The sequence below is a fragment of the Vespa crabro genome, chromosome 1, assembly GCF_910589235.1.
Source record: "Vespa crabro chromosome 1, iyVesCrab1.2, whole genome shotgun sequence".
Lineage (NCBI taxonomy): Eukaryota > Metazoa > Arthropoda > Insecta > Hymenoptera > Vespidae > Vespa > Vespa crabro.
Genome location: NC_060955.1, coordinates 19,062,577 through 19,134,665, shown reverse-complemented (window position 1 = coordinate 19,134,665; position 72,089 = coordinate 19,062,577). Strand labels below are relative to the sequence as shown.

Below are 72,089 nucleotides of genomic sequence, written 5' to 3'. Positions count from 1 at the left end.
AATTCAGCGCGTTGCATCTCGACGGCATCGGAGGAAGGAACGTTCCTTCGTACGTACCGTACGTACGGCTGGTGCATTCTAGATGAATCTCTCTTGACGATCCATTCGACCGATGCGTCTTCATTAGGTTTTGTTCTTACCAACGTAATGCGATGATCATTGCCGGAACGAAATTATGTTGCCATGTGAACATTGAAAAAGTGGACGTTCGATCGTTCATTCTATTCATGTTCTAAGGTCAAAGGGTCCACGTTTCTTATCTTTTCACGAAGGAATTAACTTCGTCCATCCTATATCTATTCTCGAATTAAAATTCACTGTTTTCTATTACTTCCAGGTAGGTGAAACATTCTTCAGGGATAGATCTTCAGAGATGAATTTTCAGAGACATTTTTCAGAGATTAATTACTTTTTAAGACAATAATTTCGAATTCTTCGTTTGGACTTGAAATCTGTTTCTCTCTCTCTCTCTCTCTCTCTCTCTCTCTCTCTCTCTCTTTTTCATTTCTCTATATTTTCCAACGGAGTTTTCTAAGGTGTGCGGTCGTTCAATCGAATGACTTGAACAACTCGACGGTTATCCGACACCCTGGTGTTGCCCTTCCATATCCAAAAACGGGAGCTGTCCATCGTCGGTACGATTAATCTTTCATGCTCGTAAGGCACGACCGTTATCGAGGATCCATGAGGCTACGACTCGGTAGCCGGGAGGTGTTTCGTGCCGATCCGCTGGCGAGATACGTCCGACTTACCTAGACACGGCTGGATATCTGGTAGGCGTGATAGACCGGCTGTTATGGCTGGTAGACGTTACGAACGCCAGAACTGGCAGGCTACTGGCTCATATAAGTGTCCCTAAAGACATGAACCACCTTCTTTCAAAGACACAACGAGCACTTTCTTAGAAATGAATTCTTTAAATGTAAAACGTTATTTTATAGAAAGTTCTCACGGATATCTGACAATCGTCATTATTCTTGTTCCTTTAAGATTTTTATACCCTTATTCATGAACTAATGTTCAAAGATAACGAAAATACTTTTCAAAAATGAAAATAAAGAAAAAAGAAAAAGACAACAAAAGGAACATTCATCCTCCTCCACGATCGAATTGATCTTCTTCTTCAACAAATTCTTTATAATCTTTCATCTTTTAATATATACCACATAAGGTGTCATTATATGCAATTTCGCAACGGCAGTCAGACCCGTTAACATTAATCCGTACAGGATCGTGGAACGATTATCTAATGATCAGAATGAAACATTGTCCGTTTAGAAATCCGCATCTGTTACCGGTGAGAAGCGGAAAATGATTGATAAGCCTTAGGAGAAGAAATTAAACGAGATGAAATGAGAACGGAAGAAGAAGAAAAAGAAGAAAAAGAAGAAGAAGAAGAGGAAGAGGAAAGAAGTAAGTTCGCTGACGAAGCAAAGCTCGTTTGCCACAGCGAGAAGATTTTCCATCTCTTTCCTTCATGTAACAAGGAAGAAAGGAAGAAAGGAAGGAAGGAAGGAAGTAAGGAAGAAAGAAGAAGTAGAAGAAGAAGAAGAAAAAGAAGAAGAAAAAGAAGGAAAAGAAAGGGAGCCTTATGGGAACAGGTAGCGGCAGCTCGCTGGCTATGCGTATCGGGCCCCTTTGTCATTGTCAATATTCCAAGGGGGCACAGATTATCTGGTGACTGATGGTCCATTCGCGGACCCATCGGATCTACGATGCATCCATGCGCACGGATGCGAAGCGACGTCAGGGCGATCGGTGCGGGCTCAACTCTTTCTCTCCATTCCTCTCCTCTTCTTCTTATTTCTTCAAGCGTTCTTTCTCTGACGTTTCTCTTTCTCTCTCTCTCTCTCTCTCTCTCTCTCTCTCTCTCTCTCTCTTTCTCTTTCTTTCTTGCACGCTGTTACTCCGTTGCCTTCCACCCGCTGTCGTACAGCAACGTATTGTTTCGAGATTAGAGATAACAAGATGCCTTTTAAACGGAGCAAAGAGTTATGGTGATTGTTCGATGTAGTCCGAGTAGAAAGACTTCTTTTATTTTCTCTATATATAGTTTCTACGAGGAAGTACGGAATATGCGTCAACTAGATAACCTCGGATTTTCATAGACTTATAGTCTCGTGTCATTCCATTTGCCAAACAATTAGTTATTTCATACGATAAGGATTTTTATATTTATCTATTATTACTGAGAAATTCATTTCGTGACTCGCTTTGAGAATACTCTCAATAGATAGATAGATAAAGTAGAGGTACATAGAAAAGTCATGGAATCAATTTGGAGTCCAATGAAATTGTTATTTAATATTGTCATGTAAAAATCTCGTCTAGCCATTGCGAAAGATCGGTAATCAATCGTATGATTCTACGAGAAAATCTATCGCTTGGATACTCGCAACGATTTACCACATTTGCCTATAATAGATTTGATTAGAAAACCTTGTCATTTTATTGCCTAAGTAATGTAATTTTATAAACTATCATGGAAATTTATCAATCGATTCTTTAGAATAACGAAATCATTGAAATTGATTCTTTACTAGTACCGTTATATAACATAAGTAAAACAGAGTTGATATACGTAAACACATATACACAAATATATATATATAATATATTTCATTGCGATTAACTTGAGGAAGAAGCGACTACTTTTGGTGACGATAGGACCTTATACCATGATCGAACGACCGTCTGGCCGGTAGGTCCCACCGTCGAAATCGTCACGTCACTAACAGTTACCAGTGTTACTGGTTACCGATACGTATCTTTCCTTCTCTCTCTCTCTCTCTCTCTCTTTCTTTTTTTCTTTCTTTCTTTCTTTCTTTCTCTATCTCTCTTTCTCTTTCACGCATATACGCATACAGAGGCAGTTCGTATCTCTTCCTCTCCAGTCGCATTCAGATCTCTCCGGTGCTCTCCGGCAGATCTGTGAGCCAGATGTCATCTTGTACCGCATAATGGGCTACGTTAGGAGAATAAATTATACGATAGCCAGTTCAGAGAAGAGAAGAGCGCCACGCTCGGTATCCCCACGAGCTCGTGGCTCCTTGTTTACAAATATATTTGTCCACCGTGACTGATGCTCGTCAATTAAAGGAGAACGCCGCACCGGAGTTCGTCTTTGTTCGATATCGCCTGAAAGGAGGACTCTCGTTCGATACTCCGTAAGTATCATTTGCGTAGTATTCGGTTTTCTCTTCGTAAGATCGAACGGACGACTACCTAACTAATTTGACGTATCGTTAAAAATACAATTCTATAGATCGTACCACGCATTGGATGATGATCAATCAATTGATTCGGCCTACTCGAACGTTCGCTATCAACGAGATGTCAGTTACGAAAGTTTCAATGAAGTTTTCCATCAATGACAGTCTCAGGAAATGTATTAACGACTCCTTTATCTCGATTTGTGATATTCATTAGCAATCGAAACAGGTTTCCCCGTGCGAGATACTCTCTCGATTAAGATCTAATAACAGTAGATTCATCGAGTCTGTTACTGAACGCCTACCATCGCACGGTGAACATCAAAGTAAGATTTAGATGCACGAATAGTCGAGAAACGATCGTCGTATTAATCACCGTTCTCTCCTACTATAAGATCTTAAAGTTTCACCAAGCACAAAGAACTTCTACTTAGTACGTACTTACATATGTATGTAAGTACGTACGAACGTAGAGGACGACTTTCTCGAAAGACGGGTCTACTCGTTGGCAACTCGTACGTCAACTTCGACACGAGAAGAAACTAATTAGCCTCGATAGATCCTTGTGTAAACGTTTGTTCGACCGAGAACACGGCGCACGTACCTAACGTAGACATTTCATTAAACATTTACATTCTCGACTAAACGTCAGTCGTTATAACCCGTGTAATAATTTCATCTTGTAGAAAATTGATTTATTTTTCATTTGATTGATGTCCTTTTTTTTTTTTTTTTTTTTTTTTTCTTTTAAATCAGACTTTTCAGTGAAATCGTATGGATCAACGTGATTTCTTTTCGCTCGACCTTTCGAGCACGTAAATCATTGTATTCCCTGAAGCGAATGAACTTCGTAAACGCCTTGAGAAAGAGAGAGAAAGAGAGAAAGAAAGAGAGAGAGAGAGAGAGAGAGAGAGAAAGAACGGGAAAAAAGGAAAAAAGTAAAGTTTTGCAAAGTGAGACGAAAGTCTCGATTCCATAAACTTTGACCCATGAGGAGACGCGAAGCGCGACAGTGATGCATCGCATCCTGTCGTTGGCCCGTATTCCTCGCTCTCGAAGATTTTTTCTCTCTTTTCTCTCTCTCTCTCTCTCTCTCTCTCTCTCTCTTTCTTTCTTTCCTTCCTCTCTCCTTCCCGCATCTCCTCGCATCACATCCTAACTTCTCTCTAATTTTTCTTTCCATGCGTCTCTCGTCGAGGAACTTGAATCGTACGCGAGTGCACTGACTCATTGTCGGGATGTGCGAGAACGAAAGAAAGACATAAAGAAAGAGAAAAGAGAGAGAGAGAGAGAGAGAGAAAGAGAGAAAGAGATCTTAGTCAGTAGCCGTTGGTATGCGTTCACAAAGACGTTGAAGAAAGTATCACAATAAGGGGGAGTCTCTTTTCTCTCTTAGCAGAGACCGCGTAGGTGCTACTCTTAAGCTCTTTGATTTTCCCGCCAAGAACGTTCCTGCATTTCGTTCGTTACTTTCTTTCTACCTTTCTTTTTTTGCTTTCTTTCTTCCCTTTTTTCTTTTTTTTTTTTTTTTTTTTATTCATTTTTCTTATCTCCGAATTTTGCACTCCACCACCACCATCGCCACCTCCTCCTCCGATTCTCTTTCTCTTAGCGGCGCGGGCGAAAATAACGGGCGAGGATGCCGAGGAAGAAAAGGAGGACGCCATTCCGTTCGCGCGCACCGTTTACCGGCACGGATCGAAAGATCAACTAAATATAAACAAGCCTCGCCCCATGCCATACTGGAAATCACGCGGGACGTTCCTGCTTGTAGTATCCTCGCTCGAGACTTTCCGACGTTGACCTATGCATGTATAGATACACACGATTTCCATCGAGTTCACCGCTCGATTCCGTACGCGGAATCTCCCGTTTGTTTTGTTCTTCCTTTCCTTCTTCTTCTTCTTCTTCTTCATATTCTTATTTTTATTCTTATTCTTATTCCTATTCCTATTCCTATTCCTATTCCTATTCCTATTCTTATTCCTATTCTTATTCTTATTCTTATTCTTATTCTTATTCGTCTACTTCTCTTCGTTTCTGCAATATTACTTCATACTTTGCAATTCAGAATCGTCCGGTTCGCTCTGGTGGCAGGAGAATCGATCTTCGTCTTTCAATACTATGAGAACGATATCCTTCTCCCTTTATCTCTCCCTCCCTCTCTCTCTCTCTCTCTCTCTCTCTCTCTCTGTTTCTACAATTCGATGATGAATTTAAGTCGCTTCGAATTAATTTCTACGTACATACATACAAATCGTTGCTTACGTTGTTCATCGTTGTATGTAAACTCGAGGCAAGACGCACGACCCAATACGGCTCGATTTAAGTCGATGAAAGAAAGAATAAGGATCACTGAAGTATTACCTACGCGAACCTATTGTTCTTACATTCATTGGCATTCATGGAGTACGTGGCCCCAAGTCCTATCAATAGCATTATATACTCGATGCTATTATGAGTTATCGCGCCATTGTCCGCCCAGAAACGTATCTCCGCAATTTAAAAGTTCGCCGATACGTTTTCCGGCAGTACCCAGACGATCGAATTAATCTACTAACGACAATTTTAACTTCAAAATTTTTAACTTCAAAAAGTAAAAAAAAGTAATCATAAAAATCAAGAAAGAATAATTGAATCAATGGAATAGATTAAGTTATTTATTTAAGTAATTAGAAATTTTTTATGTTCTATCAAAATAGAATTCGCAAAATGAATTTTATTTTTAATCGTCTCGTTACGTTAATAGAAACGAACAAATCCAAATGGTCATTTAGCATACATAAAGATTATATTCGTCATTATTCGCGAGAAATAGAAGGAAATATAGTATAGAGTGCGTTCAAAGAAAAAGATACGAGGTTGAAGGGGTCGAGAGAGAAAAAGGGGAGGACTCATAAATCGCTATAAGAACTTGCGGCTGAGAATCATGTAGAGAAGGGAGAAGAGTGAAGGGAGAAGGGAGAAGAGAGAACAGGAGAAGGAGAAGAGAAAAAAATAGAGACTCATAACTGATACATGCACACGAGCATGGCACACGCAACACGCAGGAAGGGTCTTCTTATGCGAGCGGTTACAGTTATGTCTTATGAGTTTAGTGCATCTCTTTCTCTACTTGTCTATCTCTATCTATCTCTATCTATTTCTCCCTCTCTCTCTCTCTCTCTCTCTCTCTCTCTTACAAATACATAAGTATACATAGGTGCATACCCTCCGTCTCCTCCCTCTCTTCGAGCTGGAGACAATTGCATTTGCGGCAGGGGAAAAGGCATATCTGCATACGGCATAATACAATTTGCGATGCACCGTCCTCGCGGTGAAGGTGCACGATGGAGGTGAACTGAAGAGAAGGAGAAGAAAAAGGATGAAGAAGAAGAAGGAGAATGAGAAGAAGAAGAAGAAGAAGAAGAAGAAGAAGATAGAAAACTAGTCGCGTTCACGCGTTCGCCAACGCATGTTGGTTAGCTACCATGCGAGCTGCGGTTCGCCACTGCTTGATGGAAAACGAACTTTTCGCTTTCTTTTTTTCTTTTTTTTTTTTCTTTTTTCTTTTCTAGTCAACTTGGTAGACCAAGAGGAAAAGAAAAGTAAGAGGTAGAAGTTGAACAATGGATGGAAGGTATCTTAAGAAACTCGCTAAGAGTTTGTTCGTGATACGATTGGATGATTTAGATTTTCGATTAGAAATTCATTTCTGTTCGGGTTAGCATATAGAATTTTATTTTTCAAGAAAGAAGAATAACAGCGCGATGCATTAAACGATATTTTTCTTTTCATTTTGTTTATCCTTTGAATCGATCGTCATCGACATAAAGAACGAAGTTCATTGGACAAACCACCGAGGAGTTTCGATGGCATGCACGCGTCATTCGTGGACTTTGAAATTCCGATTGGTTGTATAATGTCAGTCCATTAGATAGACCTCGGCGACTTTCTTCTTCGTAGGAGAATGATATTACTGATCGTGCGTAAGCCAGTCTGTCGAATGATTCGAATTACGGAAGGCTGCTGTTTTCCTAAGAGCCAGTCGTTAAATCGCGCGCGTGTGTAGAGAAAGAGAAAGAGATAAAGAAAGATGGCTCGTTCAAGGTCCCGCCTTACCTTCGGGGAAAGGGCGAACGAATAGAGATAGAGAGATCGATGGTCCGATAACGTGATTTATAGATAAGTAAATTGATGCGCGAGCAAGTGGATAAAGAAACAGACTGGTAATAAAGTATAGTTATTTGACTAGCCCATCCACGTCAGTAATGATGTAAATCGAATTGACCGTAAGAACGTAAAACAAGGCCAGAGGCTGTGTTCTGCTACGATAGATCATAAAAAGAACTGATATCACTCAAGTTCGTCGTATTTTCAATGTATATTTTATTTCGGAACAGACACTTTTAATTTCAAATGTTTGAGATCGTTCAAATTTTGGTCGAATTCAAATAATCTCTCTCTCCCTCTCTCTCTCTCTCTCTCTCTCTCTCTCTTTCTTTTCGTTTTTTTTTACGATTTTACAAGTCGCTTAAAGGAAAATAAATTTTTGCAAGATCTCAAAGCAGGAACCATTGAAATTATTTTAGCGTGTAAGGAGTTTAAAAGTTTACGAAGCGTGAAAGCGAATGGTTTCATGTGACTTCACGGTGAGCATTAACGAGACAATCGACGGCGTTCGTAATGTACGAAGAGTTAACGATGTCTCTTAAGAAAGAGAGAGGGAATTTACCTCCTACGCGATACATGGAAGCATGTCTCGCCGTGGCGACGTCGGCGTCGTTGGACATGTGGACCGTAGCGTGTCGCGAGCAGGCGTGTATGCAATTTGTCTCGTCCTCGGATAATTACACCATTATGCCTACCTTCTTACCTACTCCTCGTCTTGTATCACGAGTATCCTGCTTATAAGGTAGCCCTTCCATCGTACTCTAAGGGTCCACCTCCGTCTTATTATCCCTCTATATTCTTTATTTCTTTTTTCTTTCTTTTTCGCTTCTTCTCTACCCTTTTCCTGTTCATTCTTTCATCTTTCTCTTATCCTACGCTCTTTGTCGCGTTCGTTGGTAAGAATTAAGAAACTTTCGCACGACTTCCATACCTGACTATCTTAATTAATATGAAGGACGCTTTTAACGTGTCTCATGTATTTTATGCTAACTGGAAATGAAAAAAAGAGCTAGAACATTTTAGCCAATTCATATTGTTTGCTTTAAAACGAAAGATAAGAAAAAAAATTGAGATGAAAGAAGAGGACGTGTCAAATAATTTAAATGATTTTCTTTCGTGAGAAGACGATGAAGATATATTGCTGAGCTACTATACACTCTCGTATTTTCATCAGAGTGGTAGGATCCTCAAAAGGAAGGTACGAGCGAAGGCGTCGCGAATTTCGAACGGAGTACGGATGTCAAGGATCAAAGGGACCGTTCGAATACAATGGACGTCTCGTAAATCGCGATATCCCGGCACCATTAGCGACGATCGCTCATAATTTTACGAGGTGTTAAAACCGGGTGCAATCGTATGAACTGAGTCACGACGGTCGAACGAAAGAAAGCGAATGAACGAGCAACGGAGAAAGAAAGAAAGAAAGAAAAAGAAAGGGGGAGAGAGAGAGAAGAAAGGAGAGGGAGACAGACAGATGGAGCAGTTGGACGTTGCAACGATAATATGTAAACGTCGTCGTAAAATCCGCTGCCACGTAGAGGATAGAGTCGTATAAAACGGTGTAGGGACATCTTTATTAGAGACTCTATGGGCCAGTTTAAAGATATCCATGATCCCCATGTAAAAAAACAAAAAAGAAAAAAGAAAATTCACCGTACGTAAAATTCGAGAAGCGCCAATGATCCTTCCTCGTGACGTGCACGATGTTTTGCATAATCATAACAGGAAAGTTAAGGCGCCTAGATTGCAATAACATTCGACGAATCATTTCTTCAATAATGATTCCTTCGATAATGAGACCGTATTTTGTAATAATCGTTTTGTAAAACTGAGAAGTCATCGTAAAATTTATAAAATACGCGATCTATTATAAGTATACAAATATATAAATTGTATGGGAGTGTTTTACGTATACGTATATTTATATGTTTACAACGTAAATTCAAATGTTTTGTAATAATAACCCTTTATTTTAAAGTCAATCTAGGCACGTGAAGAAAAAACATCATCGATATTACGTAGTAAATAATATCAACGTATATTATTTCTGACTTATTAACCTATTCAAACCTCGTCGGTCGATCGATCTATCATATAAAAAAATTCGTCCTCGTCCTAAAAATAAGAATATTCATTGGATCGGATAAAGGAATAGGAAGAAGAGAGTGTACTGTAATTAGGTATAACCGCGCTTGAAAGCGACCTGTGTGGCGAATCATCGTGAACACACATTCACGGTTGCTCGCACTTATACACGTACATACATAGGTCGGGCCCATATCTCGCTTACGTTGCCAGCGGTAAGGATTTATGGTTCTCTCCTCTACGAGAACGGCATTGCACCTGAAGAGGAACATGATTCTCGCGCGCGAATGAGAAGACACCTTTCTCTCTTTTTTTTCAGTCTTTCTCTTTCTCTCTCTCTCTCTCTTTCTCCGTTTCTCATTCCTTACACGAAATCTCACAAGTGGCCGCGTTGCATTCTCGCGACCGAGACGCGGCATTCTTCTACGACGATATTACACATGTAACATGGCCCACAATACACCAAGGTTATCCGTGAGCCCGGCAAATGTGGGAAATTTTGAAGAGATGCGGATCTCGCTTTAGCCACAAACCTCTTTCGCTTCTTCTTTAACCATTCTTTCTCTCTTTCTCTCTTTCTTTTTTTCAAGTGTATCATAAATTTCCAAAGAGGACCCGACACGATGTCGTAACGTCTATGACAAATGAATACCTTCTTTACGACCTAACGAAAATGAATTTATTACGCGAAATAGGATAAAAGAGAAAAAAGAAAAGGAGAATAAGAGAGAGAGAGAGAGAGAGAGAGAGAGAGAGAGAGAGAGAGAGAATTAAAATTCCCTTATGACTCCTACCTACCTATGTAGGTTTCATTGATAGTCGGCATTTCAATCGCATCTTATACATACGAGCATTAAAATTGGATTGATACTTCCTGTATGGATTTAATCCTCCGAACGTTTTTCATTCCCACGTTCCCAGTTGTCCAGTTCGTCGTCATTTCGTTCGTGAAATCGCCGGAAATGGCTATACTATAGATATGAGCATGCTTTTATGCATATAAGAATCATCTATAGGATAACACGAGGTTAACGGGATTCAAACGAAAGTCGCCATCTTGATAGTCATCGACGATCCCACGCAAGAAATTAATTAATGAAATTAACACTTCCTTCGGTATTTAATTACATCAGACATTTTTCCATTATGAATTATTTAATAAAATTATTCGGTATTCCGTTATAAATTGACGTACCTGAACTTTCAGATATATCTAAATTAAATAAATAATCTTTCCTTTCATTCGTTAAAAGAGAACACTAGTTACTTCATTAAATTTTTTTATATATTAACATTAAAAATTTATCTACCGAAATATACACATTCATAAACTATCGTTACAAATAATCGGCTTAACTTCGTTAGAATATCGATTAAGATAAATAAGAAGTTCTCGGCGATCGTGTTTATAAAAAATATATTCATAAGCTTATATAAAGATATCTACCATTTTACTATATCAAAAAGGCTAACCATTATGGGAATTAACTCGAATCCAAATCTAGAATTACTATCCGATATTTTTTCTTAGAGTTTCTCAATAGGACACCTGTCGTAGCTTCACCTGTTTCGCTTTTTTCTCAAGTTAAAGCTATATATCTATCTATCTATCTACATATATATATATATATATAGAGAGAGAGAGAGAGGAGGAGGAGAGAGAGAGAGAGATAGAGAAGTTTCGAATCGAACTTTCAGTTTTGACTATCTCCGCGTTATTCGGGACGCGTGGGCGAGGTTCCCTGCGGTTCGGCAGGCACGTCGACCTCAGAGTTCCGAGAAGTCGAAACGTCCGCTCATATCTCACGGTCCTCGGGAGGGACGAGGCGGAGAGAATTTTGTGCTCTTCGGAGCTCTCTACGAATAATGTACATCGTCGTTGCTCATCGCCCATCCCTTCGACCCCTGGGGATAGAGGCGATACCACGATTAGTAATCGCGTGTTACCGTTCTTCTTATGGCTCTCACGGTTTTTTTTTTTTTCCTTACCTTTTCTCCTACCCTATCTTTCTCACTCTTTCGTCTTTTTCTTTTTGTTTTTTTTTTGTTTTGTTTTTTTCTTTTTTCTTATTTTTTTTCTTTTTTTTTTTTTAATACCCTTAAAATCTTTCCCGATTTTTTTTTTCTTTTCTTCTTTTTTTCCTTCTTTTCTTTTTTCTCTTTTTTTTTTCTTTTTTTTTTTTTTTTGTATAATACCACAGCCATGTTGTGACAAATAAAATCAAAATACCAATATTTTAAAGTGAAATGGATGATCTACCATGTTAAAATTAAGTTAAATGAGTCTACATGTTATAACTATTATTATCATTTTCGATATTGCTTTTATCATCGGAGATTATCTTTCATCTGTCTGAACATTTTCCATTGATCATTGTTCTCGCGTAATCATTGAACAACCACGGCGACGAAGACGACCTTATCTATTCACAATAGAGCCAATCAATGGAGGTTAATTAACAGCATCTTAACATCTAAGCCGCTTGGCTCATTCGACATCCTTCATTTTAGTTAGATAGATAATCGAAAGGTTCGCGATTTTCGAAAAGGGCTATGTCGTTCTTAGGTCAACATAATTTTACTGTTAAGGAAGAAAAGAAATATTGAAAGAACTTGGCCATTTCGAAGGCTCGTAGGTAGACGCGTTTACTTCGATGGAACTCGTTATTTGCCAAAGCCTTTTATTAAAGGCTTTAAAGATCGGCGAGTGCTCGATGATGGTAGTCGTAAGTTCGTCCAAAAGAAAGAAAGAGAAAGAGAGAGAGAGAGAGACCGAGAGAGAAAAAGAGAAAGAGAAAGAGAGAGAGAGAGAGGAAGAGAGAAGAGTTACACGAGATTCCATGGTGCATCGAAATCCAATACGTCGGCGAAACGCTCGTAAATCGACGATCGATTCTCTTCTCCCAACGCCAAAGTACACCGAGAGCGATTATATTAATTGCATATCCGTGGCGTACCTCGATGGAATTAATAGAAACTACGACGTCGACGTGTTTCTGCCTCGTTAAATCAACTTACGAAACCTCGGCTATAATTCAACGCACTTCCTTCGATCTTTTCTAAAGGATCGCCTTCGTGCGTAAAGGTCTCTATGTTTAAAAAAGAAAAAAAGAAAAGAAAAAAAGAAAAAAAGTAAAAAAGAAATACTTTTATCTATATCAATTTCAATAATTTAACATTTTATCTCTGAAACTTTTTAATTGACTTTGTTAATATAGTAGTACGTACATAAATTACATGTTTCGTTACTATTTGCTGTTTCTATCTATTATAACCGAAGTACACGTCCAATCTAGACATTATGCTATCTGACGAAGATCGAGATATAGAGAAAAAAAATTGTGAGAGAGAGAGAGAGAGAGAGAGAGAGATCAATACGATCGATTCAAGTGTGACTTATTCGCTGATTTAAATAAGCAAACGTGTCTTGCTCACGCAGAAGGAAGAATATAAACACGAGAGAAGGCTTCTACGTCGTCGACGTTTCGAGCGGTAAGCTCTTTCAATGGACGCCGGTGGTCGAGCTCGAAGGCACATTATTATTTCAAAGCGAAGCATGGGACATGCACCTCGCGGCAGCTTCGATCCTGTACGTGTGCCTGGACAGGAGCCTCCCGGTGGAGCCTCACCGATACTGGAACCTTGTCGCCGGCTGACTTCTTCCTTCGAGAGACTCTCTTCGCACTCGAGAAGTCGCGCCCATTCAATGCTGATTCCGGCTAATTCAGCGAGTATTGCCGCTAAGGAGTCTCCTCTTTCTCTTTCTCTTTTGCCCTTGAATTCTTTACCGAAGCTCGTTTCTCACGTTTCGCCGATCGGACTCACCGTACCTCGATCTAACGTCTACCCGATTGCTAAGTTATCCTTCCTTCGAAACTTCAAACATATAGGTATAGTTCCATTTAAAGGAAAGACGATTCGTCGTTTATGTACACGATATCTTGACAATAACTTTCAAAGTATAAAATAGAAAAGAAACGAGTAAAAAGAAAATATATATATACATATATCAATAGATCGATAGATTTAATCGAAGAAATAATGTTAATGTATAATATCAACGTATCTTATATTCGCAATGGAATTATTAACATATATTAAGCAATATGGATAACAAAAATTATAATGTATTAATAAGATACAAGAGAAAGAAAGAGAGAAAGAGAGAGAGAGAGAGAGAGAGAGAGAGAGAGAGAGTTGACAAAAAAAAGATAAAGAAAATACAAGAAGGAGTATCTCCAAAGATCCCGTAACAGAATGATCGGCTCGATCAACGAAAAGGTGGTCCACCGACGTCATTGGACCAAACACACCCGGAAGAGATGTTTCGTCTGGGTTAATATGGATGAGCCGCGTATTCGGTCGCAGCTCAAGCATGCTATACCTGATACGCTGAGGAACCCATTGAAATTAAAATCAACGCACCAAGACATACTCGTAACTTCCCGCGTACCACGCTTCGGTGAACGCCAAATTGGAACACACACGCGGATATTGTCCCACTTTGTGAACTCCTACGATATAAATAATTGTAGATATATAACCAAAAGTGTTTTTAAAAGATTATAAAACAAAAAAAGAAAGAAGGACAAACAAGTCATTTTTTACTGATTATTTTTGATAATTAATGTGACAGTATTATTAAGGAAATTCTTGATTCGTCTCTTACAATTGCGTTTGTTTTATTTGGTACAACATTCGTTTTCGGTGAATCGAATAAGACAACCTTATTAGGGTGTAAGGCGAGGGTGAGGCTCCTGATAGGTGGAGTATCTTTGGAATCTAGGCAGGTAGGCGCCAACAATGCCGAGAAACTGTCAGGAGGAGAAAAGCGTCGACACCGCGTTAACGACTCGTTGCCATGTAGGGCCACGTCGCCATTTCTCTCGCGCGAAGCCAGAGGATTCTCGAGGAGTCGCGAGAGAAAGGAAGAAGAAGAAGAAGAAGAAGAAGAAGAAGAATAACAAGAGAAAGGATGAAAGAAAAAGAAAGAGAGAGAGAGAGAGAGAGAAAGAGAGAAATGGGCCCTATGGGCCCATCCCAGCATCCACCGCGTCGTAATGCAAAACGGGCGTTGCCGGCTTGGCAAACGACAGAACAGTAGGCCCGCACGAGACATTCGCCGAACCTCGCAAACAGAAAGAACTTGAAATTCCTTTCTTAACAATAAGATTCTTCGATTCCTCTCTTTTCACTCATGTCTCTTCCATTCGTTTCCTGACAATTCTCCTAACGTCGTATTAAGCTTGTCTAAAATCAAGCTGGATCGTCAATGATAGGATTAAAGAGACGTTAAAATGCAATTATTTAATGTAACGAAGAATAAATTCTCTTAAACGATATGTCGACTAAATTCTACGATGGTTATGTATAGTTGGAAGTGCAAGTACACCGGAGTTATGTTACTCGGAAGTACAAGTGTATCCCTATGTAAGTTCTCGTAGTCGGAACTCGGAACTGATCGGTTCTCTTCTCTTTCGTCGCTTAATGGAGAATCTAACTTACGGGATCTCATAAGTTTCTAAGGTACATGAGCGAGCGAGTATGCGTCCAGTGGTAAGTAATAACCATCAGCTTGAGGCTAGCCGAGTTTCCGGAGGAACGGTGATACAAAAAAGCACCTGAGATCGCTATCTTCTCGCTCGGTTGAGATCGATCGGCAGTACCGTACGTTAAAGGAGCACGCAAAGGGTACCACCACCCAGTGTACCGGTATCCAATAAATATCGGCGAAGTATATAGGTACTTACATATACGCGTGCTAGCTGCCTTACATACTGTAGCTTCGTTCCATAGTGCAAAAGCGCGGTAACATGTATCTATAGTAGAAAAGAAGGGAAAGGGAGAGCATGTAATCGCGGCACTTGTATAACGCAAAGATAGTACGACGACGACGACGACGACGATGACGACGACGACGACGACGACGACGACGACGACGACGACGACGACGACGACGACGAGCTTGCGAGACCTCGAAGGCCGGTTAGGTGCTATTCCTCATGCGTATTATCCACAAGTTATAACTCGTTTGGTAGTGTGCACCGAGGTGCATCACAGTGGCGCAACTAGAAGGAATACGTTCATGGGCGTAGAACATTGCCTTCGGAATAAATAAAAGACGATATATTTGATACCGATCTTTCGAATATTTCCTTCTTTCTTGTTTTTCTTTCCTTTTCTTCTTTTTTTTTCTTTTTCTTTTTTTTTCTTTTTTTTTTCTTTGCTCTTGTTATACTCGACAGGCAATTAAAAATATCGCAGTTAATTAATAAGAATATTAGAACGTATAAAATATCGCTCTAACGATAGAGAAACTTACATTTTAATGGATCGTTCGTGTATAGAATCACATGAATACAGGTGAATCGTAATTTTATCGTGACAAAGGTAAATGATACCGTACCAAGGTGATACGGTAGGCGCGAGTAATAAGACGCACCTACTGCTATCGCTTTCGATTTAATTAACGGCCGTCGTACGTCGTAACTCGCTAATTGCGAGGGCACGCTGGAACCAAACTGGCCTGAGTCTCATCATGGAGGGACACGGAGGGCGGATCGTCGAAAGGATCGTCGATCGATCTTCCCAACGCTCGTGACTCCTTTTTTCGATGGCAAGGCTCCTCCTTGTCGCTTCCTTTACCATCTCATTCTCTTCGATAAACTTCTTCTCGGACTTATTCATACGTATGATTTCATAAAGGAGAACTCGTTAGCAACGATTGAAAAATTTCCTCAAACACATTTTAGATTGTTCTTGAATCGCAAATGTGCGTTCGTCTATTTCATTTCCACGTATTTCCTTTCTTTTTTTTTCTTTTTTTTTTCAATTACATTAGATAATAATTTACGACAACGTTAATAAGATATTTAACGATGAAAGAAAAAAAAAAAAAAAGAAAAACTCAATTCGCGTATATTCTCTTAATCCCATTTAAATAATTATTAAATAGTCTATCCCATTTCTGGTAAAATGAAAAATCCAGACTGAACCGTAACGAATCGTACATATTTACAATACAATTACGCGCGGGAATGTGTAGAGTTCACTCGCGTATAAGGAGTAAGAGGGAGACATGATGGAGTTTTAACAGCGATTGCGGATAGTAAACGCGTTTGCTTCGGTTCGTAAGAAAGAGAGAAACTTACTTGTAAAATACGGTCGATTCGCTCTGAAACGCGTAATACCAAGTCTAAAGTAGAAGCGTAAGTAACGAGAGTGGGAGGGGTCGTGCACCGATAGTAATGAGCGGAGTAATGAATATCGCTAAACGCCACTCGCCTACGTGGAAACCTCGTAAAGCTGAGACTTATGCGTACGATGCCGTTTCCTGCCAAGACTGCTTGTTCGACGATCTTCTCTCTCTCTCTCTCTCTCTCTCTCTCTCTCTCTCTCTTTCTCTCTTCATCCTTTTCCTCTCACTCTTTCCGTCCCTTCGTTTCTCTCATTTCGCATCTCTTCTCTCCATACTAACCCTTGTCGGCTACTCTCGTACTTTGACTACCACCTGCATACTACCTAGTAGTTGAAATAAACGCACGCAAGGAATTGAAATGCTTCTCCATGAATAAACGTACCTCTTGAGTTAGCCAAGGAAACGTTCAGATTGGAATAGACATACAGGGATTAATCTATCGGCTTGAAAAATATCACTTGGATCGATATTGCAAAAGATATAATTTATAAGTCATCATTCGCTTTATTGACAATTAAAAAACGATCGACCAGGAGAAGGCATCGTGATACAATTGATAAGATATCAACAATAGCGATGAAAGTCGATTCTAATTCTGATAGATCGATTTCTAATCGATAGTACGACTGTTTCTATAAATACTCCCCCGAACGTACGTGACCCGAGTTCTTCTCAGGATTCACCTTGGATGCGCTCCAAGTAGCATCCGCCGATTCATTCTTCGACAGACCGATCCCGTTCGATTAATTAGTATGAATCACTTCGGAACGTAACTTCGATGGTGTTATTATACTTGTAGATTGATTCGGTCTCATCGATCCCTCAACGAATGAAATTCTATGATCGAAATGTTCTCTCTCTCTCTCTCTCTCACTCTCTTTCTCTCTCTCTCTCTACTTTTTTCTCATATCCCCTTAACTCGATTTTTCCGTACATTCCTAAAAGACATCCTTAAATAAGAAAAAGAAAAAGGAAGCTTGTGTAAGTGATTTCTTTAATTTGCCTCGCGTTATACAACATTATAAAATCTAAGCGAGAACGGGCCTCGTTCTCGTTTTCAGAGAAGCTTAGGGACAGCAGATCGAACGTAGAAGTCAAGCAGACTGGCTGACTTACTAGCTAGCTTGCTTGCTTGCTTGCTTGCTTGCTTGCTTGCATGCTTGCTTGCATGCTTGCATGCTTGCTTGCTTGTTTGTTTGCTCGCTCTCTCACTCACTCGCTCGCTCGCTTGCTTACTAGCACTTGCGAGAGCGAGCAAAAACTGGACGGAACGAACGGAAGGTTGGGCTCGTTCGCGCACGAAACGCGTATTCGATTCGTAAAAACTTCTAATCGTATACGCGAAGAATGCGAAAACGAAATACGTCAGAGTCCAGAGCGAGAGTTACGTACGCCTGTGCATTGGGGATAGGTATAAATTTATGAAATTTACTCCCGCGAGGAGCGAGAATAGGAGCGCTTCGGTTAAACGCACGGCCGCCATTAACGCACCGCACACCGGCATTGAATTACATCGGAGACAACAGTCCGAGAAACACAATCGTTATACTCCGCTATGCGGTCAGCCGTCACATAATCTATGAACCTGCTGCTAACATAAAATCGCAAGCACGATCGTGCCATGGCTGTACTGCTATGTATTAGATCAATATCGTTATTTTCACCGACGATGAATATTTTATCTCGTTTCTCTCTTATCTTGCCTTTTTCTTTTTCTTTTCCATTCCAATTTTTTTGCTTTTCTTTCCTTTTTTTTTCTTCTTCTTGTTTTGTTTTTTACGAACACTTAAATTCTCCGAATTTTCTTTCTCTTCGTACCGTTCCTCGGTATATTAATTAATTTATATACAATAATTTATCGTGCGAATGCACGCGCACGTCCAATTTATATTTTATTCAAAACTTTGTTATTCGTATAATAATTAGATAAAGAGAAATTGTACTTTTAGATATAAATAAAATTATTATATCTTTAAAAATATAAGTATTATTAAATAAAAGTATTATTTAAATATTAACACTTTAATACGGCTTATTAATAAGTTCATTAACTTTTCAAGATTTCGACATGATTTCGAGCTGATCATTAAACGTATAAAATTTTGATTATCATTTTATTCACGATGCCCACGTAAGATTTCAAGCGTGACGAATAAATACAAACGATGAGAACGAGCCGTCGTAATTCGTCGCTAATCACCGTGCATAGGAAAATATGTGGGAGTGAGATATCCGAAGAGAATGTCAGTGAAAGTCTATCGTCGACGATCGCTCCTACGACGATCGTCGACCCACGTATTTTCGGTTCGTGCCATGCGACAATCGCTTCCTGATAAAGCGAACAGTCGTTTTGACGTTGTTAAATCAAATAACCAAGGAGATTTAAAAAAGCTTAACGAAGATTCCGGAAGTATTTTCTTCGACTTTTCTTCTTTTCGTATCAACGGAGTTTTATATATAATATATATATATATATATATATATATATATATATATATATATATATATATACATATATACATATATATATATAAATTAATTGTATAGTTTTTCTTTTCTTTTCTTCTTTTTTCTTTTTTTGAATTTGTATTACTAAATTATTTATCGATTTTAGACTTAACACGCTTCTTATTTTTTAACGTTTCTTAAACATTATAAACAAATAAAAAATTATATTCGTTTGCATCGAAGAGAAGTTGATTAGAGAGCGTCGACAAAGCTTACCGTGGACAACTATAAATAGACAGGCCGTGGTAGGTGCAACAAAGGGATGCCAGTGTGACGAGGAAAGAGAAAGCTGTGTGTGTAGGAGCGAGAGAGATAGCAAGACCCAATGCAGACGCGTGCTCACGCCCGCGATTATCTTGTGCACAAGCGCGGTTCACGCTTCCAGGCACCGGGCACCGCCCGGCGTACGTTGTTGTGGGTAGTAGTAGTCAAGCAGTCAGCAGTCAACAGCAACAACAGCAGCAACGGCAACAGTCAAGGTGGGCAGGGTCAGGAATTCCTAGGCGTGCGAGAGTGTCTGGCACACATCGCCACGTCGTATACTCCGGAAATAAGGGAGAGGTCTCTCGAGGCCGTTCGCCAAGACCCGCAAGGACGTTCTAGCTAACACAAGGAGGACTTGACCAATCCTTTCGATACATTCATGAATCAAAAATGAATCCATCCAAAAATTCTTATTCCTGAGATTTGAATCCATTTTACTTGAAACTGTACATACTAAAGAAATAACGCGTAGATTATGTCAATCGTATTCTATACGATAATGAAATTTTTGTTAAAGATTTTCGAACGATCCTAATAAAAAATATGATACTTTTTCTCTTTTTTGTTCAAAAGGATAACTGACGTAGAAAGAAGTTACTACGAGATTTTCAGTTCGCAAGAAGACGCGACGTTTCTCCTCTGTGCTGCTGCGTACATACGCGTTGGAAATAAATACTTGGAGGCAACATAATTCTTATGGGCGACACCATGCATCATGCTAGATTGGTATCGGAGAGGCGTTATCGCTCGACGCCTTTACGGTATAATCTTATACCTTCACGAGCGTTAGAGAAAAAGAGGTGTCTCACCACCCCCCTCCTCGTTGTCCCTTCGTTGTACCTTAAAAAAAAAAAAAGAAAAAAAAGAAATACACATATGTATATACGTATAGATACACGAACACGTAGCATATCCGGAATTTATTTTATCCGACGAAAGACACGAGTCTAGAAACTAGAAGGAGAAGATTCATGAGCTCTTGAATGAGACATGGAAAACGGATAAATATCGTGGAAACGAAGAAAGTTATACGCGTGGGAGAAAACGAAGGAAAGTTTTACGATAAGAAGTTTAATATTTTAAGATTTGCGAGAGGACCTGGAAAAAAGAGATTTCGAAAGTATCAAGAGAGGAAGAAAAAGAGAGAGAGAAAGAGTGAGAGAGAGAGAGAGAGAGAGAGTGAGAGAGAAAGAGAAAGAAGAGATTCCAGTGGAATTTCAGGGAAACGTCGTGTAGTCGGTCAAATTGGCGGAATAGCAAAGGAACCCGAAGGGCGTTCTTTGCAAGGAGTTTCGCAAAAGAAGAGGCCGCCGTTCTCCGACAGCAGCACGTTTTTCCAAAGAGCACTGCCGCGTTTACAAAAGCCGATGTCAGCTTTGCCGATAGAGAGATTCCATTGGTTCCCTTTTCTTCTTCTTCTTCTTCTTCTTTTTCTTCTTTTTCTTCTTCTTCTTCTTCTTCTTCTTCTTCTTCTTCTTCTTACTCTCCATGGCTTACCTACCATTGCTGTTGCTACTTCTTCTTCTTCTTCCTCTTCTTCCTCTTCTGTTTGTTGGCATCGAAGAAAGAGCAATAGTATCGACGAGCGACGATCTACCCAATTAGTAACCATCGCGAATTCCCATTAGCCCATACGAACTATCGGCCGATCTGTTGGTGAGCTCGTTCCTTCGTTGTACGTTCGTCACCCAAAGTGTATAAGCTAAGCGATCTACGACGTACTCAAGAGAAAAAGAACTCCCCACTCATTGATAACTCTTTTCCTTCTCATCTATCTCCTTACTACTCTTAGATAAATCTCGTCTCCCAAGTTGCATCAAGTAGATTTGCAACGAAGAAAAAATTTCATCCCGAATAAACTCCATAATGTCCAATAGAATTTAATCAAATCTAATAACAGAATCGAGTATCTTATACATCTATCGGTATATACTTAGATATATAGAATAATAATATAGCATTCTCGTATTTTAGAAAAACGAAAATAAAAATATTAAAAGACAATCGAATCGCAGAATTAAGATAACTGAGAAAGCTTTTGTGAACAAAGCTTAAATCTTTCTCGTCGGCAAAGTATAGGGACTTTCCAACGGAGGTTTCATTCGTTTATACAAGTACTGGCCTCTTGCCTCGGTAGATTGTTGACCGTGATTGCAATTAGTAACTCGGCGGGGGCCCTGTGTGCCTTGGAAAGGTACATCCCATTCTCTCTCTTTGTCGCTCTCTTTCTCTCTCTCTCTCTTTCTCTCTCTCTCTTTCTTTACTCGAGTCCATAACCCTCTGCCCCTCGATCCTCTTTCTTTTCCTTCCTGTCGTGGACGCCCCCGAGCACGTCACCAGTACGCAAGAAGCAATCGACGAGAACGACGAGAACGACGACGACGACGACGAGCGTAATGGACATTTGTTAGGAAAGAGAAACGAACGAACGAGGACGATCAAGCTTGTTCGGAGCAAAGACATCGAGAGATACCGAATCTATTTCGCGTAATTACCTGAGGAGGAACCTCTCAGAAGCGCAACGTCGCTCGCGCGATCAACCTCGACTAGTATCTCTCTCTTTCTCTCTCTCTCTCTCTCTCTCTCTCTCTCTCTCTCTCTCTCTCTCTTGTTCTCTAACTTTTTCTCGTATTAGATCGATAATAGCAATGACGAGTCGTTTTATGTCACACGAAAGGAACGTTTCGCTAAACCATCCTTATCTTTTCTATACCCACCACCTATGCAAATAATCCATAGATTCCGACCGAAAATATTATCGGCGATCTAGAATTTATAACTAATCTACATAACATACCCGTATACGTGGAGTAAGGCAAAACTTTCTAAGATCTCCTCCGTAAGCCGGAAAACATAAGAGTAGTCTCGTAATCGAAGTTCACCATCTTACCAAGAGGCTACCGATCAGCCTATTTATTATTAAGCCTTGGCTAGGTAAGAGAGGGAAGATAACGAACGATCGGAATGCAACGAGTCAAAATTACGGAAGAAGATAGAAGAGAGAAAAAGAGAGAGAAAGAGAGAAGAAGAAGAAGAAAGAGAGAGAGAGAGAGAGAAACTCGTGGAACCGAAGGATGCGCTCTCGAGCGGAGAAATCGATTGGTTCTCTTCGAGCTGCGCTCGCGAATGTTTCTCTGCCGCATACCGCTCGATGAAATATTGGAACGGGCCCTTTATATGCATCGCCAACGTTCGTACTTGCTTCGCGAAGTCGAAAGAGAAAAAGAGAGAGAGAGAGAGAGAAAGAGACAGACAGAGAGAGAAAGAGAGAGAGAGAGAGAGAGAGAGAGAGAGAAGAGAGAGAATTGCAGGTGCCGCAAAGCTGCGTAGGCAGCGAGCTGCTAACGAACAATCAGCGCCGCCCGTTATAACCATGATTTTATGTTCCAATTTGCAAAGACGACGTTAAAAGCCAACCCTGCCGACATCCGCAGCAGCTACGATTCGTCCTTTATCTTTGATCCCTTTATCCTCGAAATCCCTGAAGTATTATGGATCAAATTTTTCGATAGATCCTTATCTTTCACTGTTCGTAACTCAAATTCTTCGTCGTTTTTAAGATCATCTATTCGAGTTTATTGAGCGGTAAACGAATGAATCAAGTAGTTTATATCAGCTTTGTTGGTTATTCTTTGATCGATGTAGTTACGTGTCTCTTCATTCTGATCACAACGTAGAATATTTAAAAAATGAATAAAAGAAAGAGAGAGAGAGAGAGAGAGAGAGAGAGAGAGAAAAGGGAGAAAGGGAAAGAAAAAAAGAAAGAAAGAAAGAGTGAGAGAGAAAAGTATGGTGCATTGTTAGGCAACCCATTACAGAATATAATTTACATAAACCATAAACATCAGGATCGAACAATAAACGTAAATAATTACCTATATTCTTAAACTGTCGTAATAAATTCCGCGCATCCATCGCAGCGTGCAACTCTCGGCTCCATTCCTTATCTTCCTCTCTTTCTACGTTGCACCCATCGAACTCCATAAAAGCTTTCGCCTGTCCCTTTTTTTCTTTTTTTTCATCTTCTTCTTCGCGCATCTCCACCCTCTCCTTTCTTCATTCTTTTTATTCTCTCATTCTCCCTCTCTCTCTCTCTCTCTCTCTCTCTCTCTCTCTCTCTCTCTCTCTTTCTCGCTTCGGTAAATTATATTTTTACGAGGTCCGATCGAGCGCTGATTACGAGTCGAGTTATCGCCGAAGTCTAATACAACGAGCTGTCAAGAACGACCGTAGCTCGAATTCCTTAGCCAGTCTGGGATGATCCAAATTGGGCGGAGCATTGGGCCCAACCAGGGCTCTTTTAATGAAAGCTGAGCTACCGAAATTGCTCATACAAAAGAAAGAATATAGTTGCCGTATCATACAAGTTTAATTTCTTTTTACTTTTGTTAGATTCGAAATATACGTAATCTTCGTTGGATAGTTTTCTTTTTTGATTTTTCTTTTATTTTCTTTCTTTCTTTTTCTTTTTTTTTCTTTTTTTTTCTTTTTCTTTTTCTTTTTCCTTTGTACATATAAAATTGTTACTATTTACATTTTCCGGAAGAAAACTTCATTCTCGTATACACCGGTAAGAACATCAAGAGCACGATCTGGAATGCAAGAGCGAGGAGTCTAGGAATTCGAGAAACTGGAAAAGTTAGTCGACGCGAGAGATATCTCGTACGTAGGTTCATCTAGATCAAAGGTACCGTTGACCTCCCGACTGACGAAACGCGGGATTTATTGCGACAAGCCACGGTGACCTCCCAAAAAACAACCGAGACGCGTACATACGTCGAGCGGCGACTAACGAAAATACATTTTACTTGCGAGTGCGGACAGTTTCCTGCGAGACCAATTCCAAGAACGAAATTGTAAGAAGGATTTCCGGTCGGACGTGATTTAATAATCCACCGAAATAACGCTTCCGTGACATTAATTTATCTACTTGTAAACTTCTTAAGATAATGACACTTTCAATCGATTATTATTATTATTATTATTATTATCATTATTATTATTATTATTATTATTATTATTATTATTATTATTATAATTTTCTTTTTTTTTCTTTTCCTTTCCTGTAGGCAGGATCAATTCGACTTTCGTGATTTACAATAAATCGAACAGGTCGTTCAAATTTGTCCGGCGATCTAATTTCTACACGATCAACATGACAAAGATCGTTACCAGTCGTTGTATCCAAAATTTCTCTCGGAATGAGATTAGTTCGTACGTTCGTTATGTATATATATATATATATATATATATATATATATATATATATATATATACAATACGTATCTCCTATCGGACCTCAAACTCGTTACTTCTGCGAACAACTTTCCGTTCCCAGTTGGGAATTACGTTGGCTATTACGTTGTGCACGAACCAGAACCAGCCAACGACGAGCAACTGATTTTTTCTCGTTTGTAAAAGTTACGAGGTGTTGAACTTTAGATTGCGATGTAACCTCCAGATATACGTCAGATACATTAGACTGAAAAAGGAGGGGAACATGGAGAGAGAGAGGAAAAAAATAGGATGAATATTTCCGAGTATTTTTAAAAAGAGTTCCTAGTTTCAATTCATCGAGTCACTCGATAATATCAACTTCGAATCATTCGCAACTCTAGTCCGGAATATAAAATTACACTAGAGAATTAGTTGTTCCTATCCCACAGAGAAATGTAACGAACCCATCGTCGCTTTCGTACTGCGGTGTAAACTAGTATGTAACTATTTAACTAGTAACATTGTCTGTGGACAGGGGAAGGTTCCCTGTAATCAAACTTTCGAATCGACTCATTCAAATGTGGAAAATTCGTCCGGTTTGCGTGTATTGGACGGCACTCGAAGTAGACCGTAATCTAATTCAAAATATAAGAGATAACAATGAAATAATTGCAATCTAATTTGAATGATATCGTTAGAATTGACAATTTATATTATGATTAAAATTAACTTCAAGAATAATTTTATAGTAACAATAATAAACATTGTCTACAATAACAAGAGTTCAATTTTATCTGCCATTTTCCATATATGTTAATTACAAAAAAGAAAAAAAAAGGAAAGAAATGAAAAAGAAAAAAAACAATGAATAAGAGGAGAATAAATCGGAGGATATTGGCGTATATTAAACGTGAAACGTGAAGGGCATGACTATTAAAAATTTACTTGGTCATTGCGTTCGTGTTCTTGTCTTGTCGTGACTTTTAAGAAGAGAGTGAGAAGAAGAGAGGAAGAAAGAAAGAGAGAGAGAGAGAGAGAGAGAGAAAGAGAGAGAGAGAGAGAGAGAGAGAGAGAGAGAGAAAGAAAAATCCAAGTACCAAGACGATTTATCTGCTAGTAGAGCATATATACGTACACCGAAGAGCGATCGTGCCTGGCCATTAATCGATTAATCAATTAAGCGACCGATTAATTATCGAGGGCGAGCGGCAATCTAGAAGAAGAGAAAGGAACACTGCGCAAGGGTGAAAGAGAAAGAGATAAAGAGATAAAGAGAGAGAGATAGAGAGAGAGAGAGAGAGAGAAAGACAGCGACGCTGGTAATTAAATCGTCGCGTCGAGACCAATCGGATGCGCTCGAGAGACCCCGAAGAGAGGCCACAAATGATTTTGTCGTAACGACGTCGAGGCACCCTGGACCGGCCCTCGTCTGCTAATTAAGTCTTAGTCGTATTCGCCTCTTCCTTTTGCCATATGATCATTCGAGCTAACCGGCTCGAACTCACCACTTCAAGGTTGATTCGCGCCAGGCGACACCTTTCACAGATATCATCTTCCTTATTATATTTATTTTCATCCTTCTACTTCGAATCACGATGATTTTCATTTCGGATTAATTTTCTCAAAAATTTTCGTATTAAATCCCATGAGAACTTATTTTAGAAATATGTTAAAATAATGAAAGATTATTAGACGATCAAATAAAAAAAAAGAAAAGAAAAAAAAAAGATCTTATTAATAAAGATTATAGATGAAATATAATAGTTACGTTTTATCTGTACGAGCAATGAATAATTTCATTCTGAGAATAATGAGATATCTTTGATGATTGGGCCGTACTATAAACTTCGCATTTTTTTTTTTTTTTTTTTTTTTTATTATAAATAAATAAATTGTTTTAATGTACGAGTATGGACGAACGGAGAACCACTGTCAGAATGACAAAACCATCGCGGTCCTCGCAATCCTACGACTACTCCCATGGACTCCCATGGAATAAAGTCGACACTAAGGTGATAAGTAATGGCGGGCGTGGGAATTGCAAACATGACTCTTATCGGTAAGCCGTTAGAGAACGATAGCAATTTTTTCATTTACATGATCTCGAAGGGAAACGTGGTAACGATCTCTCGTTGTAATCAGTTCCTTTCGCTAGACGTGAGAGTCCTGAGAGGAATTGTCCCTCTCCCTCTTTTCGTTATTTAGAAATGATGAGAACACCTGGAAGGAGAGAAGAGTGAAATCGTGGAAATCGTTGTGATATCGATGAGAGACCCTCCTTGTTCCTTTCGACAATCTCTACGTTCTAAATTTTATGAATGTGTTAGTGGAATAAAATAGGACATAAAGGAGAATCGATAGAAGAAATTAATCTAATTTGGTTGTACAGCTGCGTCTATATTTCTCGTAACGTCATCACAATGATTTTCCCTTAAGATCTATTTCGTAGATATTTGCTTATGATCTCATGGACATAAATGGTTTGTCGATGAAATAGAAAAAAAGAAATGTAATAAATTCAATTGGAAAATGTAAAATTAATTTAATATCGTAGACATATCTTTTACATTGTTAACAAAATATTTTCATCGGAATGTGGATACGACATCAGATAAAGTATTGAAAGTGTGAAATAAATGTGAAATGAAAAGTTAACGGCATCTTTTTTACGATATTAATAAATAGTTCTCTTTCTTTCTTTCTTTCATTTTTTTTTACAATATTTCGAAAAAACATCATAACGATAGTGGTTACAATATGTAAAATTATGATTTAATAGCGAGCATTCTCTTTTTTCCTTCGAACGTCAAAAACTTTTTAAGGACGAAAGTAAACACTTTCGAAGTGAAAAAAAAAAGGAGAAAAAAAATATATGTGTATATATAAAATGTATAAATAAGATTCTGATAAAGGATTGATTGAACGGATAATCGATTTCTATTGGCTAGAAATATTCGCAAATCGAGGTCAAATAGTATCCCTTCTTTCTTTTGGAAACAAACGTAGCAATGATCAGTATAGTAACGTGGCACAAAATGAAGTATCTCGCCATCTGGCTACCCTAAGGTTTTCGAAGGATAAAGAGAGAAAGAGAAGACGAAAAGGGCCGGAGGGATGATCTGCGCTCTGAATTTCTCGCGAAACGACGAACATTAAGGCGGGCAAGTTCTTTGCCGTGGGCGCGTGCCGTGTGGCACCGTATATTTGTAATTCTAATGGCGAGCTCGCGAAAGGGTCGAGCTCGTCTTTTACTACGTCTTGTAATGGTCCAGTCGAGGAATTCGTGGCCCTTCAGGGGATCTCCTGGAAAAAGGGCTATGGCCCTTCGTACTCCAAGTACATACTTTCGGTGTTTTTCATCATAGCTAAAACAAGTTCACTCAGATATTCCTTAAGTATTTTTCTTTCTTCCTTGTTTTTTTTTTCTTTTTTGTTATTCTCTTTTATCTTTTCTTTTAATAATCTATTATAATACAATTATATATTAATTAGCGTTTAGCGAGTTGAAATAAATTTAAATAATCATACTATGAGTATGTCCAATTGTTTTAATTAATGTAAAATTTGATTAAATCTATTACTTTATTTTTTATCTGAATTTTGTATGTCGTAAAAATATAACTAAAAGTGCGGATAATTTAAGAGATTAATTTTCTCTTTCTCTCTCCCCTCTCTCTCTCTTTCACTATTTTCCTTTCTGAAGACCTCAAAGGGTTCTCATTCTTACCTTGGCAATCGACTCGACGTCAACTACGTCACTTCAATTTTCAACGCGAACATCGGGTTTTAAGTCTCCGATAAATAAAAGGTTATTGCACTCCATTCAACGAGGATTTGAGCCTCGGGGCACCACCATAAGTGGGACAGCTTTACGCAAGTTTTTTATATCCTGGGCATTGTCACGAGGAACACCCATTCTCTCTCTCTCTCTCTCTCTCTCTCTCTCTCTCTCTCTCTCTCTCTCTCTCTCTTTTGTATCCTCCTTCAGGGCAGAATCCATTGATATACACCGCCGTAAAAGCACACTGTCATTCTTTTTCTCCCCCCCCCTCTCTCTCTCTCTCTCTCTCTCTCTCTCTCTCTCTCTCTCTCTCTCTCTCTCGGTAAAATGAAGAAGCAGAAAAAAAAAAGAAAAAAATGAAAAAGAGAGGAGAAAAGGGCGAGAAAGTACAGGGACGAGAAGCGAATCGCAAAGTACGTAACATAAATAAGGGTCGTTGGAACGTGCGAGAGTATAACTGTTTTCGAAGTTTACATTTCTGTCCCTCTCTCTCTCTCTCTCTCTCTCTCTCCTCTTTCCACTTTGTTTTTCATCTTATTAACGGAGTACCTTCGTACTACCTGAGAACTATCTTACAACGATCTTACAACGATCTCAGATTCGGTAAAGAAATTCGAAAATGTTTACGACATATTTAATCCATTAACTGTGCTTAACGATTATATCCGTAATCCTCCAATATTTCCCACGCAACGTAGACACATTATTTTATAATTTATACACTTACACAAAAATTAACAGATTAAAGGACGAAAACGAGTTCGATTAGATACATTGGGAATAAGAAAAAGAAGTGAAATTAAAAGATTATTAATTCGAAATATTACGAGTTGCGGGGGGTGTATGGTGGTGAAAGTAGGACGAGGAAAAAGACGGAAGGAAAGATCAGCTCAAATTATCGCGTCCTGTGGATTTTCGGTCCGGATTGGGCCTTCTTATCTCTCACGACGATCGAAGCGAGAATGTTGGCGAGCACGATTTTCTCTCTATCTCTATCTCTTTCTCTCGGTCTCTGTCTCTCTCTCTCTCTCTCTCTCTTTCTCTCTCTCTCTCTCTCTGTCTCCCTCTCTCTCTTTTTCTCTGGAGATCCCACGACACGGAGAAGAAGAAGAAGAAGAAGAAGCATGAAGCCGCGAAGCACCGTCGGAGACCAAGAATATCGACTCTTCTTTTCCTTCCAACCTCTCCCCCCAACCCTGCTTGCCTCCACCACCCCCTTATCGCCATTCGAATAAATTATACCTTAATGAGAAGCAACGCGTTGACCGATCGTAAAGGTCTACCTCGATACTGGACGACGGCGTGTTACGATCGACGCCGCTGTGAGAACTTTTGGAGGGCAAGAGAGGAGTTAAGAAGAAGTAAGAAAGAGAAAAAGAGAAAGAATGAGAGAGAGAGAGAGAGAGAGAAGATGGAAGGAAACGGTTCCTCTTCGGTGGCCCTCCTGACTTCTACTACACCGATCTCGCTAAAAATTCTTCCCGTACCGTTAGCCGTTCCATTTTTAAAAAAGAAATTTGAATTTTCGTCGCGTCGACAGATTTTGCCGACTCGTCAATGAATATTCGAGGAATAATGAGCCTGATCGTATCATTAAAATGTCTTGTATGTAAGTACCTACAATTAGATTTTTTATCGATGAGTTTATATATCCCATCTTAAAAGGTTTGTTGGTCGTATATATTTCTTTCTTCTTTCTTTTTTTTTCTTTTCTTTTTTCTTTCTCTTTTGAAATAATCCATCAAAAAAACTTTCGTTCGATTTGTTACCCGTTTAGCTATTATTTTGAATTTACATTTTTCACGGGATGAACACAGAAATGCATCCAAACTCTTACTCGCAGTATCAAGAAATATAATATTATAGGAGAGAGAGAGAGAGAGAGAGAGAGAGAGAGACGTGCGTGGGCCAGATGGAAATCTGAGATGATAAACCGCGGTTAGTCGTTCGGGTCCCAAAAATGCCACGTAGACCACAGACTTATACAAAAGTTATTCTTCTTTTGTCTTTCTCTCATAACATCGTCTCTTGTGTCACCTATGCGTGTAAGTAAACATATACGGATCTGAATATTTCATTCTTGTTATATTTTATAATTGATTGAATTGGATTAATTAATAGTAAATTCAATAACTATATCTTCTGATAATAACAAATCTTATTTTAAATATAATTTTTAACATTTACGTGTGTGTATGCGTACGTATGTGCATGTGTGTGAATATATGTATGTGTTATAATCTTGTTTAATTATAATTAAATTATAAAATATTATAATTTAATTAATATTATTATAAGATATAATATATTTATTAAAGTGAAATTAAATTTGAAAAATAAACAGCAGTACCGGGTGCTGACATCTCGTGTCTTAAAGTATCGTCCTTCTATTGCATCCGTAGTGTAGAAAGAGTGACGACGATACTTGCAACCACATGCATCTTATGCATCTATCATATTGAGAATATATATCAAGTGTATAGGTAAGCGCCGATAACATTTATCTTATAGTTTTTTATTGATAAGTTAAGAAATTATTAGTTTCTATAATTCTCTTTTAGATAACACTGTATACACCTTCTCTATATTATCTTATAATTACAGTGACCTAAGTTAAAATCAATAATTTTACCGCAATATTCATTGTTTAAATAAATATTCTCAACAGTTTCATAGTTGTTGATTTTGACATTGCAGTAAGATTTATCAAAAATTCGACTTTTATTTAAAACGTATTTAAAAAATCGTTTCATTTATTAAATATAATACTAAAATGTAATTCTCATGCAAATTGGGAAGGTTAAATGTTTGTTTAGAGTGCTTTTTTATTGATCGAGTATAAAAAGTTGGAAAATCTAATTTTTCTGATTCTACCAGATGAGTGCATTAAAACCAATAGAAAAACACTGTTTTACTGATTGGATAAAGTCCAGTAAATAATGGCACAAAATTGCTTTATCGATCGAGAAGAATCGGTAATAGTAGATCACCATTTTTATTGATTGTAAGTAATAGATCCTTGTTTTACCGATTGATAAAACAATAAATTTCTGTTTTCTCGATCGAGCAAAAATGTTGGTAATAGTAATATACTATTTTACCGTCGAATGATAGAGTCAAAATAATTAAGAAAAAGAAATAAACTTAAAAATTAAAATAGTTTAAGTTCTACTGATTTTATTAAATTGACTTACACTTACATTACATTACTTTAAAAGGAAATGTTTAACATTTAAGTTATGTTATTATGAAAAGTATTTGTAAAACACTTTTGAATGCAATTACTCTCGATATTGCAGATGCATTTTATAAATTTAGTTGCAAGTATTGTCTATTTTTTTTTCCTTCTTTCTCCAATTTTATCTGCTTTTAAATGAATGCATAATATTTGTAATTCCCTTTAATTTAAAATATTGAAGTATAATAAATTGAACATTAAATGTTCTCTCTCCATCAAACATCAATCATTTTTAACGTATAATATTTAATTTATATAAGATTTTAGATAACATAAAAAAAATATATATATATAATATATATACGACATATATAATATATATATATATATATATATATATATATATATATATGTCGTAATAATTATTGCATTTATGATATATTAAAGATCTGTTCTGCAACATGTTTTCAAAGTGATCAGTTATTAATCTCGGATCGATATGAATTGCAAATGAATTTTTTTAACGAAGTAAACGGTTAGAGACTTTTACCAAGAAGAAACATTGCTTCGAGTATAAAACGAGTTCAGAAACTTCTCTCATTTTCCCTTTTTCACTACCTTCATTACAATTTTCACCTACAGTCCAGTGAATTTTGCACTCTCATACGATTTGTCATAGATATCAAAGAAAAAAAAAATCTAACGTCATTGTAAATAATCGATATGACAAATGTCTACTTCTATTGTTTCCTCGATCGCGTTTTCTTTTTTTACATTAATTCATAGTCACAGTTCTTTGAGGATCATCGCACCATGACCTTGCATACTTTCCAGATACAATTAAAAATTATTATTCGAAATAAAGTACTCTATTATATACCGATTACACAATCTAATTAATCATTTTAAAGAAAATATACTGAAACATAGAAATATATTCAATGACAATAAATTCGTGCATAAAACAATCATATAAAAATATCGTTTTATTCGATAAACAATATCTACGTATTAATTATATTAGAGGATACGTACGTGGGAATATCAAAACTTTATCATTATTATAATAGAAAAAAAAAAAAAAAATAGAACGAGGAAAACGAAGGTGACAGTAACTAATCGCGATATAAATAATCTCGCTAGGTATATTGAATTACACGGTGGAAACGCGCGTCCCTTTAAGCGAGGTAAAGCTTCGGTGCGAATGCGAGTAGTGAACGCTATTATGGAGGAGGAAGCAAGCAAGGTGTTTGTAAGTTGGAGAGGGAGGGAAAAAGAGAGAGGATCGGAGGCAGTAGTTGGAAGAACGGCAAAGGAGTAGGAAGGTTGGCTCGACTTCGACTTCGACAACGACTACGACCAAGAGAAAGAGGAGGAGGAGGAGGAGGAGGAGGAGAAGTTAGTGAAGGAGGTGAAGGAAGAAGAGGAGGAGGGTTCTGATCGGCTTTGGATCAGTGAGTGCCAGTCCACGTCCTCTAGTCGACTCGCACTCCTTCATCGGTGAGTGCGAAATCGCGTGCCGACATTCTACCAAGTTATTTTTTAATCTTTTGTGAAAGAAAACTTACAAATTCAAATTTTACGGTGAGCCTTCTTTGACCTGTGTTTTTTCAAGAGGATAATACAAAGCACACTCTTGTTTCTTTTCTCTCTCTCTTTTTTTCTCTCGCTCTTTTTCTCTCTTGCTCTCTCTCTCTCTCTCTTTCTCTTTCTTTCTCTCTATCTCACTCTATTTATCTCTTACTTCTTCTTCTTCTTCTTCTTCTTCTTCTTCTTCTTCTTCTTTTCATTTTTGTTTCTCTCTCTCTCTTCTCTTTGTCGTTAAGAAGAACAGTGATAAAGTGAAAGGATCGAACGGAGCTCGAACGAGGAATACGAAGATAAAGTCCTCCTCTTGGAGGGGGTGATATCGTCGAGGAAGAAACAGAATCGTGGCTACGGATGGTTAACGTAAGTTCATTCATATCATTATGTTTACCATTCTATATATTATTTCATTGTAAATAGACTTTGTTTGTCTGTCTTCGATGTAATTAATGTTTTTTTTTTCTTCCTCCTCCCCTCATTATAGAAAATTTGTAACTAGTATAATTTTCATGTAAATATGATAAATATTAAGATTGATATTATCGATACAATCGAATTGAAAATGAATATCGTTTCTGGCTCAAAATTAGAAATCGTTTTTGGCTCAAATTGATTTGTTTATCTAGCAATATCACTTCAACTTGGCTGATACGCGCTTACTACGGAATTTCTAGTAAGGTGTGCCGGTGCTTGCTATGCGACCAGAATGATTTCTTTCCGTGAAAGTCCCCTCGGAGCTCGTTCACGTTCCGAATCTAGCCGGTGAAACGAAAAGCATTCGAACTCGCGGAATGTAACACCGAGGGAACTAAGTACGTGAAAATCATGAAAGTAAAAGACAAACGAAATCGAGCACGCTCGATCTTCGACAATGGCCGACTGATGCGGACACTTTCATCGCAAGTAAAACATTGCAAGACGATGCCGTTCTACGTGCATATGTATGTTTTTAATACATGCGTATGTATAATTCAAGAGAAAAAGTTACGATGGATGAAGTAAGGAAAAAGAAAAAACAAAAAAAAAACAAAGAAATTGATATCGAGATTAATTCATCGATAAGGAAGAATTAAAAATGGCAACGATAAGAATGATTATTTTATTATTTAATTAATACAAAGAAAAAGGAAAGAATTAAAATAATATCTAAGGAATAAATAACAATGTAAATATCTTTCGATTGAAATGCAAAGGTACTTATCCTTATAAATAAACAGAAAGGATAATTGTACGAAATTAAAGCGCAATTAATTGCGAGGATTATGCTTGCACGATCTTGGCAAAATATAGGAGGATTATATCACGCTTGAAGACTTCGCTACGCTTGGTAGCAGTCTCTTCTCTTTATCTCGTCGAATATAAGAATTCCTTTTTACTTTATTCAAAGATCATGTTATTATAATTCGTCTTTTTTAAATGTACAATATATCAATATGTATGCTTACATGTATTGTACATAAGTCTCGATCGTTTTCACCTTACGTAAACTTCTTCGAAGAGATTGTCATTAGTCATATTGTAATATCTGATAATTTCAAATTCTCTAGAAAATCGAAACTTTGATCGTAAAACACTTTATGAACACGTTAACCTTTTAAATGTCAACTTTGAAAGACAATACATGTACTACTATGTACAATCTCGAAAGCATTTTTTACTTTCGATAAGTTGCCTACATATGTAAATTGTATATGTCTATATTAAAATACGAACTTTATTGTTAATCTGATATAAGAATCTATGAAATCGATTAAATATGTCACTGAATTGCATGAACTATATTAAAAGATCAAGGAAATTTTAAATACGAGATATATCATTTTAATCGATCCATCACGTTATCTAATATTAAAACAGATATTGTATGTATATAGTATGTTCAGTTTAAATATATAGACGCCATAATTTCCTTAAATATTAAAATACAAATAATGTTTCAACTGAATGTTGTATAGTGTCAAAGGATGATAAATATTTGAGTTTAAGATAATTTTGAGGAACCCTGTTAAGGTCACGTTGAAATTTTTAAATGCAAAATCTATATTCTTTATCACACATCCTTCAAGCTAATATCAAATTGTTTTCAAAATACTATTTAAACATATATTTCTCATGATTCTTATACTCTGTTATGTTCTTTCTTTTCTTGTTTTTGAAATTGACGTATGTAATTAACTTCTATCGATGTACTTCATTATTAAGAATCCATTTACACATTTCGCATCGTCGATGCTGTTCTATTCTATTGTTTTCTATTTCATTCAAAAATACACACAAAATTCCAAACAATAGATCAAACTATTTCTCTATTGGGTACATAGGGTAACGCTAATGTCAGGGACACACCAAAATTAAAACTTAATAAATCAAAAATAGCCTATACAAACTATATGTGTAGGTAGTATTTTAAAAATAGTTTGATGTCAACTACAAAAATATATAATAAAGAATATAGGATTCCATTAAAAAATTTAACTGAATCTTCGCAAAAATTCTTCGAAATTATCGCAAAATCAAATAATTATCAATACGATGTATCTCTCTTGACATCATATTATATTTTTCTGTATCACTTTTTTTATCATATTTTAATAATTATAATTAGCGAAATAATCGCATATAAACGGAACATATTATATAACGATAATAATCTTTATCGATCTGTAATCATTCACTTTGATTACATCTTTGAAACAAATGTGACATTACCATAATACGAATCAATTGAATATTTTCATTAAATTTAATTTACAATTTATTGATGATAAACAAAATAAATTAAAATAAATTAAAATTTAGAAAGTATTAAAGATAAAGATTTCAGAGTTGTTTGTCAAAGTTATTCGAAAATATTTCTTTCATTTATTTAGATAAGTCAAGTGACGATTTGCAATAGCAATAGAGCTGATCGAGTTCTAACGAATAGCGAGAAATAAAAGCACCTGCACTCGTGGCGTACGCGTTTTTACACGTTCCTCGATATGGTCGAGGAACATCGAAGTCGACCGACGCGTTTCTACCTCGCGTAAAGCTCTTCTCCGCCTTCACGAAACCGGGTCTTCTTCTTCTCTCTGCGACCTCGAAACACACAAATTATGAAGGCACGAACAGCAATGCGCGTTTATACGGACCAATAAGAGGCCAGCTTTCTTTCATTTTCTTCCTCTTCTTCTTCTTCTTCTACTTTGTTCAAATTGATCCATTCTGTCGATTTTCATAGAATGCATATTTATTTTCACCGTCCAAGTGAAATTTATAATGAGAAAAAATTAAGTACTCTTGTATTAAACGAGATCGAGAGTTAACAGATAATATTAGAATATCGTTCTGATAGTTTTTATTATTTATAATTAATTGTATGTGATCATACAGATATATATATATATATATATAACATCTAAACTCTTATTTAATTACCGAGATGTTAAAATAATTTGATAAGAGATAAGAGTCACATTACGTACAAAGGAAAGGAGATAATGATAAAGAAATACTTCATCCAAAAAATTTCCCGCGTGAATGGCGTTCGATTCAAGGTATCATAGTTGACTGGACAGTAAAGAAAGATGGAGGAGGAGAAAAGGGATACGATGAACTCAAGAAGAACTCAAGGACATTGGCAGAGATCCCTTCTTCTTCTTCTGCTTCTTCTTCTGCTTCTTCTTCTTCTTCTTCTTCTTCTTCTTCTTCTTCTTATTTTTCTTCTTCTTTTTCTTCTTCTTTTTCTTCTTTTTCTCACATCAATTCTTCAACGGTGATATTTCAAAGGAAAAATCTTCCAAACAGAACGTTAACTTCTACGAAAAGTTTACAGGTCTTACCTAGAAATTTGCAATTTTACAGACTTTGCATCTTCCGAAACTATCTTCATCTACGATTACTCGAGAAGCGCAGAGCTGGATCGTAAAGTCTAGGAACGAACCGTTTCAGGATGCATCACGAAGGTTCAAGCATGGTTGTGAAAATGCATCAACCTTGGTCACGATCATCTTAGAAAAAAATATATATATATATATTTAAAAAAAAATATATATATATACAAAGGAAAACACAAATTACCAAATCGATGTTCGCCGATCAGAGAGTTAATCTGAATGCAAGAAATTAATATTAAAAAATTAATTGAATAAAGCGATTGAACATTAAAAAAAAAAATTGATTGAATTCATTTAATTCTTTTATTTTTATTTTTAAATTATTTAAAAATGCATAATTCCATTTTCAAGAGAAACGCATATCTATTCGTTTGCAACATTTCGTGACATGCAATGATTGAATATAAAAACAATTAAAAAGAGATAATAAAAAGCTAGAGTAAAAGGTACGCATGTCATTATACCTACTTTTATAATTAAATTCTGCGTTAACCGACTTCACGCTTATCCGACGTTGTTCCGGTCCCGTTCAGATCAAAGAACCGTATTGTGCCAGCTTTTACCACTCGGTTTTAGTTATGAAATCAAATCTTACGATTAAACGGCACGATAAACTCACATGAAAAATATTAACGACGTACAAACTCTTTTTGAAAATTATTAATTAAATCCATGGAAAGGTTTTTCTATCTTCGATCTTGAATTGCATTGAAAGAGCTTATTTCCAAACTATCTTAAATACATATCTTACGAGATTATCTACTGTTAAACTTTTGACACGTTTCCTGAATACACATGCATATTTTTATTTATTAGAAGATATTGAAAGCAAACGTTTCTCTGTGTAAAACAGAAATAAAAATTAAAGTGATCGTTTCGGTAATTCTTTAATTGTATCTGGGATTTATAAATAATTATATTTGAAATAATTTTTACATGGAATTCGTGTGTTTTATTATAATGTTTAACACACTTTTAATCGTTTTTACAATTGGTATAAATTCAATTTAAGAATTGAAAACAAATATTCGGTTTCAATTAGTTTTCATTACTACAACTCGATATTATATTATTTCATTTTATTACTTATGTATACGTGTATACATATATTATGTATAATTTTCTCAATTTTTTTATGTCTTTAAACCTAAGACATTTTGATGATAAGCTATCCGTATAGGAAGAAACGAAATATCATCGACGCATTTCTTCTTCCTTTTCTTCTTTTTGAGTATATTGATGAACAGTCCATAGTTCAAAGGCCATCCATCAAGATATTTTCAGGGTTGAAAGGTACTCTCGCTTGAAGACCACTTAGAGTGCTCTTTCTTTTCGTGTTTTATCGACGTCCGAACGAATCTGCATCAAGCATCTTAAAAAACTAAGCACGTTTTTATACGTTTGTATACATACATGTATACAAAGAGACAAGAAAGAGACGAAGAGAGTCACACGTCTCGATCATACGAGCGATAACGTTAAGACGCTTGCACAAATTTCCGGTATTCGCAGAAGGAGTGGGAGCACGAGCTACAGCTTACAAGTTGCTTCATTATCATGCGAAGGAATCTTCAACTATACTTATACCTTATTACTTGGAAACAAATGGGCAAGTATACTTGACGTAAGAATTAAAACGAGTACGGAAATGATCGAAAAATGTTCAACAATTACAATTAAGCTAACGATTATCAGAGTGATCTAAGTTATATATAATTTTATAATATTTTTACATTATTATGATATAGATTAGCGTAACATAATATAAGTGATGCGTTCAATTTTCCTTTATTTTTTACTTAAACTACTTAGGCTATTATCGTTACAATTTAATCTTTTTAATATTATAAAAATCTAGCTAACATTATCGATCTTATGATAAAATCGATTAGACTTCTTTAAAGACAGGAAGTACGTGTAGATATTATAGAAACGTGACGCTAATCGCCTATTACTTAATATCGTTTTTATAATCCTGTTTTCTAAGGACGATTACACGAACGAAATACTACGTTCTCGTTTTAAATCGCATTTGTCTTACGACGACTATAATAAAAATAAAAGAAAGACAGAAACAAAGAGAGAGAGAGAGAGAGAGAGAGAGGGAGAGAGAGAGAGAATGATGTCTCGTGCACTTAAAGCTACGTTCACAAGAGAATAGTCAGAGAAAGTGTCTCTAACGAGTGGAACGAACTCGGTTCGACGATTTATTCATAATCTAAATTATAGTGATTTTCTCGTTTCGCCATTCGGCTCGGTGCACCAGTCGATTCTGGACCATGTCGTATAGTTATGATCGACTTTAAATTAATAATAATTTTCATTTTTTTATATGAAAAAGAAAAAAAAAAGAAAAGAAACTTATGGAGCCAATGTTAAAATAGAATTTTTTATTGATTATTATCCTTACTTTGCGTATTACACAATTAATTAGTTATATCTCTAATTGATATTACCAGTGTAATAGTAAAGTAAAGATTAAAGTTCATACGAAGAGATAAATCTTCTAAGTACACGTAATATTGAGAATATAGTGTGTACATAGATAGGTAGGTGCAAGTATCGGATGCGTTACACGCGATGATCATTACTGACACGCGCGAACCATCCTCGAATAAGGAACTCAAGAGAGGTGATCGCAAAGTCGCCTTTGAAGCATCACTCGATTGCACTCGCATAATGTGAGACGACGCAAAGGGCTTGTTCAAGAGTCTAGTCTAGTCGTTATATCCCGTTAGTTAACGTGGTAAACGTCTCTCTTCGAGTCTGTTAATTAGTAATCCTCGAGATTCAAGCGCGAGAAAAGCTATTTGTTCGCTGTTATTATTCACGATTTAATTTCTGCAACGAGAAGAGGAAAGATACATATATACATATATACATTGAAAATTGCATGATAAAGGATCGCCTTGATTGATCGTCTTCCCGACGTACTACCGCAGTTACGTCTAAGTCTATTCGTTGCTGTATAATTAAGGGTTAAATAGATTCAGCTGAAGCGTGGGTGTTACCTAGTAAATTTCAAGTAAAACGTCATGCTATTTGTAAGCCTCATTTTCTATCCTGTGAAACGATACAAATACGATAGGTGTGCTTTAACCACGATCTAATCTTGGAATATACCTTTATAGATAAAGGAAAAAAAAAAAATAGAGCGAAAAATATGAAAGAAATAATTATTGTATATTAGGGTCAGAGTTCATTGGTTCAGGATAATCCGTGTTATAATATATAAATAAATATATCTTGATAATCTCATGGCCTTGATCCTCTTACGTATATAATAAAGCATATAAATATTACGATCATGTTTCTTCTTCTTTTTTTTTTCTTTTTTATTTTATTTTAATTACATAACCTCGTTAATTACAATTTCTAATTTAATTCATTCAATTTCTCTAGATAGGACTGTAAGACGGGGAGATATAAAAAGCGTTCACTTTCAATTGCGCATTGAGTAATATTCTATCGGGATAGAATTAAAATTTTTCAAACGAAACTGAGGAATGATCAAAAAAAGAAATGTATAAAAACCGAGTTTGATAGGAACTAACGAGCAACGTCAGAGGCATGATCCAATGTTTGGCCTTCGTTGTTTTGTAGGCTAAAGTGAAGGTAACAAGGCCTTTCAGCGTGCACAACGAAGATAAAACCTTTCCATTCAAACTCAATGAGCATCGAGAACGTTTCGACGTCGTGCTAGAGGACTAATAATGACAAATTATAAACAAAAGAGATGATGAATTTTCATAATACGTGAAAAACTAAATTTTTTTCCCAGATACTTATTTTCTTCTTCAGATTTTCACGAATCCCTTTTTATTCCTTTATCTCTCTCTCTCTCTCTCTCTCTCTCTCTCTCTCCCTCTCTCTCTCTCTCTCTCTCTCTCGGTCTTTTTCATTTACTTTCGAACAAAGGTTCGAGGCCATTACTCGGTTATGAATATATCTATGTATATATACGCATGTGTGTGTGTGTGTGTGTGTACCAAGCATAAAACTATTCCATGCTGAGTATAGAAAGTATTCGATTAGTCATCGCCCTACAATTATATACATCCGTTCGACAACGAAATAGTTATTGGCGAAACTAACTTTTACGATACTACTTGAATAAACTTTTTAATGAACTCCTTGAGCTTAAGGAAAGGATATTTTATACAAATTTACTATTAGAAATACTGTTTATTTCGAATATTACTATATTATCTTGTTCATAAATTCTACTTAATATTTATCAAAATGATAAAAAGTAATCCGCTTTGTTTGTATATAAATTCCTTTACTTCTTCTTCTTCTTCTTCTTCTTCTTCTTCTTCTTCTTCTTCTTCTTCTTCTTCTTCTTCTTCTTCTTCTTCTTCTTCTTCTTCTTCTTCTTCTTCTTCTTCTTCTTCTTCTTCATTTTCTTCTTCTTCATTTTCTTCTTTTTCTAGCAAAAAAAGAAAAAAATAAAGGAATGCGTTTCGCGTAGTGCAGATTCCCAATTTAGCCTGCGAATTACGTACTCCTTGCAAATTCGAAATAGTGACCGTGGTTCTCGAAGTGGAGACAATCCAATCTATTTTCAGCGCGCAGATGTAGAGATTGTCAGTGAGAGAGTACGCAGGGGTTAAAATCCTCCCATGGAACGCGCGTGCCCGAGGGAGATAAATGTTTTCGAGGAGGAAGATACAAAGATAATCGTTTCCGTTCTTCGACATTATCCAGAAAGCAAAACGGTGGAAAACAGCTACCGCTTAAGCTTAGGCATTTTCTTTCCCCTTATTTTTCTTATTTTCCTATTCTACAACTGTGCTTTATACCGAACCGAAACGATTCACCATTTGCGTTTTAACGCTCGAGGCCATTCAAGAAAATCGCACTACCGCTTTGATGGTTAAAATTACGGAAGACTAGAGAGTAGATACAATTTAGAGAATATATATAAAGAAAGAGAATATATATATATATATATATATATATATATATATATATATATATATATATAAAGAAAGAGAAAGAGAGAAAGAGAGAGAGAGAGAGAAGGGAAGTATCTTTTTCTTATCTTCTCTCTCTCTTTCTTTCCTTCTTTCTTTCTTTTTTGCAAAAGAAACCAAACCATAAAGGTTCTTTCGCGTTGAACTCGAAGCGATGTGCCAGCTCTCAAGGACGCGCGAAAGAACCAAGCGTGAAACTAGTCCGACCGGTACGAGAGAGTATGGTACTCCCCTTCTCCTCCTCCTCATCCTCCTCCACCACTCTACGTATAGTAAATCGCTGAAGTGGCCGCTTTGGCGGAAGGTAAAAGAGAGAACCCGACGCATATAACGATACGGATCTCCCAGAGTGGACTCCGAGAGACTCGACTTCGCGACCCACGAGAGACGACTTCTTCGTTCTCCATTTCGGTGGACAACGGTGAACCCCGACTTTTAGTAAGGTTTTCGACTCTCGGAAAGACTTTCTCTCTCTCTCTCTCTCTCTCTCTCTCTCTGCCCTTCTCTTTGATTAATCGAAAATTTGTTCTCTCTCTGATTAATAGTTTATTGATATATATATATATAGATACGAATACGTGCAATTGGTTTATAGAAAAGTAACGAATCTAGTATTAAAAATAAGCAGATAAATCCTTAAAAATAAAAACGTATTATCGTGAACTTCCTAACGATTGGAATAAATTACATTAATGAATATATATGTAATTTTGATTTTTATATAAACATAAATGCTAATCTCTTCGATACATTTTCAAATGATTTAATAGAATATTCTCTAAGATAATTAAATTCAACATTTTTTCCACATCTATTCCATATTAACATAAATTACATATATAACAATGTTAGGAAAGATAGAAGAGATCTGATTTTTAATAGACCATATCGTTCAACGTGCACTGCTTTCAATGTAGAACGAACGGTTCACTGAATTTTATTGACTTTCCTTTGTCGGATTTATAATAAAAAACTTTGAATGAACCTCATCGATTTAAGAAGGCTTACACGATGATCTCTTATCGATCTTATCGTTGCCTCAAGGGGAAGTGAAATCGACTGAAAGATTAAGATTCTATTTGCTCTGATAAAAAAGAAATATTCACTTTACTTTCTAATGTATTGCGCTTAATATTACTCAGTTTTATATATATATATATATATACACTCATATATATATATATATACACTCATATATATATATATATATATATATATATATATACATATATTACTCGGAAGTAATGATTCGTGTCCGGAAAAACGTTCTTGTTGAAGCTTACAAACGAGAGAACGCATTCTCCTGTCTCTCGATGGAAAGGTGATTTTTATTGATACTTCCTAGTACGATAAAGATTAACGAGCGAAAGCAACCAAAATCTTTTCTTTGTTTTTTTTTTGTTTTCTTTTGTTTCTTTCTTTTCATATGCGTACGAAGAGATAGGAGAGACGATCGATATAGAGAGTTAAATATACGGAAAGGAAACGTTAGCTAATCCTAAAGTATAACTGAAAGTAAACAATCTATTACGTAAGACAGAAGCGAGACATAATAACTATAGAGCTCTTTGTGAGAACGTTGACAATGGACTAAGACACGCCTTAGCCTGGTATGCCAAGGTGTTTGTGGCTGAGCGTGCACTGGCTAAATAATAAAAAGAAAAAAAAAACAAACAAATAAACAAACAAAAATAAAACAAGAGAGAAAAATAAAAGGTTCACCCTGAGACTTTAATCAACTTCCAAATCATACCAAACTCATTACATTTTCAATTGCAGTGTTACGAAATTCGTCATCATTAGAAGTTCATCGAATCGACGTGCCTCTTTCTTTCGAAAAACCCTTGGAAGCTATAGTTACAAATATATGTCGTATTTGTCGGTGTCCGACACAACGTAATTGAGTATTTCGTAATCGTGACGCTTTCACGACTCTTCCACGCACCATCTCCTCGACCGCGTTATCGCCTACACGCGGTGAAAATATATTATCAACGAATGCTTGCAAAATATAATGGAGGTCCCGTTAAACGCGACAAGCCATAAAACGAATAAAGCTCTCGTCCTTTAGGACAACTCGGGTGGCCAAGTAATATCGATCTTCGCTTCTATTTTGAAAAGCACCCGTAAAAAGAAGAAAAATATAAGAAAAAAACAACAAAAAAAAGAAGAAAAAGAAAAGAATAAAAAAAAGAAGAAGAAGAAGAAGAAAAGAACATTTGCAAGCGAGTAGAAATCATCGTCATCGTCCGAAAATTTATGGGATCTTATACACGCATATATTTGCCTTCAACGAGATTTTATAGCTCTGTATACATCTTTTCGTTTGATCTCTCCCTTTCTCTCTTTATTTCCCCTCTCTCTCTCTCTCTCTCTCTCTCTCTCTCTCTCTCTCTCTTTCTTTCTTTTTCTTTCTCTTTCTCTTTCTCTTTCTATTAGTACCAAAAAAAACTGAAGGGAACAGGTTTCATCAGAGAAATAATATCAAGAGTAATGGCTTAGAAGAGGTGAAGGAAAAGAGAAAAGATAAGTATTTTATTTTTCTTTGCAATGCGAAATCGACTGCTTTTTCAGAGCGTGGAAGATAAAATTATGGATGAAACGTCATGATATATATAGAGAAAAAGAAATAAAGAAAGAGAGAGAAAGAGAGAGAGAGAGAGAGAGAGAGAGAGAGAAAGAGAAAGAGAGAGAGAGAGAGAGAGAGAGAAAAAAAAATTCTTATAATCTAGTATCGGGTGGAGTATCGAAAGGAGACTACACGTTATGCGGAAACACTCGACTCGGCTTATTCTCAGCATCCGGCGAGCGATGGACCGTAAAGATTTCCTTCGTGACGCGTGTCGTTGACTTTTCTCTTCTCTTTTGCTCTGAAAAATATCTTGAAGTTCTTTGTCACTTCTTTCTTCACTTTGATAATTGTCGTGTTACAATTCTCTTCTTTTTCTCTTTTTTTTGTTTTTTTTTTTTTTTTTTTTTTTGCAGAACGGACAATTTTATATCGATTTTAAAATGACTTTTATGATGTAAACTTTAAATGTTAAAGTTTTTACAAATATTACGATATTTTTACTAGAATGTTTTTTATGTGATAGATATTGATCGCAATTTAAGATTGATTAAACTAGATTTATTGAGAAAAGAGATAGGGAGAGAGAAAGAGAGAAAGAAAAAGAGAAAGAGAAAGAAAGAGAGAGAGAGAGAGAGAGTGTTGACCTCAATAGAATGCATCTTCGATGATGTTTCGAAGTATACTTATAAAAATATCGAAATATCGATTATCGATATATCGAGGTCGATATCGTTAATAACTTAGTAACTTTTAGTATCTTTTAATGCGTAGGAATATATGTTAGAAAGCAGTCAAGCTTTCATTTATTTGTTGACTCTACTTACGCAATTTTCACGCCAACGTAATGAATATTTTACGTAGGTCGATATGTCTTCTCTTTCTTTTAATTTTTCTTACGATATATCACAAGGACGACGATTCTATACACATCTTCTCATCGACTTGGCGCCAAGAAAAGCAAAATATCCCACGTGAACTAACGAACGTAAGGCCCCTTTTTAAGATGCCTTTTTAAAGGCACAAATAATTCAATTAAAAACATACCAGTCGATTTATCTTAGAATCAATCGTTTACCTCCCAAGTAGACGAAGATTCACACAGAATAAAAATTTATCATTAACGTTAATTAAAGTGCCGCGATTTATTTTAATTCCTGGCAACCTTGTTGGGTGAGCTTTAACGGTAATTTTCCGTATAATCTAACGGTGGCAAATCTCATTAGATAATCCAGTTAACGATACTCGTTTAACTATACTCTCCCCTTTCCTTTTTTCGTCTTACGAATAGGTGTCGAATGAAAATACGAGTTATTTTTTCTTTCGTTGACCGAACGAGTACACACACGAATACTTACTTTCGTTGACACCGCTCGTCTCTTTCGATATTCGTCAAATCATTACATTATCTTTTCCTTTTATTTTTTATTTTATTATATTTTATTTTATTTTATTTTATTTTATTTTATTTTATATTATATTATTTTATATTATTTTCTTTTTCTTTTCAGGACGTAATGAGCGAGTACGAACGAATCAAGCGTTCGTGCTTGAAACGAGGTGAACTCTGGGAGGATCCTGAATTTCCAGCTACGCAAGCATCTGTATTCTATCATCAGACACCACCGTTCCAATTTCAATGGAAAAGGCCAAAGGTAATTGTTCTTTATAATCATCCATGAAAATTGACTTGATAGAAATTCATATCTCTTCTCCCAGTATTCCTTTGAAGGAACATCCTGAAAAGTGAGGAGGTTCTCCGGTTCGCTCCAATTCTCTTGCAAAACGGAATGAATAGGAACTGGAGACTTAGGAACCGTAACGAAAACAGTACGCAGCCTTGACACGTAGACGGTAGTTGGTGTCGTCTTTTCCTTGTCGTCTACCTTGTCTTCGTGACTGTAATCGCGGAACCGAGCCTTTCGTGAGCTACTACGTTAACTCGAGTAACGGTTCCCTATTTTTTTTTTCTTCTTTTTCTTCATACAACTATTCGCTCCGAAGATTTTTCTTAGTAATTTTATGCGTTGCGTCTTTCTCCCCTTATCTCTTTCATATTCTTACACATGAAGACTATAAATCATTTTCTTCGTTTATCTAGTTATTCGATTATGTTGTAAATTTGTTCTATATCAGCATATAATATATATATATATATATATATATATTTTTTGTCGTTTCGACGATTCATCAAAAATATTTAAAGTAAATTGTCGGTTAGCTTGGAAAATTACGATCGAGCCGAGGATCAACGATCTTACGATGGTTACGCAATATACACGATGAGACGAGAAACGAGAAACGACAAGAGAGTCAGCGACGCGTAACCAGATCCCCTTTCTGCGTTCTGGACGACAGAAATTGCGGGCTCTCTCAGCGAGTGCATAAATACGTTTAACCATGCCGATAAAAGGCACGCAAACGACGTTTCCGCAATGTATTTCGAAGTTGAACTAGGATTTTACATTTAAGCGTATATCAGGCAGAACGATATAATCCATTTCATTGGAAGGTTTCTTAGCGCTTTATGTGCCGTCTAATTAACGGTAATTAATTGTACCGTGCGGTATAAAAGCGTCGCACGTTTCCGGACCACACGAGAAATCTATTGTTAAACGCGTGAATTTCTTTCTAGCGGGATTTCTTAACACAGAGTACGTAGTAATCCGAATTGTTGGATAGTTACTTATTATATTTCTATAGTAATCAAGTTAAAAAGATCAAAATTATATTCTATCATACATATCGTTATAATTTAAGATTTTACCGTATTCGATAAAATCTTTTTATCATCATTAAACGTCAATTTTTTCCAGGAACTCTGCAATCGTCCGATATTTGTCAGCGATGCACCAGCACAATTCGACGTTATTCCTGGAAAAATGGGTAAGCCTAAAAATCTCAATGTTCATTTATTTTCCACGAATCGATAAGTCAGGAGTTCATCTGGTACAGATGCAAATCTTGTTCCCATCAACTTTCTTCGCGATCCAATGACCTGAAAATCTTTCTCCTCAACCTTCGACGATCGTGGGATTTAAAATACAGGTATTTCTCCGGACATGGGTTACAGCCATTATAGAGCTTCTTACATATAAATTTCTAACTTTTCCCATAAACTTATCCAATTATTCAAAATATTTTTAATGTATCAATACTTTCCAATTAAACGATAAAAACGTGATACTCTAACAATACTTCCATATGTGTAAATATGTTGTGTCCTTCGTTCGATAATAAAAAAAAAAAAAAAGAAAAAAAAACAGGAAGGAAAAAAAAATAAAGAAAACAAAACTCGATATCTTAATCAGCACGTAAATCTACGTAAATGTAACTTCCTCTCGAATGATAAACACGTTGTTCACAATTTGGTAATAGGATCGTGTTCGGCACATATCTTTTACCACTTTTCAAGGCACGTAATAACAGCAATTATGAGACAAACGGTGGTTATTAAGTAATTAGACATCCTGTCGCATCCAAATAACCCATAATGCTGTCTCTCAGAGTGACTTACTTAATACCGTTAATACTCCATTTTACAATACACTCTACAAATTAACTAACGAACTAATTTTTCAAAAAGAAAAAAAGAAAAAAACGCAGATCTTTGTAATTCACAATCTATCGTACATCATTATTATTTCGATAATAATTTCTTAAATGGATATACATAATATATAAGAAAGAGAAAGATAGAGATAGAAATAGAGATGGAGAATTTATCGAGGTATAATTGATTCGAAGGAAATTACAGGGACAATTTGAAACTTGCTTTACGTCAATCTTTTTTCCGATCGTCTAAACACGCACACCTGCATGTTTATACACGTATAAACATACACGTATAACCATACATAAGTAAACTTTTCCTTCTTCCTTATGATCTTGTATCAAGAATTCACGTGCAGTTTATGAGCACAGAAAGAGGAAGACATCGACGGAAGTCGAGCTCACTGATACCGATCGTTGTACGTTCCAAGAGTTATAACATTTGTTGCAAGTAAAATGCAACTTGTCCCGTTAACGAGTACGAGTAAGAACACCGTAAGTACGCTCGTAACAGAATGATGACGCGTAATAATTTGCCTCGACCTACATTGCACAACGAAAATTCGACGATCTTCCTCCAAGGCCTCACGCTCGCGTACTCGTGCTACGTGATACTTTAAATCGTTCACGAAACGAATCCAGACACTCTTGTCGTGTCTTCGAACAGCACCGAGAAGTTTACTAACTTTCATCGAGAATCTTTTCAATGCATTCTCCGATTGCCATACGTAGGCGACTTATTTCTAACTTTCCTAATCCCACGTAGCCCGAGTAATTCTCGAAGAACTTGACACTTACATTGAACTATCATTAAAGCCGATTAAAATATTTCAAGAACAATGACTCGGCAATAATTCTCGTTTCCCATGGAATCCTTTATAATATTACTATACATGTTTTTTATTATTACCGTGAACTTAACATTCGAAATATCAAGCACTATAATTTTGTAGTTTATAAATAAATTCGAACGAATGAACGAACATTTATTTCATGGATAACATAAGTTCTAAGTAACATTGTAACGGAATTAATACGTTGTCTAAGAAAAATCGAAATTGAATTGAATCATCTTAAAGAAAATTGTATTTACTACCTATTACTTCACTTTATAATTGATATTGTCATCGCGAACGTCGATCGACGAGCTATCGTCTACGTATAATTCGTCTGATGTAAACCGGGTTTACCGAGGTAGTGAAAGTGGAACGATAGCTTGTGCTTCAATGAAGATACAAACGCGAACGAAGATTATGATTCATGGATTATCATTCGATTAAAATTTCGCCTCCAATAGACGATTCTTACGATTAAGGATCATCGATGATCGATCGAGATTGCAAACTCTCTCGTAAATATTCTTCTCGTGCTGTAATTAATTCAAATTAGTGTGTTTACAATAGCTAACTACTCCATTAAAATCTACGATCTTCTAAATGATGATCTCTGTTCGTTAACGACTTTAACGGATTACGCGAAGGAATTGCATAAACCTCGAAGAAAAGAAAAGAGAGTATCGCGTCATAACCCCGTCTACGGTTACGATAAATTGTCAACGTTAATCTCCTCGTTGCGAAGTTAACAAGCGTGGGAAAAGTTAGGTGTGTTATTAGAAACTAGACGAAGGTAAGAAAGAGACACGAATCTTACGAAAGAGATGCCGAAGGATTAAGATTTTTTTCCCTCCATTTGGCAAGGAACATGATAGAGACCGATCTATAAAGGATACATAGATCCTCGATCTTCGTTCAAGGTTATGGGAAAATTTTGTTAAATGATCGAGGAACCACCGTTCTACGAGTCACTTTCAATTTCGAAGGTCGAATCGATTAGATCTCGTAGTTTTATTTCTCTCTCTCTCTCTCTCTCTCTCTCTCTCTCTCTCTCTCTCTCTCTCTCTCTCTTTCTATTTTTAACAAGAAAATTCGCATTAACATGACGCGTTCATTCTTCATCGAACAAGAAAGAGTCAATCATAAATTATCATACGCCGAGCAGACTTCGTTAAAGGATATCATGAATCGAGCCGAAGTATAGGGAACATGCTGTAAAACCAAAACTGCTATTAGTTTTTATTACATGAACGCAGTCGATACGTTAACGTCGACGATAATTGTGCAGACCCCTTTGAAATACGGCTACAGAAGTCAATTGACCGAATCGTTAGTCAACAGCTTTCAAAAAATATGAATATTACTAGCAAAATGAGTTCATTAATACCAAATAGTTAAATATACTTTTCGAATATACCTACAGAATTGAATAACATAGTCATAGATATTTTAGTCTTGGTTAAAAGAAAACATGTTGATCGTTTAATTATTTTCTCATAAATCAATATCATCTAATCTATCATATTTCATAGTTTATTTCAACAATAAATATAGAAGAACTAGCTATCATAATTTTTATATTTTTATGATTAAAAAATTTCAATTTAAATATTTTATTTTTCAACACTTATTTTCCTTGAATTATTATTCCTTGAAATATTTTAATTTGTAATTTTAATAAATTACTTCATCGATTATTTTTCGTATTATACACACGTAGATATTATATATATATATATTTTTTTTTTATTCATAAGAAGTATTCTTTCTCTTTCTCTCTTTAACTCTCTCATGACGTTTAAGTTCTTTTCGATTGAAGGACACATTCCTTCTTTTTTTCAGGTGACAAATGGTTGGTCTCATGCTTGGGTGTTCTTCACTTGAGTAAAGGACTCTTCTACAGGGTGGTACCAGCCGATCAAGATTTTGGAAATAATGGTGAACCACCAGGATCACCGAGCGCAGAATATGCCGGTGTCTTTAGATTTCGTCTATGGTGGTGTGGAGCTTGGGTCGAGGTTCTAGTCGACGACAGACTCCCGGCCGTTCACGGAAGACTGGCCTTTGTGCAGAGTCGACATAGTGATCAGTTTTGGCCAGCCCTTCTGGAGAAAGCATACGCGAAGTAAGTTATTCAACGAGAAATTTCTCCTCTTATAAATTTATTATTTACTTTTTAAATATTTCTTAACACTTTCATAATATAATAATACATACGTTTAAAACTCGAATGCAATCAACTAAATATATTTCTATGAATTTTTTAAACATTATGAAATCTAATTGTCCGAGTTAAACAAAATTTATTTTATTTGAATAAATATAACACACTTTAATTGCCAAATAAATCTTATATATATTAAATACATACATATAATTTCTTTTACAATTTCTTACGGATAAAAAATATAAAAAATTGATTGTTATATTTTTTAAATTAGACTATAAGCTATATCAGGAATTAGAGAAAATAATTTTAATCTCGTAAATGACAAAAAAAAAGAAACAAAGAAACATTTTAAAAACATTGAATAATTCACAAAATTGTCTGTCTATCAAAGCAAAGAAACATGAAAATAATCGTTTAAATGAAAAAAAAATTTTTCTCTCGGACAAGAAGAACTCGAACGTATATCTTATCTAGAGACGAATAGACCGGCGGTATTCCATTGCGTCCAGAAAAGGGCTCTCACTTTTCTGTTTGAATGTAATGGCGGAAAAGCGTGAATTATGGCCGACAGGTCGATGTATGCTCGGAAAGAAGGTGCCTCGGTCTTGCTCACAAGAGAACGATCCGCACGTTATGCGCGCTTTTGTAGTGGGCGGTGTGGGCGTTCACCAGGTGGATGCACTCAAGGTGCAGCTATGCACCGAGGAGCCGACCTCACGGCGATAGATCGATGAACCTTGATCGCGATCTCCGTCCTCTCGTCTCGCGCCGTAACACCCACACGTCAGATGATCAACGTTATGCTTCTCTATTGCGACCCTGAATATATCCGTTTAACTCGACTTTCTTTCGATTCCTTCTTAACGAGGAACTAGTCCTATCTAAACATAGTTATAGCATTAATATTATTAGTTAATTATCGTGAAACACATTTAAAAAAAAAAAATTATTCTTAACAAAATGAAATAAATTTTTATAGAAGAAAAAAAGAAAAAAAAATTCTTTTACGTACGAAACTTACTTCACGAAAAAATCGATTCTAAATATCAATATTTATAATAAATATATTGCATTGATAACGAAAATAATGTAGAAAAAAAGTCTAAGACGTTAAGAGAAACAAATGAAACAATCGGAAAAACGAAGAAGAAAATCGATTTTAAAAGAAGAGAAGGAAGGGGTTGTCAAGTTGGCGGAGAGTCGAGAAGAGAAGATCTCTCGAGATCCAACGGAATGATCCGTGGCGCGAGTAATCGTTCCTTGCGATCTCTCTTTGAGTTGGAAGATGAGTTTACGTGGACGAACGAGGATGACCGGTTCTACTGGAGGTCCTTGCTCCTCTTCTTAATCTTCCACTGATGACCCATCGTCCTCCTGTCTCTCCATCCTTCCATTTCTTCTACTCCTTATCCACTTCATCTTCTTTTCACTTCTTGTAATCTTTTTTTTCTTTCACTACATATTTTTGGAAATTCCCGCTAGACATTAATGTCGACACTTTTAATGTTTCAAAAATGACAATGAATGATTTTATCAAAAAAAAAATTATTTTCTCGTTCAAAAAAAAATATGTATATATATATACATATAATTAAATGATTCTCGAAGAAATCTTTTTTTTCATGAATTCATCAATTTACTTAAGCTAACCAACTAATATATCTCTCAAACCTGTTTCGCTTCAATGACTGAATATTTAAGCGTTCCTGAGCGTGCCAGCCAACGTAGTCGCTCGTTGTTGATCGAGAGTGTATTAGTTTGCAGAAAGCTCGTAAATCGTTAAAGACCCTGAAGACGACGAATTTCTCTTCGTCTCTTTGCGCGCTCATCGTTAAGTAATAAAAATCATCCACTGCGAGCTACGACTTCGAACACCGTTATCGTGCCTTTAGAAGTGGTTACAATATTCCTAGTGGCGCTAACACGGCGAAATACTTCGGACACGATGTGGCCGACGTAAAAGATCGTAGAATGTGCATCGAGCTCAAGACTCATTAATAATTGATCACACGTTACAGCCTCTTGGCGACTTCCGTTCAGCCTAGCTTGGAATGTTATGTACAACGCGTGATTCATAAACGTCACACAACATCATTGAATTACCTTTCCTCGTTCCACAGTCAAAATAATCTCGGAATGTGATGACGTACCAAGTTTGAGCATGAACTTTCAAAGAATTTCTATTTTTATTAAAACTTTTTCATTTGCAACTCGACTTTTATCTCGTTCCGATGAAAAAAGTGAAAAATTCTTATAAAAAGATTATCACGTAAGTTACTTACGTTATCACGTAAGATTTTTAAACAGGCTGTCACAATTCTTGGTTGGTGTACATTGCGAATATGCGATTTAAAGGAAAAATACGAGATGATAAAACAACGAGACTCAGTGTTCGCGTGCTGCGGTGAATTGTACTTTCAGTCCCCTCAGGCTCGTGCATTTACGATGCCATAAGCGTAAAGAAAACGCAGTGTGCACGAGCACGGTTATCTTCCTCATAAACAAATTTACAACGTAATTTCAATGATTGCAAGCGCTAGAAAGTAACGCGAACACCTTTCTTGCGTAAAAATCATGTTTTTGAACTCGTCACATTCTTTTTTGGATAAATAGAAAGATCGAAGGAAGAGACGTAATTTACGATTTTTTTATACTTTCATTTACCTTGAGAAATTTACATGATCGAATGAATTCATTAAAAATCTCTTAAATCTAATATTACATAGAGCCATGTAGATAAAATTAATTTTATTTGTTGAAAATGATCTGAAAATAATAAAATCACAAATCTGTTATCAAGTTATGATAACGAACATATGTGAATATAAATTCTTTGAGACTCCATTTTAGTATTTAAAAATTGATAAAAATCAATAATTTCGAAATTGATTATTAAAAATATATTAATTATAAAAAAAAAAAGTTGCATTGAGCGAGATCGTAAAAATGAACGATTCAGATAAATTTTTCAGCTCGTCTATTTAACACAATGACACGAATTTGTATATCTTTTGTCAATAAACTAAGAGGAATAGAAGAAGAGAGAGAGGGAGGGGGACAGGAAGAAAGAGAGAATCTCAATGATCGTTCATTCGACGACCTTTCCTCTTTCACAGCGACCCACCTGGTAATCTGGTGGATTCGGAACGCACGTACACGCGATTTTATTAAGTCAAGAACGTGCATTAGAATCAGTTAGAAAGCTCGTTCTATGGACGATCCATCGTCAAGAGGAACGCGCGAGACGTGCCTCTCGTCGATTTCCATTAGAAAACAAGTGTCATTCGCGATGACCGTCTAAGTTAGTCTCTTCAAATTAACATCTGAAATAACTCGCTCTCGTCTTTTTGTTACTACTTTTTTTTTATCATCAATAGTATACGCGACACTCATTTTTGCTTAAGAATACAATTTAGATACAAACGAAATATTCTGAAATTAACATTTGAAATAAATTGATCGTCTTTCTTCATTATTTTTTTCTTTTTTTTTTTTTTTTATCAAGAACGAAATACACCCGCATGTTATTAATTTCTTAAATCTCGAGACCTATGGCAAATGTGTAGTATATCTATCAGTAGATTAGAATTAAGCAAGCTTTTTCTGAGAATATTGAGAAATGGAGTTCCAGTTTTTCTTATCTCTCTTTTATTATTTTTCGCCGGTCGAGATCAAACCATAACTTTTCGGTCGAATGGGGTTTACGTAAGTCGAACGTTCGAAATGTTCTTCAAAAAAAAAAAAAAAAAAAACTAACACGATTTGAAAGTCGTATAATCGAATTGAATCCATAGAAAGATCGAATTTTCGTAATAAAAAGTCGGTGACGAAAGTTCAGGTCTTTTATGGTTAATCGGACATTTTCTTCGATATCGATCATTACGGAAAATCATGGAGGAAGAACGAAAAAGAAATGTTTTCTCTAACAAAGAAATAATGGAATCTCGTAGTAGTCACGGGCTTAAAGTTTCTTGGAAAATTAGAGAAGAGGAGGACGAAGAAGAAGAAGAAGAAGAAGAAGAAGAAGAAATCAGGACTCAACTCGACATCGAGATTTCTGGCATGCTCCGCTATGCTGGGCACCCATACTCGTGCACGCACATGCCAACGTGGTTATATACTAAACAAGTATATACCCAAGCGATACTTTCACTCGGCAAGTAGTCGGTTGGGTGCCAGCAACGGATCAGAGGTCAGTGCACTGGTGACCACGCTACAAGCTCCTATCAAACTCCACGAAATTATTCTAACAGCGTAACGACCTCATTGGACTCGATAGATTATTTACAAAAACAGATCTCTTTCCTTTTGAAATCACTTTTATGATAATTTTACATTGTATTACGTTTTCTTATTTTTTAATTTTATTTTATTTTTATTTTTTTTTTTCTTTTTCTAAATAAATTATAAAGTTACATCCTAATAATATGTTAAAACAAAATGAGAAAAGAAGTAACACCAATAAGAACACCAATACGATCAAAACTGACAGAAGTAGCTACGGTTGATAAATGTACAAAAGAGAAATGATTACTACCGGTTACGTTCGTTACGAGACGATGATTCGACGACAACGACGAATTGCACGAGCATTTCATCTTAATCGCGATACGTCGTCGGTCTTCCTTGAGAAAATACCCATGCGATTCTCTCTCACTCGTGCGTGCGAATGGTTACGCTTTAGAGATTAATTTACGCTCGAGCTTTCAAAGAACGTGTATTTACATATATACGTATAAATATAGACGTTGTCTGTTTACTGGTATACATACAATCTGTGTAAATACATTTGCCTATACATATCGTTAACGTATTTTATTATCATAAAATTGCAAATACTGATATCAAAAGATATCTTCATTAAAGTCAATTGAAATATAAAAAAATAAAATGTCTATCTACATATATCTATATGTATGTATATAAAGAAGAAAGTTGTTTGTTTTCGAAGTTCTAGCGAATTCGAAATCGATTTCTCTCTGTCTCTCGAGTAGATCGATCGATCGAAGCGCGGGAATCTCTTTCGATCTATCAACGACAATAATTTTCACGAGATCTCTTGACCTGCCTCAACGATGCGCTTTTACTTCCTCTCTCTTTCTAATTCAGCCATTAGTTATTAGTTTCATTCGAACGTTTCAGACTTCATGGCTCGTACGAGGCACTGAAGTATGGCACACTATTGGATGGTTTATCCGATCTCACTGGTGGCATCACAGAAAGTATCGCTATTAGACAGGATCCCACGGCTTGTGGTAGAGCTTTATCAAAGCTTTTAGATATGACGTCTCTAATCACCTGCGTTGTTCACAATAATCAACAACACCAGGTAAAATAATTAATTATCATGAAAGTGAATCGAACAAAGAGGCTCGATCGAAAGTAAAATAATGTTCACATTAATGTCTTATATCTTTCAGTTACGTGCCAGTACGGAAAAATTAGCGAACGGTATACAAATGGGGATAAATTATAGATTGTACGCCATCGAGAGGGTAAGTGAACATGTAAACCATACCATGTAATATTTCCTCTAATAATTCTTAATTTTCTATCGCATATCCTGTATGATTGTAAGATTTTTAAAATAAGTAAAAACATGTATCGCAATACGTAGGTAGAGACATTTAGTGGTGAGGCGGTACAGCTGGTAAAATTACGAAATCCTCTTGGTCCTGGTGGCGAGTATATAGGTGCCTGGGCACGTGGCGGTCTTGAGTGGGATGAAATTCCAGCAATGGAAAGAGAACGTTTGGCGGTTAGAAACATGGCTGAAGGAGAATTTTGGTGAGTTATTGATATATAGAATATAAATTTAAAGATCAAAATTACAGATGAAAGATAACGAAATTTTTTCTCTTTAAAGGATATCCTATTCTGATTTTGTCAAGACATTCACTCATTTAGAAGTGGTCCATTTAGATGCTGAAACATCGAGGGATGAGCCATCATTGCACAATAAACATACATGGCAAATGAAATTATATCAAGGTAGTTGGAGAAGAGGTGTTACAGCAGGTGGATGTAGAAACAATCAAGGTTGGTTTAATATTAAATAGAAAAATGTATGCGAACGAATAAAGAAAAAAAAAAAAAAAAACTAATACGTATTTCCTATTACTCAGAAACCTTTCACATAAATCCACAACTACACTTAATTCTCAGCGAGATGGAAGAAGTGATTGTATCGCTGAATCAGCATTCTATTATGGAATTGAAAGTAAGAAACATTTAATGAACTCTTACGGTAAGTGATATTAGATTAGAATTTAATTTTCTTTCTTTTCTGTTTTTGTCTTCTACTATAGGTAATAGGTTTTACCGCGTACACTTTGCCGAAGAACAGTACGGAATCGATCAACAAACAATTTTTTAAGAAGAACAAATCTTTGGTGAATTCAGAATACACGAACAGTCGACAAGTGAGTCACAGGTGTCAACTCGAGCAGGGTGGTTACTTGTTAGTACCAACGACCTTCGAGCCAACTCAAGAAACGAGTTTCACGTTACGAGTCTACAGCAGTAAACCTTTGAAACTCAAGTATGTAGATCCATCCATCGAATTATCACGTATAGAATAACCTACACCATGATAAATTCTTATTGTATACCGTCCACGATAAATTAATCGATGAATTAATAATGATATTTCATAGGTTACTGGATACCCCACCATCGTTAATGAAATCAGCAATTGTGAAAGCTCCTCCACTCGAAGGAAAAGGATTTTCTCAATACGAAGCCGTATTCCTTCAACTAGCCGACGAGCACAGGACAGTAAATGCCTTTGAACTTCAAGAATTACTCGAGGCTTGTCTCCCAAATGGTACAATATTTATCATAACAAAATTAATCTTACAAAATAAAATGTATACGATTGTAAAACATTTACATTTCGCAGATTACATTAAAAGCTGCGCCTGCATGGAAGTTTGTCGACAAGTTGTTTTGACGATGGACGTATCCTTTGAAATTAAACCAATCGCTTAATTATTTAATTATTCTATGTAATAAATAAATTTCGTTTTCTTTAATCTTTCTTTGATATAATCGATATAGAGTTCAGGTAGTGGTAGATTAAAGTTTAATGATTTCAAAGATCTCATGTGCAGTTTAAAGTACTGGCAAGCTGCTTTTAAAAATCATACGAAAGAGAAGACTGGTATTCTCAAAGCTGAAAGACTACGAGACGCTTTATTAGAAGTCGGTACGTTTTTGCATTTTAAATTCAAAAGAAATTAAAGGACTATTGTTTCTGAAGAAATTATATTCTTGTAGGTTTTCAATTAAATACAGACGTATTGTCGATCCTTATCCTTCGATATATGAGAAAGGACGGAACTCTGCGATTCGGTGATTTCGTCTCTGCTATATTACATTTAAGTGACGCGTTTGGTATGAGATAAAAATATAAATTAACTATACTAGATATGATAATCAAATAGAGATACAAACTTGATATTCTCTTCTTTTATTAGGTATATTTGAGAGCAAAGATCCTCTACAGAATGGAACTATAAAATTAAGTTTAGCAGAGGTACGTTGATAAATATGAAATGAAATAAAAAAATTAACATGAAATTAAATAAAAAAAAAAAAAAAAAAAAAACAATATTTGTACTTTATTTTTTTATCGAAATATTAATTTTTGACGAAAGTTTAGAATTTTGGAAAATTCGATTAATACTTTTCTATTTTTTATTGCAGTGGCTTAGGTCCTCTCTAATGTGCTGAAGTGCCTGTTCATCGTAATTTATGTACCTTAAATCGATTGTAAATAATATTTTTCTATCATGTAATTAGAAATAAGTATTAGCCATATTAACGATTAATGATCAAATTCATTTTAGCCGTTTGTAATATAATATCGTTAATATCACGTTATTGCAAATTGTCATTTTCACTCCATTAAACGTTAAACGTATAAAATTTTGTATAATAAACTGTTTATATAAAATAATTGCATATTATCGTATCGATAATATAAAAAAAAAAAAGTTAAATTTATTTTATATATAATATCATACCCCTTCATCCTTCTTAAATGTAACTTTTTTATATTTAATCTTCGAGTACGATATAATAAAATATATAAAAACAAAAATAAAATGGTATTGACACGATTTAAATTTACCGCGTAGCAATGCGCACGCAGAAATAAAGCAATGGCGGTAAAATCGTGAATTAAATGACTTGGAAATTTTGTAGTTCGCGAATGCGTTGGAAACTCGTTTTCAAGTATAGACATATTTATTAGGAAATTAAGTAAATATCTATCCATGAATTTACTTGTGTACAAATACAGTATTAGAGTTAGAGATTTTACGAGCTGATGGAACCACATTTATTGGACTCATCTAATAGTATGCTACATCATAAGCAATGACGTGGATATAGGTTAGATTTCATACAAGACTCATCGTAACAAAATATTACTAAAAATCTGTTACTGGCAATAGTTCACAAAAGAAGACCATCAAATTCAACTCTCAACGATGTTTGAAATCACGGACACACAAAGTAAGTATATTATCGTTCTTATATACTTTATTCGTCTTTGTACTGATTGATATTAAAAAAAAAAAAAAAAATAAATAAAATAAAATAAAATGAACTCAAAATTATAATACAGTTTGCTATTGCATTTTAATAACAGAAGAAATGTTTTATAGAAATTGGAGTTGGGCTTGCAGGATTTGGAATATCGTTTTTATTCCTTGGAATTTTGTTATTCTTTGATAAAGGTTTACTCGCAATAGGAAATGTAAGTACTTCTGATAAAAATGTAGATATATATTTTAAAGTGCACTAAACTGCTATTTCTTTATCCAGCTTCTTTTTATTTCTGGTCTGGCTTGCGTTATTGGACCACGACGGACTTTAAGTTTCTTTTTTCAATGGCATAAAATCAAAGCCAGTGCATCATTTTTAGGAGGTGTTCTTGTCGTTCTGATGGGTTGGCCTATCGTCGGAATGATTATAGAAACTTATGGCTTTATACTATTATTCAGGTATTTGCTTGGTGTAACAATTCGTGTATTGATTTTATAAGTTCTTTTTTCATCTTCATCGTGTGTTTTTATTTTACAGTGGATTTCTACCAGTAGCAATAAGTTTTTTGAGAAGGATTCCTATACTAGGAACTATACTGAATATGCCAGGTCTTAGTCGAATTTTAAATAAGATAGCTGGTGATACGAACAGAACAACGGTATGACCTGCTTAAAATTTTCATATTTCATGTATATAAAAATAATTGTCACGTTGTACCCCAACTTGTCATTCCTTCTATGGACTTTTTCAAACTCTGTACAAAAATATAAAAGGGTTTGATCTCTTTTGTATTATTTAAGTATTAAATATAAGATCAATTGTACTATATTTGCTTTTTTTTAATGTTAAAACGATAAGATAACATACAATCAGTGTTATATACTTTATTGATTTGTGCATTGTTCTCAATAGATTACTTTATTACGCAAAGTAATATTTGTTTAATTACAATGGAAAAAAAAAAAAAAATTATACATACATCCATTTATAATAAACGCATTATTCTACTAAAAGTAAAAAAGTAAGAGAAAACGATGATTAAATTTTGTATCATTTTTATTGATTTGCTGCTTTTCCTGCATGCATCTTAACATGAACAGATCAGATACATACATTTTGAATAACGCGTCTCATTATCTTACACATAGTCGACTGGAGTGTGAAATTAAATTAATGTCCTTCCCTACTTTGGTGGACTCTCGCTGATACCGTTAAAATGATATTTTATTAATTACGAATAATTAATTATCTACAACGGGCCGAGAATAAGGGCGGGGGGCGGCCCAGGTCTACGCGCCCCGCCATCGCCGTTAGTATTATTTCGTCGCGCGTCCCTCTCGCTCAATTGTACATGCTGTTTCTTTTTTTTTTTTTTTCTACAAATAACCTTCAATATTTACGTCAAAGTCAAATAGACCGATTAATTACCTTTCCAATATTATTAGCTTCTCACATACACGTAACGTTTTTATGCATTACACACCAAACATGTTTCTAAGATTCATTTTGCAAGTATGCTTGTTTTGTTTTCTATAATGGAAGTGAAATATGAAAATTACATATAACGTGACCTGCTGCAATAAAATACTGAATTCGGCAATAAATTAAGCGAATACTCTTCTAATCGACGATATAACGTATTCTGCCGAGTTTCATGCATTTCACGAGCTGCTGTCAGTTATCTTCAGCCTAAATGAATTATATAAAGTAGTTATTGACAGCTGTTAATAACCTGTCTCTCGATCTGGGAATTGCTATTAAATTGGATGACAAAGATAACGATGAAGGTGGTTGTGATCGCGATTGTGAAGGTAATGAGGTGAGGATATAGTTGCAGTTTTTTAAAGAAGGTTCTTAATTTCGTCGTACAATACAAGTACGAGGGCACCACCAGTACCACGAAGAACGTTAGAGAATGCACCCTTGAAGAAGGCACTACCACCTTCCGATTTGTAAATGGTGGCCCAGCAGTGAAGAGTACTCTTGTACAAAATTTCAGACTTGGCACGTCCAGACTGCATCATCATACGCCTACGTACCGTATCGAAGGGATAAGATACGATACCGGCAACGGTAGTTACAACCTGAAAAATAAACATACGAGTTAATTGTAAACAGAAACAAAACATATCCATTTATTTTTAGAGAGAAATCACTGATCTACCTGAGCAATACCCCATGAAACAAGGAATGGCGTTTTTTTAGGATCTGGCAGCATACCACGGGCAGTGTCGTAGAAACCGAAATAAGATGCTCGATAAATAATGATACCCTGGACGGATACTCCAAAACCACGGTACAGACCGGTAAGACCATCAGTTTTAAAGATTTTACTCAAACAATTACCAAGTCCACTAAATTCACGCTCTCCACCAGCTTTACCGACATCAGCAGCCAACCTATACAGAATGGTATATTATGGAATATGCTTTTCTGAATTTCAAGACAGAATCAGTGAAAAAAAAATATATATATATATAACTAATATAATATACTTTACCTAGTTCTGGCAAAATCCAACGGATAGACAAAGCAGAGAGACGTGGCACCAGCAGCACCACCAGATGCGAGATTTCCAAGGAAATAGCGCAGGAATTGAGTATTCTTATCGACACCACCAAGGAAAACCTGCTTGTATTTGTCTTTAAACGCAAAGTTCAAAGCCTGAGTAGGGAAATATCGGATGACATTCGCAAAGTTACCACGCCAGTAACTTAAGAATCCTTGCTCTTTTGGAATACGAACGAAGCAGTCGATCATACCTTAAAAATAAAAATATTTCTCTCAGTACAAAAGAACTTTTAATAGACATCAAGTATGTACAATGTTAACATGTCTTATTTTTAAAATTTATCCAAAGATAATGGAAGAAATAGAAAAAAAAAATTTGTCGGACCTCAATTCGTACGTGCATTAATTGGTATTACGTCGTAATATCATCCAACTTATTTTATCGGCAGATTTCAAAATAATTTGATAGTATTATTTCAAGAAATCAATAAAATTCGAAAAAAGTAATACTTTAAAAACAATTACATTTCTAATTTTAATAATTACATATCCATTTCATGGTCAACGTCAGTTATCATAATGTGAAAATATATAAATTTATTATATAAATTATTCAACATGGTCTCCTTTCAAGATCACATTTTCACGACGTCAAATCGTTACGAAATTCCAACATCGTAAATGTTTTTTATAACAATGGAAATAATTCCATTCATAAAAGGACTGTAAAGTCATTGAAATATCGATCTATCATTATTGCGACCACAAGACAATGGAATTAAACGAATAAAAACGATTCGAACGTTATTCGAAAGGCGGCCATGTTGGCCCGCATCGTCATCGATCGGCAAGCAAGGAGCACGCATTGTCCAGTGAAAAAGCGAAGCCTCGTTTAGTGCCATCTGGCAGGCAAAATGTCCTTATGGAATATCGACCTGCTATTATCCATCAAAATGCATACATTTAATTCTTTTCAACTATTTAACACCTCTCTGTATGTAATGTTATATAATCGCATCGAAAATCGACCTTCCTCTGTGTTATATAAACGGACAAAACTTCGGAAATACTTGAGTGGTACATGCGACGATGCGCTTTGATCCGACATTGTTCCTCCCCTCGTTCATGACCATTACATAACGGTATAAATCTCGTCCCTTTGCCAATACCGTGATATCATTCAACTAGACGGATTTTCCATGTCTCGAGGAAAGTCTCAATTACCACGAACTTTTAAGAAATATGAAATAATGCTAATGACTAATGGATTTGATTTAGGCGTAACAAAGGTCTCCTTGGGAGGAGGTAGCAGCAGATTTTGACCGAATCGAATCAAGAATTGATTCGTACCGGTCCCTGAAAATAGACATTTAAATATTTCGTTTGAAGAAAAATTAAACTTACCCTTGTAGCGCTGATCTTCGGCAATTTGCTTAGAGATATGCTGTACCTGCAGCAAAAGTTTCACACGTTCGATCGGCGCTACAGCCGTCTTCGAAATAGCAGCGGCCACGCCGCCAGCCACGAAATCCTTGGCGAATGCCACTGGGTCCGCTAAACCAGACATCTTTTTTTTCTTCTTTGTCGAATGTGGATACTCGCTTAATCGCGAGAGAGATATAGAAACGGGTTAACGAACGGGAAGGAGAGACGAGGAGAGACAAACTCACTCCTACTTGTTTATTGGACGCGCGCCGGACGACGAGTGAGCGAGGCAGAGTTCTTCTCGTCGAACGGACCCTCTGCTAAGAATAGACGCGCAGGTCACGTGCCGTCTTCTGCGCAGGTTCAAGCTTCTCTGGCACGACCGTTCCTTCGGCCAACCTCAGAGACCGTGACACTAAACGTACTTCCGAATCATTCCTCTTCTTACCCTAATTCCGTGACCTTACCTTCACTACGTGCTTCAGCAACGAAGCTCCTGCATTTTCACGGTCGGAACATTTAATGGATAAAACCAAAAGCATCGTTTCATTCGAGAACGATTACAAGTTTGAAAATTTCCCGATTTACGCGCCCTACCAAATGGTATTTCCGGTTGGTACGAACCTATAAGGAACGTCTTCTATTAAGAAACTCCTCGAGCGCTCGTGGCGGAAATATTACGAAAGATCCACTTTCGTATATATGACTCGAACGCTTTCCTAAAAAATAAAAAGATAATGATAGATTTTGAAAGAAACGATCTTACATGAGATCGTTTATCAAAAATGTAATATACAATATCACCAAACGTTAATAATTATAAAAATTTCGCATATCTCTTATATTGCGGTATTATCATTCGATATTATGCGAACATTTGAATTACCCGCGTATTTTTCTATCATGTGACAACCAATCATATGTTAGATATTGCAAACTAATGCCGCGTGGACGTCGATATTAGGCTTCTTTCTTCTATCTTGTTATTCGCTACTCTTTATATTATTCGAAATAAGAGAGAATTATTTACATGAAACGTCTATTTTTGCCAACGATAAAATCATAAACGAATTCATATAAAATGGATGCATTTATAGTTATTTCGCACGTGCTCGACAACTCGAGCTCGGCCAGGAAACGAAAAGATAAAATCTCGTCTATAGACGAAACATTATGTCAGGGACAAGTTCCTAGCATGACCGAGATTCTCCGAACTTACAGTAATGTTCTCAATTGGAAACGACCGTTGTTGCATACTGTTCTCATACCGATCGATCGATTGGCAACATGATCACGCGCATATTATAGCTCGTGCTTGTCCGTTAGCTACGCCCTTCTCAGCCATTTTTTTTTTTTTATATCCTCCTTTCCTTCCTAACTTTTTTCCTAACTTTCAATTAAATAAGCATGATAATAATTTGTTCGTATTGATTGATCAATTAAAATGACAATCATTCTCGAAATGTTCCCTTGGTGATTTCATGTTTTCAAGAATGAGACGCAAGGTTAATCTTTTCACACACAAAGAGGTCAACAGGGCACGACTTGCGTAACTCTGGCTTAGGGCCAGTGTGTGCCGAAGCACAGCGCCAGAGTTCAATGGAGTAACGTCGAGCAAAAGGTGTATTTATACATCTCTCAGAGATTCGTAGATTTTCGTTGTGGTGGACCTTGCAGAGAATAGAACATCGCTAAATGCGTCCTTTCGACGTCTACGTTATCCTGACGTTCAAGGCATCTTCGTACGAAGTAGTAGTAGTTGATTGTACAACTTATTTTGATTCCAACATTATATTACCATCTTCATTTCTGTCTTCATTTTTAAAATATTATTTTTATCTATGCCTTTATCTATACCTGTTTTTATGCTTTTATCTATGTATTTAACCAAAATATGTATGCTCTTAATTAGAAATATTATCATTATTATTATTATTATTTTATAGCATACGAGACGATACAAATCATTCATACGTATCCCTTAATTTATTTCTGTTTACTTTAGTTTTTTTTAAATCGTCAAAGATACGATGTTTCCTTGAAATCTAATTTATTTTTCTTCTTTTGAATCGCATATATAAAAGTTTGGAAAAAGATGAAAGGAAAAAAACAAATTTGTTAATATAGAAACTATCTCGATCTAATATAATAATTTAATATCATGCATGAATATTTAATAGTATATACTAATCGATGATTTTAGGTGGAACGTGTTATGTCATTGATGCTGCTCAGTAAGATTTAAGCGACCTTGCCTACGCATTTGGCTAGCTTGTTATATTATGTATAAACTGTCACAATAATAAGTCCAAATAATAATCTACGAGTGTTAACATCATATTCTTGTCAGCGTTAGGTTAGTCACAAAAAATATTTTATTGTTATTATAAGTAATTTAAGAAAGGTTATTGAGGTTAAGTTCGTTAATTATTTTCATGATTTGTTATTCTTGAAAAATAATTATTTTTCTGAAGTGTTCATATATATAAATTATTTTTTAATAGGGTTTATCTGTATAAACGAGAAATTAATAAACTTGCAAATATAGGAAACGATGCATATTACATAATCTTTATTCTAACGTTAAATGCAGTATATGCACGTATGTATGCACGTATGTATGCACGTTGAATCGATACGATATGATAAACGATGTTATCGAAATTACGAGATTATTTTTAACGTGTTATTTAACATTGAAAGTCAAAGGTATCTTTTTATTCTTTTGAAGACGCAATCAAGAATAATATATATTGCTAACGTAGCATTACAACTCGACAACAGTCTCCAGTGTTATAGATTGGATTGAATGACAACCTTGATATTACAAGCATAGACAGTATCTCACATAACTGCACTCGTCGTATATGATTCAACCATGGTCAATGCACTTAAATTGGACGGTTGTTTTATGTGAACTCGAATGAAAATAATTACGAAATAACGATTGATAAATATGATAACCTTAATGGTCGTACCAATGTTTATCCATTCATTTTATTTCATTTAATTATATATATGAAATTTTGTTCTTATTGAACTTTGAATAAAGATATATTTGCATACGTATATGTTATATATATATATATATATATATATATATATATATATATATAACATATATATATATAACATTAGTGGTCTATATATTACAAATGTTTGATAAGATATTTAATATTAATGATTAAAAAGTATGACGTAAAGCATTTTAATACTGAGACTACTTCATTCGTCATAAAGAGTGAGTAAGAATTTATATCATGAAGCTTTAATAATAAGATCAAGGAAAAGGAACGAATGAGTGATTTAATAATTATTTATTAACAATCTTGATCAATTGATATTGTAATTGTCAAAAATATCATTAACCATAAAGATAGAAGTGAAGCAATGAGATTTAAGAATCATAATAGTCGTAGGTGGCGCCGATAATAAATTAACTAAAATAGATCATGTAAAAATAATTGATAGAAATTCTGCATTACCGACGGTTAAACTTAAGGTATCTTTGTTTTAGTATTATTGATCTAATTCTAAAACAATAGAAAAAAGAGGATAATGATTCCAGATCAATAATTAAAAAATGTTTATGACAGTATCTATAAGCAATAAAAAGTTAAAAGTATTATGTGAGTTTTTCTGTTTCAATTATAATATGTTATAACGGAACAGAAAATCTTTAAAGGTCCATATTTTTATTGTTCATATATAGAAAAGAATTATAGAACTAGAAATTTTTAATAATTTTTCAACTTCCGGCGACACAAACGCCAAAGATGCCGACTAGTTCTAACTATGTTTATACTGTAGTTGGTGACTATTGGACGACTCGTTAGCAAAGTACTAAATTATAATTATTGGATGTAATTTTCTAATATTTGACGTTTCCATCAAAACATAACTTAACCTTATTCTTACATTGTTACTTTCATAGATAAGTACCACTTGTTTTTGTAAGTAATGATGAATTGCTGATGCATTTGCGAATACATTTTATTTGATCAGTAAAAATGTGTTGAAATATATATATTTATAGGATAGTACTTAATATATATGTGTGTATATATATATATATATATACATATGTGTGTTATATATGTATATATGGTTGTCATGTATGAACAGTAATGAAAGTAATACATGAACGGATAATACATGAGAAGTTTTACGATTTTTAACATTGTAAATAAGAGTTTGAATTTATCTTTATTGATATTGTAATTATTGGAAAAAGTCACGCATTTTATTCCATAGTTTTTCAAATATCTTGTATCTAAAAATTAAATAATGACAATTGCAACTTAAATAAGATGTATGTATATCAATTGAAATGTATAAGCAACGTATATAGATTATTAATTGTTTCAGTTGTTAAAATGCAGTGTAGTCATGATATAGCAATATACTGTATAAATGTTACCTGAAAGTGAAAAAAATATAGACAACATGATAGAAGGTAAATTGAATTTACTATGAATACAACACTCCTATTATATCACTATGTATATAATACATTAAACTCATATCAGAAAATATCACACTTATAGGAGGGGATACGCAATCCAGTACAACAAATGATCCACACACTGGTAGGTTTCAATTTTATCAGTACTTTATACGTACAAGTTTTTTCTTAAAACTATATTTATGTGAAGTCATGTTCCAAGCTTGATATAATTAAGTTAGTGTTCATTGTAGGCATCTGTTACGTTACAGAATGGGGCTTCATCTCTTTTTCTATTATATTGAATTGTTGGTTGTTAGAATCAAAGACATTCTTCTTTTGATAATAGAATGTGTATAATCAAACATAACCTATGATAACTTTAAATATTGATATTTTAATATACATAAAAAATTTCAATAGTTAGATTTAAAAGTGAATATAAAAAAGTTACCAATATTTAAATTTTATATTTTTCTTAGAAGTTTCGGACTCTAGAATTGTACATAGTGAGGGATTACATGAAGGTACATCTGAATCAATATCTCAAACTAATCCTGAAACTGGTCAGGAACTACTTACAGTTCATGGGGCAACGCAAGGAGAAAGTAGTGATGCAGTTAGTATTCATACTGCTAGTACCTCAGCCTCTGGCAATGGTAAGTCTTCCATGTTGATATTTATATTGTTTTATATTATTATAAAAATAATTTTTAATTACTTTTTAGAGTCCAGTTCTAGTAGAGTAAGTGCAATAACAGTTATACTACCCTGGGGTGCTCAAAAAGAAACAGTAAGGCCCCAACAAATTGGAGATATGGATTTAAGCCCTGGAGAATTTGTAATGCGCACTTCATTTGCTAAATTCACTGCACAAGCAGAGAAGAAAATGGAAGCTGTGATGACAGAACATGTATGTGTTATTTTTGTTATTAGTTTTTATTAGTGTTATTTTTTATAAGTGATTGCATTTTTTCGCCGTATATATATATATATATATATATATATATATATATATGTGTGTGTGTGTGTGTGTGTGTGTGTTTGTGTGTTTGTGTGTGTTATTAACAATAATAACATTTTAGGAAAAAGCACTTTCAAAAATATTACAAAGAGGGGAGGACCCACAATTTGATCAGCTTTTATCGGCATTTGGATCAGTTGCAGAGCATTGTTTACCTTCTATTTTACGTGCATTATTTAATTGGTATGAAAGACAGTTAGTTGACAAAGTTAGTGATCAAAAGAAACCTGCTGCTGGAAAAGAAGATCAAAAGGGCAAAAGGTACTTTCTTATTTAATTGCATTTTGGTCTGAATATAAGATTAAGAATATGTATTATTTCGCAGTATTATGTATACGATTGTATCAGGAAGTGTAGAAACAGTAGAAAGAAGTGAAGCAGATTTACTTCAAGAACGCAGAGATCTTGCTGTTGAATTTATATTTTGTTTGATGTTAATTGAAGTATTGCGACAATTACCATTTCATCCGGGTCATGAAGATTTAGTAACATATATTGAGAATATTGCTTTTAAACATTTTAAATATAGAGAAGGGTGAGTATAATGCTATAAAATATTTTATATTTATAATTTTTTATTTGTAGAAACAATTTCTTGATAATTTTAATTTTCTAGTATACAAAATGAACCCAATGCTGCAAATATACATATTATCGCTGATCTCTATGCAGAAGTAATAGGAGTTCTAGCACAGTCGCGATTTATGTCTGTCAGGAAACGTTTTATGGTAGAATTAAAAGAACTACGTGCTAAAGAACCTGGACCTCATACTACACAAAGTATTATTTCTTTGTTAATGGGAATGAAATTTTTTAGAGTTAAGGTAATTATCTTGTATATGATATATATATATAATTTTTATAATATTTAAATAAACGTATGAATATTTTCAGATGGTACCAATAGAAGAATTTGAAGCATCTTTTCAATTTATGCAAGAATGTGCACAGTACTTTTTAGAAGTGAAAGATAAAGATGTAAAACATGCTTTAGCTGGTTTATTTGTTGAAATATTGGTACCAGTTGCTGCTGTAAGTTAAAGACATAACAAACTCTAATACTATTTATTAAATATACAATACTACTACTATAATACTATAATTATTGACAAATAATGAACTTTTCCGTATTGTAGGCTGTGAAAAATGAAGTCAATGTACCTTGTTTGAAAAATTTTGTTGAAATGTTATATTCTACAACATTAGATATGTGTACTAAATCTAAGCATAGATTGGCATTATTTCCTCTTGTAACATGTTTGTTATGCGTTAGTCAAAAAACATTCTTTTTACAAAACTGGCATTATTTTTTGGCCATGTGTCTTTCTCAATTGAAGAATAGAGATCCTAAAATGTGCAGGGTTGCATTAGGTATGCGATATCATTTATGCAATAGAACTTTTACATGTATTATCTATTAATAAATAATGATATATTTCAGAGGCTTTATATCGATTACTTTGGGTATATATGATACGTGTTAAATGTGAAAGTAATTCAGCCACACAAAGCCGATTACAAAGTATAGTGAACTCTTTGTTTCCCAAAGGATCTAAGGCAGTAGTACCTAGGGATACACCTTTGAATATATTTGTAAAGATTATTCAATTCATTGCACAAGAAAGACTTGATTTTGCAATGAGGGAGATAGTATTTGATTTATTATCTGTGGGTAGACCGGTAAAAATTATTTTAACGCCTGAAAGAATGAGTATTGGATTACGAGCGTTTTTAGTAGTGGCAGACAGTCTTCAACAAAAAGAAGGTGAACCACCTATGCCAAGAACTATGGGTGTATTACCTAGCGGAAATACAGTTCGTGTAAAAAAAACTTTTCTAAACAAGGTAAATAAAAAAAGGGAATAATCTATTGTTATTATGATGTTTTATACAATTTGTGTTTGTTTGTAAATTTCAGATGTTAACAGAAGATACAGCTAGGAGTATCGGAATGTCCTCGTATTTTCCACACGTACGTAGAGTGTTTGTTGATATTTTACGTGCTTTAGATGTTCATTATGGTCGTCCATTGATGATGACAAGTACCCAAAATATGAATAAAGAACCAGACGAAATGATTACCGGTGAACGTAAGCCTAGAATAGATCTTTTTCGTACGTGCGTTGCTGCAGTGCCTCGTTTGATACCTGATGGAATGACTGGAGCAGAGTTAGTTGACTTATTGTCACGTTTAACTGTACACATGGATGAAGAACTTCGTGGATTAGCATATCAAAGCTTACAGACTCTAGCATTGGATTTTCCTGACTGGAGACAAGATGTTGTTCTAGGATTTACACAATTTCTTGCCAGAGACGTTCAAGATACTTTTCCTCAACTTGTTGATAATGGTTTGAGAATGTTATTACAACTTCTTACAAGCTGGAAAAATGCACTTATTAGTCCTAATATAAGATTAAAAGAGCAAACAATGGATAATACAAGATCGAATATACGACCGAATGTAGATACAACTATAAAAAGAAGTGAATCCGGACAAGTACGTATTAATATATTAATTAAGAAATAAATTCAATTTTATTAATATTATTTATTTATAGAAAGTAGAACCAATATCGTGCGTCTTTCATCTGGTTGAAGGATTTGCATTGGTAATGCTTTGCAATTGTCGACTTTATCCTCGACGATTGGCTGTACATATACTTCGTGAATTAAAATTCTTATTAAAAATATTGGGTGAGAATGAAATAATCGTTTGTCTGCTATGATATGTATATATATATATATGGTGGATAAATGAATGAGAAAAAATAAGATTTTTCCAATTGTAGGAACTCCCGATGACGATCAACCTGTTATCGATGTGATAGACGCTTGTTGTCCAACTGTTTTAGAAAAATGTTATCATATGTTACCACCAGCAGAAAAAGCAGCTGCTGCTTCTACATTTAATATTGATCTTCAATGGATAGCTGATAGAAGTAGTTGTGTTTGGACAGCAGGTACTTGACCGA

The 72,089-nt window shown here is 35.4% G+C and overlaps 4 protein-coding genes across 21 annotated transcripts in view; 3 read left to right on the top strand and 1 right to left on the bottom strand.

Moving 5' to 3' along the window:
* The first annotated feature begins 32,891 nt into the window (after positions 1-32,891).
* Positions 32,892-59,677, top strand: LOC124428964 (calpain-C). Of its 7 annotated transcripts, none has more exons than XM_046973636.1 (17): positions 32,892-33,095; positions 33,430-33,545; positions 46,114-46,257; positions 47,419-47,488; positions 50,830-51,112; positions 56,300-56,486; positions 56,578-56,652; positions 56,775-56,944; positions 57,024-57,196; positions 57,283-57,377; positions 57,466-57,698; positions 57,814-57,983; positions 58,059-58,117; positions 58,217-58,364; positions 58,436-58,552; positions 58,636-58,694; positions 58,865-59,677. In XM_046973636.1, exons 2-17 carry the CDS (start codon positions 33,537-33,539, stop codon positions 58,889-58,891), a joined length of 2,019 nt encoding a protein of 672 aa, XP_046829592.1. In that variant the 5' UTR covers positions 32,892-33,095; positions 33,430-33,536; the 3' UTR covers positions 58,892-59,677. The 7 variants fall into 7 exon arrangements, with proteins under 7 accessions (XP_046829592.1, XP_046829545.1, XP_046829564.1 ...); XM_046973589.1 differs by having other exon boundaries at positions 33,425-33,545; XM_046973608.1 differs by having other exon boundaries at positions 33,422-33,545.
* On the top strand, positions 59,536-61,158 carry LOC124429010 (vesicle transport protein GOT1B). Its single transcript, XM_046973681.1, has 4 exons — positions 59,536-59,677; positions 59,830-59,921; positions 59,990-60,168; positions 60,248-61,158. Exons 1-4 carry the CDS (start codon positions 59,653-59,655, stop codon positions 60,372-60,374), a joined length of 423 nt encoding a protein of 140 aa, XP_046829637.1. The 5' UTR covers positions 59,536-59,652; the 3' UTR covers positions 60,375-61,158.
* LOC124429005 (ADP,ATP carrier protein 2) lies at positions 60,749-63,944 on the bottom strand. Its single transcript, XM_046973666.1, has 4 exons — positions 63,626-63,944; positions 62,211-62,472; positions 61,875-62,109; positions 60,749-61,794 (listed from the first exon to the last, which is right to left on the bottom strand). Exons 1-4 carry the CDS (start codon positions 63,786-63,788, stop codon positions 61,552-61,554), a joined length of 903 nt encoding a protein of 300 aa, XP_046829622.1. The 5' UTR covers positions 63,789-63,944; the 3' UTR covers positions 60,749-61,551.
* Positions 63,945-65,145: 1,201 nt separating this feature from the next.
* Positions 65,146-72,089, top strand: part of LOC124428890 (protein furry) — a 28,050-nt gene continuing 21,106 nt past the window's right edge. For 2 of the 12 annotated variants that reach the window (XM_046973568.1, XM_046973516.1), the window contains exons 1-15: positions 65,249-65,395; positions 65,850-66,002; positions 68,015-68,102; positions 68,194-68,235; positions 68,573-68,749; positions 68,819-69,003; positions 69,176-69,375; positions 69,440-69,649; positions 69,731-69,938; positions 70,009-70,146; positions 70,251-70,485; positions 70,556-70,959; positions 71,033-71,614; positions 71,676-71,811; positions 71,907-72,077. In XM_046973568.1, coding sequence (XP_046829524.1) covers positions 68,060-68,102; positions 68,194-68,235; positions 68,573-68,749; positions 68,819-69,003; positions 69,176-69,375; positions 69,440-69,649; positions 69,731-69,938; positions 70,009-70,146; positions 70,251-70,485; positions 70,556-70,959; positions 71,033-71,614; positions 71,676-71,811; positions 71,907-72,077 — 2,731 coding nt within the window. In that variant the 5' untranslated portion in view covers positions 65,249-65,395; positions 65,850-66,002; positions 68,015-68,059. Of the gene's footprint in view, positions 65,412-65,849; positions 66,003-66,834; positions 67,600-67,701; positions 67,959-68,014; positions 68,103-68,193; positions 68,236-68,572; positions 68,750-68,818; positions 69,004-69,175; positions 69,376-69,439; positions 69,650-69,730; positions 69,939-70,008; positions 70,147-70,250; positions 70,486-70,555; positions 70,960-71,032; positions 71,615-71,675; positions 71,812-71,906; positions 72,078-72,089 lie in introns of those variants that run through there. The other 10 variants (XM_046973529.1, XM_046973527.1, XM_046973528.1 and 7 more) reach the window with 10 other exon arrangements.

What these genes read in the sequence shown, in the direction of transcription:
- LOC124429005 (XM_046973666.1), bottom strand. Translation starts at nt 63,788, where the DNA reads ATGTCTGGTTTAGCGGACCCAGTGGCATTCGCCAAGGATTTCGTGGCT. An exon ending in CGAAGATCAGCGCTACAAGG is followed by an intron (nt 62,473 to 63,625) that starts GTAAGTTTAATT and finishes TTTATTTTTAAG; the next exon opens with GTATGATCGACTGCTTCGTT. An exon ending in TTTCATGGGGTATTGCTCAG is followed by an intron (nt 61,795 to 61,874) that starts GTAGATCAGTGA and finishes TTTATTTTTCAG; the next exon opens with GTTGTAACTACCGTTGCCGG.
- LOC124428964 (XM_046973636.1), top strand. An exon ending in TTCAATGGAAAAGGCCAAAG is followed by an intron (nt 46,258 to 47,418) that starts GTAATTGTTCTT and finishes AATTTTTTCCAG; the next exon opens with GAACTCTGCAATCGTCCGAT. An exon ending in ACATTTAAGTGACGCGTTTG is followed by an intron (nt 58,553 to 58,635) that starts GTATGAGATAAA and finishes TTCTTTTATTAG; the next exon opens with GTATATTTGAGAGCAAAGAT.
- LOC124429010 (XM_046973681.1), top strand. Translation starts at nt 59,653, where the DNA reads ATGTTTGAAATCACGGACACACAAA. An exon ending in TGAAATCACGGACACACAAA is followed by an intron (nt 59,678 to 59,829) that starts GTAAGTATATTA and finishes AATGTTTTATAG; the next exon opens with AAATTGGAGTTGGGCTTGCA. An exon ending in GGCTTTATACTATTATTCAG is followed by an intron (nt 60,169 to 60,247) that starts GTATTTGCTTGG and finishes TTTATTTTACAG; the next exon opens with TGGATTTCTACCAGTAGCAA.